The following is a 72,089-nucleotide window of genomic DNA, read 5'->3' as shown; positions in this document are numbered from 1 at the left end:
TTTTGTAATCTTTTTGTCCTAATTCTAGTGCCAAAAAGGGGGAAATTATATCTTTGGGGTAATATTTTACAATTTTGGGGCATTTTTCGCAAAATCGGCCCCCCGTATGGTAAAAGTGAAAATATATTGACATCACAACATCATCAAATATTAATTCTTGTACACCTCAGACAACTTAAAAATAAAATTGGCGAGGAAAAGTGAGAAATAAGGTTAAAAACAATGGATTATCCTATTGGGCTTTGTACAGGCCAATATGGTGCCAAAAAGGACCCCCCACAAAGGGAAGGAGGGGTCTGAAAATTTGAACCCCATCGTTTTTGGCCTAAGGGGGCCCTATTAAAGCCAAAACAACCAAAAAATCAATTTTGGCACGCTAGTCCTACGGGAGCTCTGTCAGTGACATACCGTACCACACCAATAGAGGAAATCAGCAGAATTATAAGAATTTACACTCTGTAATAATTTATTAAATCAATAATCTAGGATCAATCCAACTAGAGAGAGGGACTTTGATGACATCTTGAAAACCATTGCAGATAAAGTTGGCACACGAAAAGAGATAGATGATCTGGGAAAGTCTCTTTGCTTTGGACCAGAGGATATCGGCCGTTTCGTTGAGGAGAACATGAAAGAGACAGGAGTGTCGTATATGGGAACTCTTTCAATGCTCCGTAAGTGGAGGAAGAAGCAAACAAAAAATACAGAGCTGAAAGCCTTGCAGACTGCTCTAAAAGAGGCTGGTCAAATCCATCTCGCTGCTGAACTATTTGGTGACTGACTTAATGGACCTCAGGATTTTTTTTGGTCTATGAACTATGTTCAAAGGAGGATTAAATAGAGGCAGTCAGTTGGCAGGTCCTCAAAAAGTAGCTTCTTTTATCCTAGTGATATTCATGATTAGAGGGTGTTTGCATTATTTTCATGCAACCGAAGTTGTTGTTTTATACTTAATTTCTGTTTGAGCCTAAATGATCTTAAAAGCTTTTAAGACGAGAAGCTTTAGTTTGATTTAGGTTTTATAAGAAGAGGTGTTTTTGATGGGTCAGCAGTCAGCTTTTCATAGGCGCAGTACATTTAGCAGCTTATAAAACAAGAATACTGCACTCTGATGGGTCATAGAGACCACACACCCATGCAAATCCGAACGTATTACACTCGGCATCTGCAAGATCACACACACGATATGGTTATCTCTTCCATTTAGCCGCACCTGTTGTTTTGAAAACATTCAGCCAATCAAAACTCTGGATTTTATGCTACTCAGAAATTCCAGAAATTTCCTCTCGTATCTTCATGGATTCAAGTTGGGTGCTGACCCATCTAAAAGATGCCACATACAGAGGATGAAAATTCCCTTTGAGGCATCTATTCAGGCCTGAGATTCACTTATCAAATGATTTTATTCCAAACAAACGACCAATATAAAAGAGTAACATTTACCCTTTCCTATGGTACAAGAATAATCAGTTTTATTTTAATAGAAAGGGGTTAAATTCTTTGAGATCTGAAGTCTCACAATTCACGAGATTGTGCAGGAATATCTTGCTCATTTGCTTACGAGCATATAGTCCAGGATAGAAGAGGCGTAACCTTGTTTTTTTATATATACAATATTTTTGGATGGTTTCTTGTCAATTCGAGGGTGCTGATTACGAATCTGAATGATGCCACTCGTGTAACCTTGAGCATTTTCCGCAAATTGGCAAAATCCAATATGGCCGCCAAAATATGCAAATTACCCATAAAAATCCTAAAATTGTCCGCACATTAGCTACGAAATGCATGAAATTGTTTTTCAGGAGTGAGATACTCCCTGAAAAAACAATTTTTGACAAAATATTTATTTTCCTCATATTTAAAATGGCCGCCATAGTCCATTGTATACTATATTATGTACGATATGAATATGGAAAACTAGCTTTCACAAAAGTGAGCACTAAACCGCAAAGAAATCGCGATGTATGAACGAAGTGATATATGCAATTCATTATTACTAAAGAGATATACCATTTATTATATCATAAATGTGAATATTTCTGTATTTTGATATCTAAAATGGCCGCCACTGGCCCAAATATGATTGCGTACAATGGCAATGGGGGCCAAAAAATTCACAAGAGTGATCACTAAAATGCATATTATTAAGATTAAACGAGTGGAATACTGACTAAAAACATGATTGTTAACGAAATATATTATCAATATGCCATGTATGTGATGAATGTTGTATTTAGATATTCAAAATGGCTGCCAAAGGCCCTAAAAGCATTATGCACAATGAGAAAGAGGGGCAAAGAAATCACAAGAGTGATCACTAAAATGCATATATATGTGATAAATTCATGGGATACTGTTTAAAAACGTATTTTCCAACGAAATACATCATTCAGGTTTAAAGTTTGTGTTAAATACTGTATTTTTACTTTCAAAATGGCCGCCAGAGACATTAACAGTCTTATGCACAATGCAAAGTGGGAAACCAATATTCACAAGAGTGAGCACCATAAATGCAGATATTAGTGATCTATGAGTAAAATATTGTCTGAAAGCATGATTTCTTTTAAGAGATATCATTTATTCTGCCAGTTAGGTGATAAATACTGTTATTGGAAAATCAAAATGGCCGCTACAGACCCTTAAGATATTATGCACAATGTGAATGGGAACAAATTATTTCATCAGAATTTGGCTTTGCTTTGCTTTGCTCATTTTTGTAAAAATTAGTTTTCCCTATTCATATTGTACATAATAGAGTATACAATGGACTATGGCGGCCATTTTGAATATCAGGAAAATAAATATTTTGTCAAAAATTATTTTTTCAGAGTGTATTTTACTCCTGCCACACGCTTCCATGCATTTCATAGCCAATGTGCGGACAATTTTAGGATTTTTATGGGTAATTTGCATATTTTGGCGGCCATATTGGATTTTGCCAATTTGCGGAAAATGCTCAAGGTTACACGAGTGGCATCATCCAGATTCGTAATCAGCACCCTCGAATTGACAAGAAACCATCAAAAAATATTGTATATATAAAAAAACAAGGTTATGCCTCTTCTATCCTGGACTATATGCTCGTAAGCAAATGAGCAAGATATTCCTGCACAATCTCGTGAATTGTGAGACTTCAGATCTTAAAGAATTTAACCCCTTTCTATTAAAATAAAACTGATTATTCTTGTACCATAGGAAAGGGTAAATGTTACTCTTTTATATTGGTCGTTTGGTCAAGTTTCTATGGGGCCTATCCTGGACTAATAGGGAAAGAGACAGATAGAATGAGAGAAAGACAAACAACAGGCTGAGTTTGATATGGCGTCAGTGTAGCTGAGAAGAGTTGTGCGAACATGCACGGATGAGGATGTGTCTGTGTGTGTAAGATCAAATGATATCGATTCGTTGTGTTTATGGGAGTAGGGGTATGTGAAGGTGTGTGAGTGTGTGTGTCAGGGCAGTCATGTTTTTATTGACACAGCTGATTGCAAGGTTTTTATTTGCATTTTATGAATTGTATCATAGAGTCAATGCAGTCCATTGAAATAATCATGTAGTAATAATAATGTATTTGATTATGTTAATGACATTCTTGGAACCCCATTAATTCATGATTTCTGTACTGTATTTCAAATGACGAAATACACATTCTGTATTATTTTCCTATTGGATATGTACTAAATTTGATACGCAGAGAGGCACTGAAAGTTGTCATAATTAATATTTGGTACTGTATTTATTGATTTTTCTGTACATTGTGAAATATACCACAAACCATGTCAATCATGAAAATTGATAACAAAATAGAAAAGAGAACAAATTCAAATTTTGCTCAATAGATCGAACTGCCTTTGTCAAAAAATCCCAAAAAAGCTGCATGCTTGTATGAGAGGCAAGCCCTGAAACTTAGTGTTAGTGTTATAATATATAGTAAAACTTCAAATCTTATAATGCAATCTGTGTTTTTTTCTTCAAAGCAATTTATCCACCTGAAAATTACATTTAAATTGATTTTTTTTTCATCGTTAAAAACAAATGAATATACATACAAAATTATATATGTGAAATTGACAAATACAAGTGGGAGGATTGCCCTACTCAGCAGTATCAATCATGGTGTTGCTGGTCTACGGTTGGGTCTACAGTTTCAATTTGCCTCCATTGCAATGCCCTATACAGAGTCACATGTATGCACGTTGAGATTGTTCATCAGTGATTGCCACCCCTCCCCCCCCCCCCCACCATCATTAAAAGAACTAAATGTTCTATCCCAAAAATGGCAAAGGGGTTCTATTTTTTATAACTTACAGCGGTTAAAATGAAATAACACAAGTCTTTCACAAAAAATAAGATGTTTGTTTTGTTTTAGATATTTCGTATCATTTCTATTATGCGTGAATTGGATGCTGTGTCTCAAATATGTCAATATGTATTAAACATGCTTTCCTACGTTACCCAAGTGAGTGAAACTTATTACATGAATAAGCAACTATGAATTGTGTAGTAGGAATAATTCAGAATACATTCTAAGATCGACCTGTACATAAAGCTTAGCATTTCCTTCACTTAATATGCTTTTATTCATACAGCAAAGTATCATTTTCAGCCTTGTATTCTTCATTATTTGTCATATTTTCATGTTTATGTCTCTTTTTTTATTTAAAAATTATCTCACGTTCTTGTTTTAGAATAATGATTCTACTCATAAATGTATATATAATCTTGTTTCAGAATAATGATATGAAACACCTAAGAGGGATTAGTTGGCAATATATATACATGTATATAGGTTATACATTCTAGAATATTTGTGCTCCAGTCTTTCATAGCAGTTGTTATTCAAAGAATACACGGAGAATTTGTAAAATTATCTTAGGCATTTGGATATATACACACAAATGCATGTCAAATATGTATTAACCAACACTTCAAGGGAGAAGATTGGCAAGGGGTAAAAAGAATACAGAAAAATCAAATCATCCTCTGTGTAAGACAGAAAAAAAAATATACCAACATTTTACTTCGTTCTAAGAACATCAACGATTTAAAAAAAGAACACAAGATTTGAAAATAGTCAACTGCCTTTTCCGGTTGACATACTTTTACTAGAAAAGGTCTTAGACTATGGTCACCTCTCCCCTCATACAGGAACTTTTGTCATCATTAAAATTGTGTGCAAAATGCCAGTCTCCTCTCCTTCAGTTCGTCTTTTTGTTTAAACGTACGATTCATATCATGTTATATTCAATTATTTCTTTTACGATTTTCACCTAACTTTGTAAAAACTTTTTAAATGTGCGTTTTTTTTATAATGTTTTGCTATGTTTTTACTGTCATATCACTGTGCCTATAAAAACTTGTAAACATAAATTTTCTAGCTTCAGCTCGTTTCATGTGCGGCAGCTATAAATATATTTGATAATCACAATAAATACCATTTGTAATTGAATTGAATGATTTTTTAGAAGGTATATGAAATTTAATAACGTAAGAATTGTATTTTAACGATGTTTTCTTTCAGGTATACACCTATTCATGGCCATTCGCAGCCGAGGGGGAGGCATGGGACAGTTGCCTCGATAAACTTATAGCTTATATTGAAAATCTCAAAATTCACAAAAAAATGTGAACGAAATTTAATTTCACTGTAGGAAAAGCAGAAGTGCCACCCATCCGACAAGCCCGGTTGCTTTGCTCCCTCGCTCCCAAGTTTCTTTGAAAATGTTTACGCATCCCCCAACCCGGAAACATATCTGCGTAAAACCATTGACCTATGCATCGTAAAGTGACTTTTTTTATTGAAAGCTGCTCCCTTAAATAAAGAACAAATAAACACGTTTCATTCGGTAATGTTGAGATTTAATATAGAAATCGCTTTTGTTTGGATTTCACAGAGATGAAACAGTTCTAGGCGTGTCTTCATTAATGTTCAATGAACGAACTAATAATGTAATATCCCAACCTATTCTTTTGTATTTCATTGTAATTAGGCTTATTCAAATTCTTACCTTCAAGAACTAACAAAATTGGAACGACAAACTTTTCAGTGCATTAGATATTCATTGATTCAACTTATTTCATTACAAGGGATGCATATTCACATATGTATGAACAAGTGAAACAATTATCATTTTATGTAATAGCGCAAGAAAAGGGAAAGTGGGGATGTGACATCAGCCACCATTTATGAGTGAGTTATGACGATGTAGCACACTCGAGGATATTTACAATTATGCGAAAGCAAGAGGCGCTTGCGCCGAATGCTTTTGCATAATATTGTGAATGCCCGAGAGTTGCTCGCATCGTCACTAACATCACGAATCTTAAAATGTGCATTAATTGTTTTATAAAAAGGGTCAGCAAAATTAATTTTTCATGGAAATCTTGTTCAAATCCCTCCAACTTGTGTACGATCGCACATACGAAGAGATCACAAGACTGTCAATTATGACATCACAGGCGTATCTACTATGCGCGCCTAAGTAAGCGCATCAAAATCCTGGCCAGCCTCCTTTACTGAACGCGTATCAGTTTTTACGTGCTATTAGAACTAATGCATAATGCTGCACAAAAATTGCACAGTGCTGCACAAAAAAATGCACAGTGCTGCACGAAAAATGCACGACTGGAAGGCTGCGCATAATTAAAGCATGAACACGTGACCTGAATACGCACTCACCATTGGCTACATCCTTGAACCCGTTTTATAAAACTTTGTATACTGCATTGCTAAACTTCGTTATTTGTTTTCAGATTTTGATGAAATTGTCAGCATTTTTGCTCGGTGAATTTTTACTATGTAAATTTTGCTCAGTGAATTTAGTTAGATATAAATATTTTCACCCCAGAGTAACCACTTTAACTGCATGTTAGCTCTGGTGAGCGTTTCATGAAAGGATTGGGAGGGTGTTTTATCAACCAAGTACCATTTTATCCAACCCGACAGTTGGCATAGGAACAGTGCTTCTCAGCCAATCAGAATCAAGGAAAGATGTCAGATCTGACTACTTGTCGGACATAAAATGTTGATGGAACGCTCCCAATGCATATCCTCTAGGAAGAAGATCTTGAGCTTTTTTGGTCGCGGTTGGGACTCAGCAAATTTTTTTACAAAAAAACCTAAAACTTCCTAAAAATCTAAGTCACATATTGGAGTGTGGATATGAGTTGTACTGGGCATATAGGGATTCAATTATTTTTTTTTCAATCAATTTCAGATTGAGAGTTATGGGTGCAAGAGGCCCTTGTCGTCATGATAAGAATTCAAATCTGTTTTAGTTTCACAATATCGATTGAAATCGGTTTTGATATTAATAGATATAAATGCATTGATTATATCTTATATTTTCTTTTGCATAAATGGGATATATATATTATAGTTGAAAATTTATGATAGCTATACTATACCCTACTTTTGTAAAAAGGCAGCAAGTACCCACAATGTGATTTTATGTATGATAAGAACATTCATTTGTCATTTACTTAGATATCAACTATCAAGATCTCACCGCCGTGGCCCGGGTTCGACTTCCGGTATGGGACACAATGCTTTTCACGGGTCGTGTGATCCAGTGGTTGGAGCGTTGGACTCATAACCGCAAGGTTGTGAGTTCGAATCCCAACTCTGCCATTGTCTCCACTTTCATAAAAAGGCCCGAGAGTGATATCTGTCGTCTATAACGTCAGCCACTATGACTGATTAACCTAGACGTAAAATGTTTCATAGGTAATTGGTTATTAACCAGCTTGGTGTATACCAGCAAAAATGCTGTCCTGCCGAGTTCCTACGGGAGTTACCACAAACAGAAACAGAAGATAGTTTACCAGCCATACAAAGTAGGTTGCGGCTTATAAAGAAAATATAAACTTGTGAATTGGAAACCCAATGTAGATTAACAATTAACGTGTTACCTTTGTCAAAGTATGATGTTATGTAGCGATATTCATTGATAATAATTTGTATTGGCTATGATGATTATCACGTGTGTAGTATATTGACAAATGATTTTATTTTGCACAACTGGTACCTTGCAAAATCACTGTACTGATAAAAGCATCTCTTAAATTCTGCCCCCCTCAGGCGTTGGTCACTTTTCAAATACGTTACTACAATGTATGGATATGAACGTCCCCGTAATAATCACATGATCATACTGATTTTCAAAATCATTTATTCATTTTGTTTGTAATTTATTGATCTGTATTAATCAAGATTATAGCTATTTGCGCAAATGAATTTTTAATACAATGTAAATGAATTAACAAATAAGATTTAAATAGAATGAGTGAACACGTTACATGTTTCATCGCAGTTGAGGTGTATGGTTACAGTGTCATTTCATCAGGCTTTAAAGTCTTTCTTTTTTATTCTTTGAACAGAAATGGGGACAAATAAGAAAGTCGTGAAATAACTCCTTTTTTAAAGTATGATTGATAGAGATCGCACGCGTGATTAGATTTATATTGCCTTACGTGCATAACCTGTGAAACTTCTGAAGGAAAATCCTAACATTACTACCAGTGGCTTTTAAAAAGCACATCAAGGAAATGCATTTGATTGTTATTATTTTGTGTTTGAGTGTGTGTTTGTGAGTGGTTAACAAAAATTGGGAATGGTTAATGATAGATATACGGTAGCCTTAACGTTATTTCTTAAGTTATATTGATATTGTGCACAGTTTATTCGTACTCATACTGATATGAACACAGTTTATTTGTATGTATTTCATGTAAGTATCATACCTTCGTCAACATGTTTATTAATTACATATACATCTAATTTTATTGCATCTTTGATGTGGTATTAATGCCAAATGCTTTGTTGTGGGGTTAAATTGTTTATTCACGCTCATATTAATATGAGTATAAATTGTAATTTATCATGTTTATACTATTAGGATGTACATGTATAACGTATTTCTACAACTGTTATACTTATGAACGTTCGAGTTTTTTGTGCTACTGGATTTTGGACCTTCTTTCAAACATGGAAATAAACAGGGTGAATGAATGCAGCGTGAAATATGTTGTACTTCGAGATTTAATGAAACGAATGATAAATATGAATAACGTCCAACTGAATAGAACGGGAGAACATGAGAGAAAGAGAGCTCACACGGATGATAGGTATGGTAAAAAAACAACAACAACTAGAGAGGTAAGAGGAGACAGGCAATGAGGAGTGACAGATCTAAAAAAAAAAAAAAGAGAGAGAGAGGGCTTAAAAATACACGATTTTTATTCTGTGACGTCACTTCCTCACAACATCATTTGTCTAAATATTTTCTTTTTGTTTTTCCTGACAAGAGTGAAAAAAGTGGGGAGGAGAAAGGGAAGGAGAAGGATGAAAGACCGGGAGAGAGCTCATAGTGGTGATGATGGGTACGGGAACAAAACAACGGATAGAGATATGTGAAGGGGTGAAGCAGGAAAAAGGACCAAAAAAAAAATTAGGGATTTTTTTTCTGCGAATTTGCTCCTTCACAAGCATATTTTTTTCTTATTTTTCTGACAAGAGAACAAGGGGTTGGAGAGAGACAAGGAGAAAGATGAGATAGAGAGAGAGGGATGGAATGAGAGGGGGAGAGATAGGTCAATGGGGGAGAATATGACGAGGGGATAATAATCTGATAATGGATCCAGACACTTCGTTTTCCATATTGTAATAAATATATTCAGGAATATTCTTTGCAGACTTCTCCGCAAAGTTTTTAGTTTGATACTGCATGGCTAGTAAATAATAAAATTAGTATTTTAAATGTTAATGAGCATTGTTAATGATGCATAAACTCTGAATGTGATTTGAAAGAATGTTGAAAATCATTCCTTTCAGCAATAATTTCATTCTCATTTCGAGAGCGTCGTGGTCTAGTTGTTAAGATTCTCGTCTTTCAATATGAAGGACGTGGGTTCGATTCCAAGCTATGGCGTACTTTTTTCCTGTAGCAATATGTTTTTCCACATTGTGCAGCGCTCAACCCAAGCGAGGTAATGTAGGTACCGGCAGGAAGTAATTCCTAAAAATGATGTGCGCACTGGAATCAGTAGACTATATAGCTTAGCCGGGGTAATGTAGGAGCGCACATATTCGTAATTCCGAAGCATCGTTCTTCCAAAGGTTCGTAATTGCGAAGTTTCGTTAGTCCGAAAGCGAAATGAGGTTCGTAATTGCAAAGGTTCGTTAATCCGAAAACGAAATGAGGTTCGTAATTGCGAAGGTTCGTGAGTCCGAATACGAAATAACTAACGAACCTTATTTCGTTTTCTGACTAAAGAACCTTCGGAACAAAGAACCTTATTTCGTTTTCGGATTAACGAACCTTCGGAACATCGAATCTTATTTCGTTTTCGGATTATGGAACTTTCGGAATAAAGAACCTTCGGAATAACGCCACAAATGTTCCGATTAACGAACCCTTTCACGTTTTCGGATTAACGAACATCGAGGTATAGGCAATTTACGTGTTTCGGAATTACGAACCTTCGGAATTAAGAACCTTCGGAATTACGAAGTGTAACCATGTACGAGTGCCTTGAGCACCTAGCAAGGTGGATAAGTGCGCTACACAAATCCTTTATCATTTTATTATTTATTTATTAATGTGTGGTTTTCCAAGTTATCACACATTTTATGTTGTGGTATGTAATGGCATATGATAATTTTTTTGATGACACCCTTATTCCTGATTTAGTCTAGGAGCCAGGGGGCTTTATTCAGAATTTTTGGTGGGGAAGGTTTGACAAGCTTATCCGGGGTAAAATTGTGCGCTGATTCCAAAAATGCCACTCTTATTGACCGTACTCACGCCATTTTGGTCATTTTGGCCAAATTTTGGCCAAAACTGACCATTTTGACCACTCTTTGGAAAATGGTCCCTTAACAGACTGCTTTTGTAGCCACATGCAATTAAAAGGGTCTATCTTAAGTAAAAATGCACACAGATTCCAGATAAAGTGCTTTCATTTGCCAAATCACAATAGCAGTGGTCATTTTGGCCATAATTTGGCCAAAAATGAAAATTTTCATGATTTTTTGGCCGAAATGTGTTACAAATATTGATCAGAGCTACGACTGGATGTTTTTAGAAATCCACATTTATTTTCAAAATGTGCGCTGGATCATAACCATCAACCTCATGTAATTTATTCCGTCAGTTTTGACCTATGAGGGTCATTTTGGGTGCTTTAGACATAACTGACCATTCGCGCAATTTGCATTATTAACTGTTCAAATAGGCAGGAAATTGAGGCCTTCAGCATGTTTTTTCTTCTTCCCTTATAAAATGAGAATGCATTTAAATGTCGTTCATGTGTAAAATTTTATGCTGATTCCAAATATATCAGTCTAAATGACCCTATTTAACAGTTTAAGGTCATTTTAGCCACTTATGACCCTTAAAATGACCAATGACATCAGTTCAATTATCCAAAAATACTTTGAATGTTACCAGAATCGTTACAAGGGCATACTGTGACACCTAACATTGGTGTATTAATCCTTGAAATTGAACATCTCAAAAGTATTTTGACCTCATGCAATTTGTTCCATCAGTTTTGACCTATGAGGGTTACTTGGCCTACTTTAGCCACAACTGACCATTCACGCAGTTTTGCATATAATAAACTGCACACAGACAGGAATTTTAGGTCTTCAGCGTGTTTTATCTTCTTCCCATATAAAATGAAAATGCATGCAAAAGTTCATCTTATGTAAAATGTGATGCTGATTCCAAATATATTAGTCTAAATGACCCAATTTAACAGTTTGAGGTCATTTTGGCCACTTATGACCCTTAAAATGACCAATGACATCAGTTCAATTTATCCAAAAATACTTTGAATGTTACCAGAATCGTTACAAGGGCATACTGTGACACCTAACATTGGTGTATTAATCCTTGAAATTAAACATCTCAAAAGTATTTTGACCTCATGCAATTTTTTCCATCAGTTTTGACCTATGAGGGTTACTTGGCGTACTTTAGCCACAACTGACCATTCACGCAGTTTTGCATATAATAAAATGCTCATAGACAGGAATTTTAGGTCTTCAGCGTGTTTTATCTTCTTCCCATATAAAATGGAAATGCATTCAAAAGTTCATCTTATGTAAAATGTGATGCTGATTCCAAATATATCAGTCTAAATGACCCAATTTAACAGTTTAAGGTCATTTTGGCCACTTATGACCCTTAAAATGACCAATGACATCAGTTCAATTTATCCAAAAATACTTCGAATGTTACCAGAATCTTAACAAGGGTGTGCTGTAATACCCAACACTGGTGAATGAATCCTTAAAATTGAGCATCCACAAAGTTGACTACCTTGGTCATTTTGGCCACCTTGACCCCCCGGCCAGCCCTGCTCATTGTGTATGTTAATTCAGGTGATATCGAACATGGTGAGGAGAAATTTTGGATTGCATTAATATTAGCATCAATTATTGTTAAATGGGGAAGTTTGAAAGCTTCTTGGTGGAAGTCAATGAAATTATTCCACACAGACCATAACTATTGGACCCTGTGGTCATTTTGACCACGTTTCCCTCAATATTGACCAGTGATTATGGACCCTAGGAATCTCCAATTAGTGGAGAGATCAGCTAAGAGAGAGACCTTGCATGCTTTGATGAGTCAAAAAGGGCTCAAATGCTGGTCAGTATCATTATCAGCATGAGCTACCAATAATCGGTGAAGAGTGTCGATAATTGTGATAAAATCCTTTACATCGTGCATACATAAGTTTGTTTGACCATGGCACTGTGGTCATTTACATGATTTTAGCCACCTTGACCACACAGTAAATGTTTATGGAAACCTCACATATATGGGGCAGTAAATTCAGGAATGAGACACTTCACCATCATTTACATGTTATTCTAAGACACTTTTCTAGATTAATGTAGATTAATGATTCCAAATATATTAGTCTTAATGACCATTTATGAGCTAGTGGTCATTTTGGTCGCTTTTGGTCCCGACAATGACCAATCACATTTGCATGTATCAAAGAGGATTCAAATGTTGTTGTCGCTCAGTATTGTTAATAAGATGTATTATATCAATTATTGATTTTAATATGATATGACTAATAGCACATTATCAAAATTTTGAAACCAATTTGGCCATTTTGACTATCGCATGTATGACTTTTGTAAATAAACATGACAGGAGCAATTGTGGAAATGTGTTCAATCCCTTTCGATTGGAAATGTCAAAAGCTCACCTTGAGTAAAAAAATTGTGCCAAATACCTCACCATTTGGTCATCATGTGGTCATTGAGTAGCCATAACATCATTCCCTCCTTTTTTATTTAAATTATACAGATAACTATATTCTAGAGGAAGGCACTAATCCTGAACTCAAAGGTGCGTCGTTACAAAGCTATTGGTCAAAGTGGATTTCACGAATAGATTTAACCATGGTGCATTTTTATTACCTTTGCCATTTTGTGTAATGTTTCACAAACCTCACATTGGCATGATTGGTAAAGTTGAAAGTGGAAAACTTGCCCTAAATTGTTGGAGTGACCAAAATTCGGCACAGAGAATAATTTCATATAGAGAATGTATTTTATTACCCAGTACGTCTTCAAAAAGAATTAAGGGTAAGTTTGCTGCTCACCAATCATGCCAATGTGAGCTTTGTGAATCACTGTACAAGAAAAAACAAAGATTGTAAAAATGAATGATAGTCAAAACTCTTTGTGAACTTCACTGTGACCTATTCTGCTTTGTAATGATTCTCAGTACAATTTGACTTTAAAGAAGGAAAATAATTCTGGCTATTTAGGAACATACAGTGACCAAAGGGGCCACAGTAGACAGTCACATGATGTTTGGCACAATTTTTACTCAAGGTGAGCCTTTAATATTTCCCATGAAAAGGGATTACGCATTTCATCATGTTCATAGACCTACAATTGCTGCTAAGTCATGTTTATTTCAAAATTCACACAATTCACGGTCAAAGTGGCCAAAGTGGTCACATTTTGATTATGTTTTATTAGTAATATCATATTGAATTAAATAATTTGTCATTGATTATGATTGATACAACAAATCTTACAAAAATATAGAGCAAGAACATTGGAATACTTTTGATACATGTAATTGTCATTGCTAATTGTAGGGACCAAAATGACCACTAAGTAGTCATTAAGACCATGAAGACTGATATATTCTAAATCATTGTATTAATCTGGTGCAGAAAGTTTTTGTAATATGTCTTATCTAACATCATTCTTGAATTCGTTTCCATGAATTACAAAAGGGTTAATGTTAATGTGTCATGAAAATGACCAAAGTGCATGGTCAAACAACCTTATGTGTACTTGATGTAAAGGTTTTTATCACATTCATTAAACTCTTGATTATTGGTGTAGTAGCTCAAGCTGAAAATAATATTAAGCAATATTTGAGCTCTTTTTAAATCAAATAATGTGTGGTCACGAGAAATTATCGAGGAAAGGTGATCAAAATTACTACAAAGTCCAATAGTTCGGCCAATAATACTGATTTATATGGAATCATTGCATTGATTTTCACCCCAAAGCTTTCAAACTTTTCCAATTTAACAATAATTGATGCTAATATTAACACAATCCTGAATTGTCTCCTCACTATATTCACTATAGGCTAATTTAGTATACACATTGGGCAGGGGACAATCTGGCCAAAATGACCAAGGTTGTCAAAAATATTTTTGGGACACTCAATTTAAGAGATTAATACACCAGTGTTAGGTGTCACAGCACACCCTTGTAACGATTATAGTAACATTCAAAGTATTTTTGGATAAATTGAAGTATTGAACAGATGGTATTGGTCATTTGGGGCCAAACAGTGGCCAAATGACCATAATCTGTTAAATGGGGTCATTCAGACTGACATATTGGGAATCAGCATGAAATTCTACACAAGAACGACATATGCATCATTCCCATTTTATAAGGGAGGAAGATAAAGCACACTGAAGACCTCAAATTCCTGCCGATTTGCACAGTTATTATGCAAAATTGCACGAATGGTCAGTTACCCAAAATGGTCAAAAGTCAAAACTAATGATATAAATTACATGAGGTCAAAATACTTTTGAAATGTTCATTTTAAAGGATTAATACACCAATGTTCGATGTCACAGCACATCCTGGTAATGATTCTGGTAACATTGAGGTATTTTGGATAAATTGAACTGATGTTATTGGTCATTTTTATGGCCATAAGTGGCCAAAATGACCATTAGGTGTTCAATAGGGTCATTAAGACTGATATATTTAGAATCAGCATAATATTCTATACAAGATGGACATTTAAATGTATTCCCATTTTATAAGGGAAGAAGATAAAACACACTGAAGACCTCAAATTCCTGCCTATGTGCGAATGGTCAGTTATGTTTCAAGTACCCAAAATGACCCTCATAGGTCAAAACTGATGGAATGAGGTCAAAATAATTTTGAGATGTTCAATTTAAGGGATTAACACACCCCAATGTTAGGTGTCGCAACACACCCTTGTAACGATTCTGGTAACGTTCGAAGAATTTGGGGGTAAAATGATCTGATGTCATTGGTCATTTTAAGGGCCATAAGTGGCCAAAATAACCATAAGCTATTGAATAGGGTCAATAAGACTGATATATTTGGAATCTGCATAAAATTCTACACAAGGTGGATTTTTGAACGCATTTGCATTTTATATTGGGAAGAAGATAAAACACGCTGAAGACCTGAAATTCCTGTCTATGTGCAGTTTATTATATGCAAAACTGCGTGAATGGTCAGTTGTGGCTAAAGTAGGCCAAGTAACCCTCATAGGTCAAAACTGATGGAACAAATTGCATGAGGTCAAAATACTTTTGAGATGTTCAATTTCAAGGATTAATACACCAATGTTAGGTGTCACAGTATGCCCTTTTAACGATTCTGGTAACATTCAAAGTATTTTTGGATAAATTGAACTGATGTCATTGGTCATTTTAAGGGTCATAAGTGGCCAAAATGACCTTAAACTGTTAAATAGGGTCATTTAGACTGATATATTTGGAATCAGCATAAAATTCTACACAAGAACGACATATGCATCATTCCCATTTTATAAGGGAGGAGGATAAAGCACACTGAAGACCTCAAATTCCTGCCGATTTGCACAGTTATTATGCAAAATTGCACGAATGGTCAGTTACCCAAAATGGTCAAAAGTCAAAACTAATGATATAAATTACATGAGGTCAAAATAATTTTGAAATGTTCATTTTAAAGGATTAATACACCAATGTTCGATGTCACAGCACATCCTGGTAATGATTCGGTAACATTGAGGTATTTTGGATAAATTGAACTGATGTTATTGGTCATTTTTATGGCCATAAGTGGCCAAAATGACCATTAGGTGTTCAATAGGGTCATTAAGACTGATATATTTAGAATCAGCATAATATTCTATACAAGATGGACATTTAAATGTATTCCCATTTTATAAGGGAAGAAGATAAAACACACTGAAGACCTCAAATTCCTGCCTATGTGCGAATGGTCAGTTATGTTTCAAGTACCCAAAATGACCCTCATAGGTCAAAACTGATGGAATGAGGTCAAAATAATTTTGAGATGTTCAATTTAAAGGATTAACACACCCCAATGTTAGGTGTCGCAACACACCCTTGTAACGATTCTGGTAACGTTCGAAGAATTTGGGGGTAAAATGATCTGATGTCATTGGTCAATTTAAGGGCCATAAGTGGCCAAAATAACCATAAGCTATCGAATAGGGTCAATAAGACTGATATATTTGGAATCTGCATGAAATTCTACACAAGATGGATTTTTGAACGCATTTGCATTTTATATTGGGAAGAAGATAAAACACGCTGAAGACCTGAAATTCCTGTCTATGTGCAGTTTATTATATGCAAAACTGCGTGAATGGTCAGTTGTGGCTAAAGTAGGCCAAGTAACCCTCATAGGTCAAAACTGATGGAACAAATTGCATGAGGTCAAAATACTTTTGAGATGTTCAATTTCAAGGATTAATACACCAATGTTAGGTGTCACAGTATGCCCTTTTAACGATTCTGGTAACATTCAAAGTATTTTTGGATAAATTGAACTGATGTCATTGGTCATTTTAAGGGTCATAAGTGGCTAAAATGACCTTAAACTGTTAAATAGGGTCATTTAGACTGATATATTTGGAATCAGCATAAAATTTTACACATGAACGACATTTAAATGCATTCTCATTTTATAAGGGAAGAAGAAAAAACACGCTGAAGACCTCAATTTTCCTGCCTATTTGAACAGTTAATAATGCAAATTGCGCGAATGGTCAGTTATGTCTAAAGTACCCAAAATGACCCTCATAGGTCAAAACTGACGGAATAAATTACATGAGGTTGATGGTTTTGATCCAGCGCACATTTTGAAAATAAATGTGGATTTCTAAAAACATCCAGTCGTAGCTCTGATCAATATTTGTAACACATTTCGGCCAAAAAATCATGAAAATTTTCATTTTTGGCCAAATTATGGCCAAAATGACCACTGCTATTGTGATTTGGCAAATGAAAGCACTTTATCTGGAATCTGTGTGCATTTTTACTTAAGATAGACCCTTTTAATTGCATGTGGCTACAAAAGCAGTCTGTTAAGGGACCATTTTCCAAAGAGTGGTCAAAATGGTCAGTTTTGGTCAAAATTTGGCCAAAATGACCAAAATGGCGTGAGTACGGTCAATAAGAGTGGCATTTTTGGAATCAGCGCACAATTTTACCCCGGATAAGCTTGTCAAACCTTCCCCACCAAAAATTCTGAATAAAGCCCCCTGGCTCCTAGACTAATTTCCCGATTATGATGACACCTTTTTCCATTTTCTTATCGACAGTAAGAAATTTTTTTATTGAAATAATTTCAACTGTTTAAAGTTTTTGGTGTAAAAAGGAAGCACGATTTGGAAATCACTTACTCCCCAACTACTGAATAATTTGGTAATCTAGTTTTATAATGTTTTTTGGGTCAAAACTAACCCATTTAAACAACCATATAAACCGTGATAGGCCTTTACTGTAACCACCATTAATGATGGTCGATGTATTACATTGTGTACATAGCCCTTGATGCGGATGTGCCCCCAAATTAAATAATTTCCAGCTTTATATTTTGGTATCACCCCCTGCCCAACTGCTCGGACTACATTTATGCCATTGTAGCATTCCGATGTAGAATAATAAGAAGTTATGACAATTACAATTTTCTAAACAGTAATTACTATATCTAAATCTGCTGTGGTCACATGGCCGTGAGATAATCTATGACGTTAAATTTTGTTTTCTATTTTATTAGGCTTATATTTGCACGATTTGAAGTATAGACCTCTTCGTCCTGCCTGTGGAATATGATCTCTTCATTGAATCATCGAAGTATTAATTTAATTTCAAAGCTTGTAAAATTAAATTTTGAATATCTTAAAAACACATTTTACCATTGAGCGTATGAATGACCAAATACCAACGATCTATTTGTTTGCTAAATTCAGTTAACCCTATCTAGGCCTGGGGGGCATATTTTCGCTGTGCGAAATTTTTTGACCGCGCCGCTCGCTCACGTTTTACTTACAAGTCTTGCGCAACTTTTGAGACCAACTTTGCGTCACCCGGGTACGTGGTTTCGAAAATACCATTATGTAAGTGCATATCAGACCGAAAATTGCTCAAAAACGTGATTTCGTGTACAAAGTCAATGCAAATTGTGTTTTCAACCCAAATTCATAAATGTATGATTATTTTTAGTTTTGCTGGTCTAAATGTATTGATTTTATGCTTTTTATGATCACAGAATCGTCCCCAACAAATTTCATTGAAAAAAATGATGAAAAACAAAAGGTGAAAACAAAGAAATACATAAGAAATTGCCAAAAACAATAAAAAACATAAGAACATAATTTGACATCGCAATTTTTGCATGTACACTTGCTAAGAACACCACAAAGAGTTTTTATACCAAATATTAGTACATTTGGAGCTTTATTTAGGGAGTTAGAGGAAAAAGTATGATTTCGCATACTAATTACGCATAAATTAGCATAATAATAATAATAATACATTTGATTTGATTTGATTTGATTTTATTGTTTACTTCTGCAATTACATCATTCGTATATAATACATTTTCCATAGCATAACAAACATAGTATATTGAGAACTTTTTTGGCATGAATCATAACTAAATGTACTAAAATTATCATTACAAACAAAACTGATCTCATACCAAATTAGTTAACATTTACAATTTGCAGGAGAAGGATTGTCATCATAAGCAGATTGCTTGAAAAAATGACAACCCCAGGTTAAAACTCATTGATTAATATAATACATTAATACAGCAGAATCGATATACAGTACATTTCATGAAAAACAGCAGTAATGTAATTTGAGCAATGAAGATGGAGATGATAAGGATGAAGATGATGGTGAAATGGTGAAGATGAAGGCGATGGAGAGGATGATGGTGATGATGCATTAATGATGACACATCGACACAGAAATTTTACTTCAAATATTCTGATATCAACATAGATTTAACGTTTGCCTTAAATGAGTAAAGAGACGTGGATCTTTTTATAGATTCTGATAGAGAGTTCCACAAATCAGGACCATGATGTCTTATGGATCTCTGCGCAATAAGCAATTTGGGGTTGATTAAATGGAAATTAGAAGAGTTCCGCGTAGGGTATGAATGGATAGATGTGTTCATAGTATAAAAATTGTGAAATGAAGGTGGGAGCATGTTATTTACGTATTTGAACATAAGCAGTAAGCTTTGAAATGAATTTATGTCAAAAATAGTTAGAGTCTTTAGTTTATGGAATAATGGATTTGTGTGTGATAAATATTGCGAATTAGTACAAATTCGAATTGCTTTTTTCTGTAATAAGTAAATTGTATTAATTTTAATTTTTGCACACGTTGCCCAAACTATATTGCAGTACGATATATACGGCAATATTAATGAATTGTATAGTAGAACGAGTGTAGTATGAGGAATTATGTTTTTCATTTTGTAAAGTACACATACCTTTCTGGAGATGTTAGTAGTTATACAACGTATATGTTCATTCCAATTTAAATGTTCATCTATTGTGACACCTAAAAACTTTGTTTCTTTTTTCCTTTTGAGTGGAATATTATCTATGCTTATGTCGTATGGAAACTCAGTAATATGTGAACTTGTATGCATAAAATACATAAAGTTTGTTTTGTCTATATTAAGTGAGAGCCTATTACATTTAAACCATATAGATAGTTTAGGTAATTCACGATTAAATGTATCTACTAAAGTTTCTAAGCTAGTGTTTGAACAAAAAAATGTTTGTGTCATCAGCAAATAATACAAATGATAATAAAGGCGTTACAGTAGTCAAATCATTAATATATATGAGGAAAAGTAAGGGGACAAGGATCGATCCTTGTGGAACTCCGCATTTTATTGACTGAAAGTTAGAAGAAATATTATTGTGAGTGACATATTGTTTTCTATCAGACAAATAACTCTCAAACCATGATAGTGCGATTCCCCGAATTCCATAATTTTGAAGTTTTTTAAGTAAAATCTGGTGGTCAAGAGTGTCGAATGCTTTGCTTAGGTCCATGAATACTCCTATTATGTGTTCTTTATTTGTCATTGCATTTGTAATTTTATCGTATATTTGTATTAAAGCCTGATCAGTTGAATGCCCTTTCCTGAATCCATATTGGTTTGAATTTAGAAAATGAAAAGTATCTAGGAACTTATAAAGTCTTTTGTAAAATAATCTTCTCTAATATTTTGGATATGCTGGGGAAAATAGAAATAGGCCTATAATTTGTTATTTCGTGTGGGTTGTCTTTTTTACAACAGGATTTACCTTTGCAATTTTTAGGGAATCTGGACATTTACCGGTGCTGATCGACAGATTAAAAATATGACACAATGGAGAGACAATATAATGTATGATCTGCTTATAAAGAAGGAAAGTACTAATTCTATCATATCCATGTGATTTGCTGGATTTGAGATTTTTTGTTATTTCAATTATTTACTGAACATTTGTGGGGTTAAAAAATAGGGAAGAATTGATGGGTGTGGGAAGAAATTTTGCAAAACTTTGGTTTGGTCTGGCAAGGTTGTTAGCCAAAGAGGGTCCTATGTTAACGGAAAAGGAATTAAAGGTATCAGCTACATCAACTAAATTTATTGCAGCAGCATGAACTGTGAAATTGTCTTTAGGTAATACTTTGGGTTTCTTGCCAATCAAATCATTGATTATCTCCCATGTGGCTTTCATGTTTGATTTAGCTTTGTTAAGTTTCTGGGAATAAAACAATTTGCGAGAAGCCCGAATTATATTGGTTAGTCTATTTCTATAAGTTTTATATTCATTTTTGTTTTGAATAGAAGGGTTCTTTAAAGATGTCTTGTATAGTTTATTTCGGGTATGTATGGATCGTAGAATAGCTTTAGTAATCCATGGCATTTTTGCTTTTTCTTTTTTTGATAGGTGATAGAGGAAAATTTTTATCGTAATATTTCTGCAATTTTGGTTAAAATTGGTGTAAGCAATATCTGAATTTGACTCATTAAATACATCTAACCATTCCTCAATCGCAAGATCACTTTTAAACGATTCAATATTGATTGGTGATTCTTTACTATACATTGTAGATTTAGGTGAATTTTCTTTTGAAATATCATTATCACATAATAAAAAAACCGGTAAATGATCAGCTATATCAGATATTATTAATCCGCTGGAAGTATCTCTGTTTAGTATGTTTGAAAATATGTTGTCGATAAGTGTTGATAATGGCTATAAATTCTGGTCGGTTGATCTATGTGGGGATAATAACCAAATGAATGCATAGTGTGTAGGAATAAATCGTTTTCATTATTTTGGGATAACAGGTCAATGTTAAAATCACCCATTAAATATATTTGTTTATCTTCTTTTGTTATGGTATGAAGGCATGTTTCAAGCTCTTCGCAAAATAAATTTGCATTGCCATGAGGGGGTCTGTAAACTAACCCAATAATTATATTTTTGCCTTTCGGCTTCATGATTTCTAAGAATAAAGTTTCACTTTGTTTTAATGATATTTCTTTTCTTATTTTAAACTGCAAATGTTCATTGATGTAAAATGCTACACCACCTCCTCTTTGATCTTCACGATCTCGCCTTATAAGATTATAGTTTTGCAAGTTGAATATGTTAGGTGAATTATTATGAAGCCATGTTTCCGTGACACCAATAATGGAGAAATTGGAATTATTTAGAGTAAAGAGTAATGATTCCAATGATTCAAAGTTTTTGTTCAAACTTCGGGCATTAACGTGAAGCAAACTGAATTTGTGTTCTGTGTCTCTAAATTTAGAAGTAAAATCTTCAGTTGAGTAATATTTATTACATGATGCATTGTTTGTATTGAAAATAGAAAAAATGTCCATGTCATTACTCGTGAAGAAAAAATGATATTACCAAGATTTTAAGATCGAAGATATGATAACTGGTTTGTATGTAAATTTTCCGTGCCGTAACAGTATGATGACGGTGATAATGGTGATGATGATGGTAGTGGTGGTGGTATGATGATGATGATGATGGTGGTGGTGGTGGTGATGATGATGATGATAATGGTGGTGGTGATGATGATGATGATGATGGTGGTGGTGATGATGATGACAATGATAGCAAATCATACGGGAGGTCAATGAAGTCATAACCTGCGAGCATCTGGCCACCTTTACGTTAACAGAAAGTAGAACCAGAATTGTTGTAATCACAAAAGCGAATAAAGAAATGAAACCTCTCTAAATAATTCTATAAAAATTTCTCGATAAATCTTAGTCAAAGAACCAAACAAAAATTAAAAAGAATAGTAAAAATCAGAATACATGCAGTGTAAAATTGCGGGTAACAGATCGATTAAATTCAGTACAGGTATGTATTAAAGAGTATTTCTTGTTGGATTACAATTAACGAAATTAAGCAAACATGTGGTGCGAATTAAGGCTAGTACAATGCCTTTGAGAAAAATGGATACAGAGACAGTTATATACTAAAATGATTTAAAATAAATACCACTGAGCATGTACTTGCAGGAATATTGACGGCAAAAAGTATTTAAAGGCTCCTTCGTATATTGAAAATAAATTAGACAAACTGTTTTTTCCTACATTACAGATCTTGTAATCGGTTCGATTGACTTTACCTGTGTTGTAATGTCAAATTTTGTTATGTATCAATTTAAAAGATTGCAGTATCACCAAAGGTAAAAATAAAGCAGGCATCAAGCCGTCCAGAATGCAAAGAGTGTACGTAATGGTGAACTTGGCAGCAATCGATTGCTGGTAATCAAATAGTAAGCCATTAATCTTGAAAGTTATTTTCTCAAGTGTGAATTCCAGCAATCGATTGTAAGTATTTCTTTAGCCATTACATATTTTGAATCATTATGTACTTTAATGAATGAAAAAATGTTGTCCATTCAATACAAAATGGTTGAGAAATTCACCATAAGTCGAAACCCATACATGGCAACATTACAAACATAAGTTGGTACTTTTTATCACTATATTGATGTAAATTTCGTTGGTAAATTTATAAGTGCTAGTAATCGATTGGAAGTATTCAACTCACTTCAGCATACAGGCTAAAACCAAAACAATCCAAAACATGTACAGGCACACATCCTGGATCATTTTATTTTTTTTCTTTTGGTGTATGAAAACATGTAGACCATTTCGTAAAAAGGATTGAGAAAATCACACATGGCAACATCACAACAGGTAAGTTGGTACTTTTCACTTTACACATATTCTATATTGATATAAATTTATAATAGAATTGATTCACAATAAGTCGAATCGCCTACATGGTAAGACCAATTTTCCTTTACAGATATAAATTTATTGAGGTATGTTTTCAACGGAATTGATGAGCATTATAACCAATACACTAAATGCTGAAATTTTAGTCAGTCTCGATTATACTTGTCTGATGGTGCTTCGCGATGGTAGCTTGGTAAGATTATATTTTTAGAACAATCCGTTCTGGATTGACATGATTATATGATAAAATTTTAAGGCGCTTACTACTGTTGTTTCTAAGCGCACTATTTTCTGTCTTTGGTTTGTACTTGGGTTAAAAAAAAAAAGGTGGCAGGGGATAATGAAACAGGTAATACAACTATTGCAATAATCAAAACTCAAAACTGGTGTGCACTTAATAGCGATTCGCATGAAATAAATTACTATACAATTTGTAGATTATGTCCCATGCAACCCGCGTGCCAATTTTCGGCGCGATCGCGCGGTCGACGGCCGAGATCTTAGGGGGGGGGGGGCTGGGAGGCCCTCCCCGGCCATATGAACTCCCAAAGTACCCCGGCCTAGATAGGGTTAAACAGGAGCTCATGTTCCTATCAGTGTCATTTTTATCAGGAAATTCAATCGAGAAGTGCCTACCTATTTCCGCATTAGATAAAGACACTTATCATTCCTTTTTATTGATTACCTCGGAATGTAAAGGTTCTATTATATCTCGTAACTGCATGGTCGTTCTGTGCTCAATATCGTGTTTTCGAAGTTAAAATTAATCACATGAGAGGTAAAACTCCATAATTACCCACCCTCAAATATCTATCATATATAGATTTTCAATCTATTCGGACTAGTGCTACGCAAAAACTGTCATGTTGACCGGTGTAAATAGAGGGTTCCATGACATTTGCTCCGGCGACAATTACTCCACTGTAAATTGTACACTAATGGAATGACCAATTTCAACCCTGGACATGCTGGAATCAACCAGGGACGTGAGCTGAGTTTAACGCTATATACCCTATTCTTAACCGAAACCTAAATCCAACATAAAACCCTATTGCAACCATGCACATAACCCTATATCATCAAAGAAATAAGCCCGTAACACTTGTCGCCGGAGCAACTGTCGTGTCACCACATAGAGGGAAACACCAGAAACACGTTAAATTGAACTCATAGAGGGTGTTATCAAAGCACATTTGGTTGTTACTTTGACACTCATTGGTATTATTGTTATGTTCTAAGTATAAGATATAACTTTCCGCCCTTTCACACGGTACCAAAATCGTAATTTGAATGATGATTCCAGTGATAAATAATTCTAATGACGATTTTTTAACAAGTGTGAAACCAAACTAGAATCACGACCACTAATCACAATCACGAATTCAAATTCTCCTCTGGAGGTAAATTCCAGTAGAGTTTCACTGAAATTACGGTAAGAATTTTACGTGTGAAAGGTTGACCTCCAAAACGTCTTTTAAGGGGCGGAGCTTACATGACCTTTCAAGAACTTGGTTTCTTTTTTGCCAAAGATGGATTGCAATCATCATTACAATGACGATTCAACATTCTCGTGTGAAAAGGCCCTTAGACACCTAGCTTAGGGTATAGGGCCCTCTTTATGGACACCAAGCTGGTGTCAGTCTTAACATATCAATTTTTAAACTGTGTTATATTTTGACTGGTGTCCAACACAACGCACTGCGGTACGGTCTCAGTTGTAAAATGTTTCGCACTCATTTACTGTAATAAATATATATTTACTTTGGAGCTGAGTTTATTGGATAAATACCTGGCCAAAGTCCCTATGTCAGGGCGATGTTTTATGACATTTTCATTTTTTCAATAAGTGCAGATGTGTTTGTCATCTCTTTTCATATTTCCTTCTCACTGAGTGCAATACTAATTTATCATAAACCTGTACATGGGGCGTTGGCTGCGGAGTGCACTAATCATGTTCTTGTTATTACCCAGTAATGCAGCAGAACTTAGCGGCCGCTACTTTACCGAGCGCCATTTTGATTGCGAAGTGAAACATTAAATGGAATTGATGAGGTGATTGAAGAGTGAAATCGTTTTGCTGCCAATTAACTTAGGTAAGCTGACTGCATTCACTATATTGCGCTGACTTTTAACAGTTTATAACAAGGAAATGAATAAAATGCAAATCTCTCAAAGTTGTCTGTTCAAATTTAAGTTTTAAATTTTGATACATTTCAAATTCAGTTCCGCAGAGTGGGGAAGGGCATTGAGCTGGAATCAAAACAATGGTTGCCTTTAAAAAGCACTGAAGATCATGATATAGGTGTCACAAATAAGGCGTAGTCCCAAGTATGTGGAAGAAAGCCAATGGTCAGTGCAGTATTCCAGAAGGGAGATCGTAGACTCTCGTCAAATTACAGACATATAAGTCTTACTTGTATAGTAATTAGTATGTAAAATCATGGAGTCTATTCTAAGAGACGAAATGAGCATGTGAGAAGCAACAGCCTTCTCTCAGTTTGAACCAATTTTGATTTGTATCTGGTCGATTTACTATGTTGCAGTTGCTCAATGTTTTAGATGATATTGGACAAGAATGTTGGAGGCCAGGTCGGCGGTGCAGTTAAAGTCATATACCTAGAACTTTTTATGAAGGCCTTTGATAAGGTCTCGCACCAGAGGTTTTTAGCCAAAGTAGAGAAATTTGGCATATCCAAGCCCATATAATGTATGTAAGTGGGTCAGACCTTTCTTGGTCAGTGGAAAGCAGCGTGTTTGAGTTAATGGTACCTTCTCTGACTGAGCTGATGTAACTTAGTCTAGCGGAATTCCGCAAGGGAGTGTCCTCGGACCCCTACTTTTTGTCATGTACTTCAGTGATCTGCCAGATTAGATTTCATCAAGTAATATTTATTTATTTGCAGATGATATGAAGATATAAAAACATATAGAGAATGATAATGATGCTGAGCTATTACAGGCATACTTAGACCGTCTTGTTTCCTGTTCTGACAATTGGCTGTTGAAGTTCCACCCAGATAAATGTTGTGTACTTGCAATTGGAAAAAAAGAATGATGGGTTTAATTACTACACAATGACACACGGTAATGTTACAAATAATATATTACAAGTTGAAACAAGTAAAGATTTAGGCGTGATCATAAAGCCAATAGGTTAATGAATCTGATTAAGCGAACATTTTTTTATTTACACAAAGAGAACGTTTTACTCCTATATAAAGCTTTGATCAGACCACATTTAGAGTATGCACGTATGCACATAACGTATGGAGTCCTGACTTGAAGAAACATATTCATGCATTAGAAAATGTACAGAGAAGGGCCACTTAATTGGTACCTGAGGTAAAAAAACCACTTCCATACAAACAAAGATTGATCCAACTGAAACTTCCTACCGCCGTGCCCGAGGGGATATGATTGAAACTTACAAGTTACTTCATAGATATGACCAGGGCCCGTTGCATTAAACTTTTACCTAAGAAAAACTCAGGTTGTTTTTACCGGAGTTTTTACCCTGTGTTAAAGTCGGGGTTAAAGTCAATGACAGAAATCAGACTAACCTTAGTTTTCAGTTCTTACCAGAGTTTTCTCAGGTAAAAGGTTTTATGCAACAGGCCCAAGAAGGTAGTGCAATATTTGGGTCAGGTTCATGGGCCTACCAGAGGTCATGATTAAAAAACTGTTTATTCCAAGATCAGTCACTGAGAAACGTAAGAAATTTTTACATGAGAATGAGAAAACCATTGAATAGTCTCAGTAATTAATTATTTAATGCACCCAATGCTACAGCTTCGAGAACAGACTGGACAAGTATTGGAAAAGTGAACCAGGGAAGTTCAAGTTGGACGCTGACCCACCAGGACATGATCCGGCCAACCTAAAGAGGAGAAAGAATCTGGAACTGAATACAGAGTCATAATGACTTCGTTCAGTATACTCTCTAAGTATGAGGAATGTTTAATTGATATAATCTATAAGACTATGTTTTATGAAAACTGTATGATTCAATGATTCAATCTTGATGATAAGTATAATGCAAGCGTTTGTTTAGCCTTGATTTTGTGCTCACCCTATACAAACGGGCAGGGAACAACTCAACACCACATAAATCCGAAAGATTTAGATCGGAGTAGAGTTTTCCCACGATCATTGATCACGTTCCTGTTAGAAAGTGGGCATATGTACATGTATGTTATAAAATCTGCCTATGTACTTACAAACGTTTCCTTGTAGATTTGTTTGTATGGTATAGCATTAGAACATAATATCTTAAACTTGAAAAACAGAAAAATCATTAAAGCTCACAAAGTTTTCTTTGGGACATATTGTGCATAGGCCATACCGGTTTTTTTTATATATACATTTACCTAATTATATTTTCTTTCAGTTAATTGGAAATGTATGAAACCGGTTTTAATTGTTAAAAGTTAATTGATATATTGTTGTTGTATTATGATGCATTGTCATACACTCTTAAAAATACTGGGGGAAAAATACCAAATATTAGGTACAAAGGGAAAATGCATGTTTGATGTATTTTTATACCCCATATTGTGCTATTTTAACTCAACATTGCGTATACTTTACAAAATATCTATTTACCCAAGAAACATGCATGTTCCCATTTTACCCAATACCGGGTAAGCCTTTTTTAAATTGAAATTATTTGATGTCTTCATTGTATGTATCATAAAACAAAATATTCATGTCGAGTAAATGAATTTTATTACTTTATTCATATTCACATTCATACAGTTCGGATCAAGGGGGGGGGGGCAAAGCTGGCCCGTTCCCCCTTTTGAGAGGCACAATTAAAATTTGTAATGTAAAAATGCCTTTGAAACAGAAGTGTGCCCCCTTTTTTTTTTTTTGTGTTGGGGGGGGGTTGCTTGTCAATTTATCGTGGACGAAATCCCCTTAATGTTTTGTTAAATCCTTTTTTATATCTTTATTTTTTTGCTTCTTTTTTAGTTGTCAAATTTTTCCTCGGGAAAATGTGCCCCCCTTTCAAAAAGTCCTGGATCCGCCCCTGGTCCAGGATATATATGACATTAAGGCGATTAAAATCATACACTGCAATTCTATTTCCATCTTTATGCAGATCATCAATTGCAGAGATGGCCGATGATGTGACAGTGGATCCTACGTTGCTGAAAAAGGTACAAAATATAATAATAATAATAAAACAATGACGTGCAATCACTCATTTGCTTTATTCAAAGATTCAAATTTTGAGTTATACCTTGGTCACATTTGTTCTACGGCGGCCGTACGGCGAGTCGAGAACAGTCATTATATTAATTTTTATGCAAATCAGCTGTATGCAGTTGGTACCCCCCCCAAAAAAAAAATGTTAAAACGGCTCTTTTCGTCTCGCCGTACGGCCGCCGTAGAACAAATCAGGGGTGTGAGTGGTCACAAATAAAAAGATCTGAAAAAAGCTGAAGAGTGTTAAAGAAGTCTGAAAAAGAAAGAGGTTTCATACTTTTTGCACAGAGGAAAGCCCAAAATAAGCTAAAATTAAGTTGAAGATCAAAAAAAAAATCTGAAATCAGATAAAAATCTGAACTCTCACACCCCTGACAAATGTGACCAAGGTATCAAGGATACAAAGCGTCAAAATAATATTAATTATGAACCGTACGGAGTAATTGAAATTGGATGTTTAGATTTGGCTTTATAAGGATTAAATCTACCCCAACAAATAGCTGACTTGAGTAGAAAGAGAAAAATCGAACAAGCATAACACTGGAAATTTCATCCAAATCGGATCTAAAATAAGAAAGTTATGACATTTTAAAGTTTCGCTTGATTTCACAAAACAGTTTTTAGTATATGCACATTCTGGTCGACATGCAAACTGATGACTTTACTCACTAAATATTTCTTTTGTATTTTATTATATGAAATATTATGCGGAACACAGTTTTATTCATTCCTGAAAATGTGGAATTCCATTGATATAACATTTTGTGGTTCAAGCAAGAGGGTCCTATTTACCCTGGGCGGGGGCACTCGACCAAAAAAAGTGGTAGGGGTGTGCCGCGGAGCGGGGTTATTGTAAAAAGGAGGGTCCTCGGAACGGGCCTCGATACTACAAATGTTTGTGAAAACGGGGGGTCCTTGAAACGGATCGTGTGAGTGCCTATGCGTCCCTACGGAACGGGCATGCGTGCATGCATGATCGATGGAGCTAGCGCGGCCTCAGCCAGGTGCTCTCGCGCAGAGGCGATGGTCGGACAGCAGTCTGCCTGCGGCTACTTTTCACCAAAACTGCAGCTCATTGTAGCAGATCAATTCGACCGGAACGGCGTAACGAAAAATATGCGGAGCTTTGGAGCGGATTTCTTTCTTCTTTTTTCGCGATAAGAAGAAAACGCTATGTTTTGGAGCGGCTTTCTTTGTTCTTTTTCTCAATAAGACAAAAATGCTATGCCTTGGAACGGAAATTTGAGTGTAAAAATGGGCATCCCCTCCGTGGCACATACCAACTATGCATTATATACTGAGCCCCTGTTACACCCACAAATGTAATAATCGCCCACAAATGTAATAACGCCCACAAATGTAATAACACTTTACCCACAAATGTAATAACGCCCACAAATGTAATAACACTTTACCCACAAATGTAATAATTTCACCCACAAATGTAATAATGCACTTTACCCACAAATGTAATAATTTTTGATCGCCCACAAATGTAATAATGACTTTACCCACAAATGTAATAAATTTGAAGGGATTTTCGGCAAATCCGTTCTAAGCTAAAATCGTATAGTAATGCGTTCATTTAGCACAAACGTGCAAAGTCTCATTTCCTGACCCGGTTAATTAACAAATTATAATATAAGTCCAAAGTCTTTATTCCAAACCCGGTTTTTCCAAAATTATAATATAAATCCAAAGTCTTTATTCGAGACCCGGTTGTTTCAAAAATAATATGAGCCCAAAGTCTTTATTCCAGACCCGGTTGTTTCAAAATTATAATATGAATCCAAAGTCTTTATTCCAGACCCGGTTGTTTCGAAAATAATAATATGAGCCCAAAGTCTTTATTCCAGACCCGGTGTTTCGAAAATAATAATATGAGCCCAAAGTCTTTATTCCAGACCCGGTTGTTTAAAAAATAATAATATAAGCCCAAAGTCTTTATTCCAGACCCGGTTGTTACAAAAATTATAATATAAATCCAAAGTCTTTTTCCAGACCCTGTTGTTTCAAAAATTATAATATAAATCAAAAGTCTTTATTCCAGACCCGGTTGTTTCGAAAATAATAATATAAGTCAAAAGTCTTTATTCCAGACCCGGTTGTTTAAAAAATTATAATATAAATCCAAAGTCTTTATTCCAGACCCGGTTGTTTCAAAAATAATAATATGAGCCCAAAGTCTTTATTCCAGACCCGGTTGTTTCAAAAATAATAATATGAGCCCAAAGTCTTTATTCCAGACCCGGTTGTTTCAAAAATTATAATATAAATCAAAAGTCTTTATTCCAGTCCCGGTTGTTTAAAAAATAATATGAGCCCAAAGTCTTTATTCCAGACCCGGTTGTTTCAAAAATAATAATATGAGCCCAAAGTCTTTATTCCAGACCCGGTTGTTTCAAAAATAATCATATGATCCAAAAGTCTTTATTCTAGACCCGATTGTTTCAAAAATGATTATATAAGTCCAAAGTCTTTTCTCCAGACCCGGTTGTTTCAAAAATTATAATATAAATCCAAAGTCTTTTTACAAACCTTGTTGTTTCAAAAATTATAATATAAATCAAAAGTCTTTATTCCAGACCCGGTTGTTTAAAAAATAATCATATGAGCCAAAAGTCTTTATTCCAGACCCGATTGTTTCAAAAATGATTATATAAGTCCAAAGTCTTTATTCCAGACCCGATTGTTTCAAAAATCATGATATAAATCCAAAGTCTTTTTTCCAGACCCGGTTATTTCAAAAATTATAATTTTAGTCCCAAATGAGATACATTAATGATATTCCAGTGGAATAAAAATGAGAATCGAGCTTAGTCTTTTCTCCAGACGCTAATGGTAAATTGAAAATCAAGCATAGTCTTTGCTCCAGACCCGGTAACTAAAAGCTGAAACTTTATAGTAATGTGTTTTTTGGCACAAAAATGCGAAATCTTTTTTCCAGACCCGGTTAATTAAAAAATTATAATATAAGTCCAAAGTCTTTTTTCCAGACCCATTTATTTCAAAAATTATAACAATTATAAAAAAAACAAAGACCCACGATCCTATTTATGTTGAATAACATGGAAATGTAGCGTAGTCTTTCTGTCAGACCCAGTTATAAAAGTCATTAAAAACACAACAACGACAACAAAACAAAGACCTATTCAGAAAAATGTTGATTTGAATCAATAGAGAAAAATCAGACAAGCACAATGCTGAAGATTTCATCAAAATCGGATGTAAAATAAGAATGTTATGACATTTCAAAGTTTTGTTTATTTTTAACAAAATAGTTATATGAACGAGCCAGCTACATCCAAATGAGAGAGTCGATGATGTCACTCACTCACTCTTTCTTTTGGTTTTCATTGTTTGAATTATACATTATTTCAATTTTTACGAATTTGACGATTAGGACCTCCTTGCCTAAAGCACAAAATGTTAAAATGATAAATTTCCACGTGTTGCAGGGAGGAATGAAACTTCATTTCACATGACAATGACGAGAAAATAAAAATATTTCATATTTCATTTCAGAAAATACAAAAGAAATAGTGAGTGAGTGATGTCATCAGTTCCTCATTTGCATACCGACCGAGATGTGCATATAACTGTTTTGTGAAATGAAGCGAAACATTAAAATGCCATAACTTTCTTATTTTACATCCGATTTTGATGAAATTTTCAGTGTTATGCTTGTTGAATTTTTCTCTTTTTATTCATATCAAGTTTTTGTTGGGGTGGACTTGTCCTTTAAAAAAAATAGTTTCTTGTATATTCCTTCCTTTTTTCTATGAAAACACCTAAATAACAAAACATTAAAATACATATGAAAAAAACTGAGAAATAAGATATCAGTAAACAATATGGGGATTACTTCCCGAAAACGATAAAGTTGTTGATTGACGATCTATGATATATTATATAAAAGAAAAACATTCTAACAAGAGGGGATAACCATTCCATTCCATGTTTTTATTTGGCAATAAGTCATGATTGGCTATTTTTGCCACCCACTGTATGAGAGGTAGGGTAACAATTTTATTTAGTATTATTTTTATTACTTCTTTTTATCTCACCTGCATAGCAGAGTGAGACTATAGGCGCTGCTTTTCCGACGGCGGCGGCGGCGTCAACATCAAATCTTAACCTAAGGTTAAGTTTTTGAAATGACATCATAACTTAGAAAGTATAAGAACCTAGTTCATGAAACTTGGCCATAAGGTTAATCAAGTATTACTTAACATCCTATTAAAGTTTCACGTCACATGACCAAGGTCAAAAGTCATTTAGGGTTAATGAACCTAGACCATGTTGGGGGAATCAACATCAAAATCTTAACCTGAGGTTAAGATTTTGAAATATCATCATAACTTAAAAAATATATAAATATAGACCTAGTTCATTAAACCTGGACATAAGGTTAATCAAGTATCACCAAACATCCTGCATGAGTTTTACGTCACATGACCAAGGTCAAAGGTCATTTAGGGTCAATGAACTTTGGCCGATTTGGGGGTATCTGATGAATTACAATCAAAACTTAAAAAGGTTTTGGATCTGATTCATGAAACTTGGACATAATAGTAATCAAGTATCACTGAACATCCTGGGCAAGTTTCAGGTCACATGGTCAAGGTCAAGGGTCATTTAGGGTCAATGAACTTTGGCCGAATTGGGATTTTTTTTGTTGAATTACCATCATCATAACTTTTAAAGTATGTTGGTCTAGTTCATAAAACTTGGACATAAGAGTAATCAAGTATCACTGAACATCCTGTGTGCATTTTAGGTCACATGACCAAGGTCAAAGGTCAATGAACTTTGGCCATAATGGGGTATCTGTTGAATTACCATCATAACTTTGCAAGTTTATTGATCTGACTTTTGAAACTTGGACATACATGTAAGAGTAATAAAGTACCACTGAATATCCTGTGCAAGTTTCAGGTCACATGATCAAGGTCAAAGGTCATGTGAGGTCAATGAATTTTGGCCACATTGGGGGTATTTGTTGAATTACCATCCTATCTCTGTAAGTGTATTGGTCTAGTTCATAAAACGTGGAAATAAGAGTAACCAAGTATCACTTAACATCTTGTGCGAGTTATAGTAGTTTTCAAAGTCAGCACTGCTGCTATGTTGAATCGCGTGATGCAGGTCAGAGGCATTCCACTTGTTTATTATTATTATTTCTCGTATATTCATTCCTTTTTTATGAAAAAAACACAAAACCTTTAAATACATATAAAACAAAAAAACTGAGGAATAAGATATCAGCACACAATATGGGGATTACTTCCCGTAAACGATAAGGTTGTTGATCGACGATCTATGAGATATTATATGAAAGAAAATCATTCTAGCAAGAGGGGATAAAGTTTTAACAAGTTCTTCGGTACTTTAAATTTTCAGTGTACCAAGCACCATTTGTAATATATTCAGCATTTTTTTTATTAGTTACAATTCCAACAATCTCAGTGGCCTAAGATATATTTTCTGGGGTTATATTGACCCGTTAAGTAAAGAGAGAGAGAGAGAGGGGGGGGATTTATGTGATCAAGAAGTGATAAGATAGGGAAAAAATGATTTGAAATGACTGAAAGAGAGACAGGCAAAGAAAGAAGAGCCCCCTCCCACACCCGTACCAGAGTTACGGAGTTAGGCTGTCCCGTCGGTGGATTCAGGTCCATCAACATCTTGAGGTTTAATCTTTCCAGGGGGCAAACGTGTGTGGGTGTGTGTGTGTTTGAGTTTTGTCAGACGTGTCTCAATCAGATATGATTATTTACGTCTGGGACCGACCTTTAACGTCACCATCCGAAAGACGTGACCAGGGCTCGAACCTCGAACCTCTGCATCAATTTGTAACTTCCCCACATAGCTTGGATTACAGGCGCACAACGCCCAGTCTTTAAATATGGTGTAGTCTTTGCTCTAGACCCATGCAGTTATTTCAAAATAGGAAATTATCAGAAACGATAAAAACAGACAAACTATATTAACAAAGACGCCACAATATCATTGATGTAGAATAACGTTGTTGTTGTTGTTATTTTGGGTTTTTAAGGCGCGTACCATTCAGATCTGAATATTTAAACCTTTTATTAATTTGACGTTTTTGTGGTATTCAATTCAATTCAATTTTATTTATTTCACTTCCATCAAACAAAAACAAGTTGTATACCAAATTACGGTATGCCTTATCACAGATTTTTTTAGTTTGGGAGATGTTGGTGTCTAAGTTTTTAGATTAATCTTTTGCTTAATTTGTATTTTAAGAGAACTGGATGTGGGGTAAAGACAACTCTCTAAACCCAAGCATTTTAACTGGGTTTAATTTTAAAGATTGGTCTCAGCTTTGATTTTTTTTAAATATTTGTTTATCTTATAAATAGCTAGGTCTAGACGAAGGTCTAAGCATAATAATAATGTTATTCAACAGGAATAAGAATATGACAAAGTATTATGTTTTTAAGATTGTTTGAATTAATTTGTAAATGACTGGGTCTGGAATAGAGGCAACGCTCTAAACATGTGCTTTTGTACTTGGTCTTAATTTGGAGGATTGTTGGTTCTCAGATTCGTTGTTGGGGGTTGGGTTTTATTGTTTTTTTATTCTTGAAATAATTGTGTCTGGAGGAAAGTCTACAATCGATCTCCATGTTATTCCACAGTAGTTAGATTATTGGGTATTTGTTTTAGACAATTTTATTTTTAAATAATAACCAAGTCTGGAAAATGGACGTTTTCTTTGCAATTGCATAATTACAATGTTTTGTAGGGGTCTTAGTATTATTATACAAAAGAATCTGGGTGTGGGGTACAGACATATTTTTTACTGGGTGTAAATTTTAAAAATTGGTTTTAGATTTGATTTTCTTTTTTAATTCATTTCTTAGATAACCTGGTGTGAAGGAAAGAGTACGTTTTACAACTCATGTTATTCCAAGAGAATATGATAGGGTCGTATGTTAGAAGATTTTTTTTCGTAATTTTTGTAATGATTAGGTCTGGAATAAAGACCACATTCTAAACCTCTTTTTAAAAACATGTTCTTAGGTTCAAGGATTGCTTGGTATTAGATTTGGAGTTATTTATATTTTTACTCTTAGCCTTATTTTGAAAAACAAATGACTGGGTCTGGCTGAAAGACTACGCAATATGTCCATGTTATCCAGCATTAATAAGATTATGGGGTCTTTATACGGTTTTTGTTTTTGTTGTATTGTTATTTACAATTTTTGAATAACAGGGTTTGGACAAAAGGCTAAGCTCGATTTTCTTTTTTTCCACTGGAATATCATTATGGTATCTTCGTTTGGACTTATATTATAATTTTTGAAATAACTGGGTCTGGAAAAAAGACTTTGGACTTACATTATAATTTTTGAAACTACTGCGTCTGGAAAAAGACTGGACTTTTGTGCTATATGAAGGCATTACTATAGGGTTTTAGTTTTTAGTTTTAAATAACCGGGTCTGGAGAAAAGACTATGCTTGATTCTCAATTTACTCATAGCGCGTATATTCACAATAAGTTCAGTACAATTTAAAACAACAACAAAGACTTTGATTCCACCAGTTTTAATTAACTGGGTCTGGAGAGAAGACTAGGCTCGATTCTCATTTTTATTCCACCGGAACATCATTATCGTATCTTAGTTTGGACTTCATAATATTTGAAACAATCGGGTCTGGAATAAAGACTTTGGACTTATATTATTATTTTTTAAACAACCGGGTCTGGAATAAAGACTTTGGATTTATATTATAATTTTTTAAACAACAGGGTCTGGAAAAAGACTTTGGATTTATATTATAATTTTTAAACAACCGGGTCTGGAGAAAAGACTTTGGACTTATATTATAATTTTTGAAACAACCGGGTCTGGAATAAAGAATTTTGGCTCATATTATTATTTTTTAAACAACTGGGTCTGGAAGAAAGACTTTGGATTTATATTATAATTTTTGAAACAACAGGGTCTGGAAAAAGACTTTGGATTTATATTATAATTTTTAAACAACCGGGTCTGGAGAAAAGACTTTGGACTTATATTATAATTTTTGAAACAACTGGGTCTGGAATAAAGACTTTTGGCTCATATTATTATTTTTTAAACAACCGGGTCTGGAATAAAGACTTTGGATTTATATTATAATTTTTTAAACAATCGGGTCTGGAATAAAGACTTTAGGCTCATATGATTATTTTTTAAACAACCGGGTCTGGAATAAAGACTTTGTACTTATATTATAATTTTTGAAACAACCGGGTCTGGAAAAAAGACTTTTGGCTCATATTATTATTTTTGAAACAACCGGGTCTGGAATAAAGACTTTGGATTTATATTATAATTTGTTAATTAACCGGGTCAGGAAAAGAGACTTTGCACATTTGTGCTATATGAACGCATTACTATACGATTTTAGTTCAGAACGGATTTGCCAAAAATCCCTTCAAATTTATTACATTTGTGGGTAAAGTCATTATTACATTTGTGGGCGATCAAAAATTATTACATTTGTGGGTAAAGTGCATTATTACATTTGTGGGTGAAATTATTACATTTGTGGGTAAAGTGTTATTACATTTGTGGGCGTTATTACATTTGTGGGTAAAGTGTTATTACATTTGTGGGCGTTATTACATTTGTGGGTGCAACAGCCCCTCCCGGGCCTATTTGTCAAATCTGACTCTCTCATTGCATATCACTGAATTGTGCATTAGCTGCTTGGGGAAAAATAAGCGAAACTACGGTGTCAAAACTTTCTTATTTGACATCCGATTTTAATAAGTTTTCAGCATTATTCTTATTTGATTTTTCTCTATTCATGGGGTGGATATATTTTGGTGTTCCCGCGATGCTTGCGAATGATGACTGTTAAAAAAAATGTCAGCAGAATAGCGCTTCGAGAAGTCACTGCATATTTTATTTTGTCCGTCCTTGCTGTAATGTTGGAGTGTGATCTGGAAAACATGTCGTAATTTGTATTTCTATTTTCAGGTGATAGAGATAGAGATGTCCGACGAGCTATCGTCGGTACTGGCCAGTTCATCAAAGGTATGTGTTAATATTATGTTAACGATACATTCCTTGCAATCCAGGATGAAAATGGATGTGCAGGCGAAACCATGGAAAATTTGTTTTCTAGTTTGTTGATGGAATCTCAATTATACTAATGCAGGTGTATTTTAATAGGCAAAGAGTGCATGATTACGAAACCAAAATGAGATATGTTAACTCATTATGTTGTACATACTATTCATTTGTATCTGTAATCTACTATGACAACAATCATTTATCATTTATCGTCCTTAAATTAAAAGATTACAATATGGTTTTCGTAAATACCAATTCAGTTTGATCATGGCCATAGCAACTAAAGATTTTGAAATATTAAATTATCTTACTTAAATTAGAATAATCAACTCAAGATGTTCTGCATCTGCATTTGACTATTATAAGAGAGATTGCATAGGAACTATAGTAGGTTTCCATCCAACGGTAACTAACATGAAAACTTACAGTATATATTATCCAATCAAAATAGAGCATTACATTGAAGTTATTGGATGGAAGTAATAATTTTGTATGCAAGGGGTCAAGGTATTGTTAGTGCTTCATTCACATCAATAATATGTAACACATTTCATTTTCAGGTTAAAGAGCCGATGGGACTAAAGGCACCACAGAAAGAAATGTCTGGTTCATCCCAGGTTTGTGTTTGTTAAATATTTCATATAATTTTAATCATAGATATATTAAGTGTGTATTCTTTGACAGCAATATAGACATATGAAGACATGACACACTTATACGGGTTGGGTTAGAAGGTATACATGTGGTTGGATCACCACCACCATTCATGCAGGAGCTGTAAACCAGACTATACATTTGAATAAGGAGAATATGATCACAGTATAAGTGCAATATTTGATTAATTGATATTGAAATACTAAATATAAGTAAACCATACACGTTTTACCAGAAACAGAATAAAATCTTCGCAATGAGGTAAAGAGTAGGGGAAGGCGGGGTAAGTTGAGCCACCACCCCCAGGCCAATAATGAATGAGTCAGACATTGTGGTGGTGCATGTATTGATGACCCATTACATAACCCTTTACCCCACCACATTGTTTTCGACTTTAAAACTAAAAGTACTTTTTTAAAGGGAAAAATACAAATTTCAGCCAAAAAAGTAAAAAAGGGTGTAAAATTGAGTCATGGTAATTTGTATGGTAATGTACAGTGCGTATAAAAAAACGGGACAGATTTGAAAAGTCTATAAATTTTTTGTTTCAAATTATGATGTCTATATTTTGGTGTCAATTATAGGTGATATGAAGTCTTATCCTTCAAATGCCATTAAAATAATTTAGTTTCGTTCATGCTTGACCGAACACGGAATGTTTTTGTCTGGGGTTAAAAAGGAGGCTTGCGCCAAAATGGCATAAAATTATGATATGACTGTTGGACTTCTTGCTAATCAGCAGACTTCCTCTTAACCTTTTCATTATCTTTGCCATAATTTTCGAACTATGCGGACAAAATTCATTTCCAAATATACTAATTTGATTGAATTGTTCTGTTGTTCCTTTGTAATATCTTCTCTTTTATCTTTGAATATTCCTTCTTTAGGCAAGAACATTTTTTTTTAACCGAAGTATGGCAGAACGTGTTTTTTTTTCAAATCCTTTGATTGTATGCTAAAAAGGTTATGGTTCCTTTGAACAGTGGCATACTGATTGGTGGGGGCTTAGGGTGCTCCCCCCGAAAAATAAATTTTCAAAAAATCATGACCAAGAAAAAAAAGTGAAAAGGAAAATAACAGAAAACATAGAAAGCAAAATATGATATCATTTTCTGAATATTATGTCAAAATCACAAAATTTTATATGTTGATAAAAAAGTGGACATTTTTGCTTGATGGCTTCACAACAATTTAATACATTTTACCCCATCTGCCCTATCTTGCTCCTTCAAAATTGACTCAATACACCATTGCCGTTGAAAGACATGAATCCTTTCCTGTTTGTCCTGTCAAGCACATAAACTTGGTGAAGGATTCCATAACCCCTTGAAAATAGGATTCATGTCTTTTATAGGTACCATAACATAATTAGTTTCAAATAACAAAATGATTTGAATAATTACAAATTTTTCCAGTTAATAATGCAAATCTTCTTACTTGGGTTGACAAAAAGTCTTCTTTTCTTACTTATGAAGGAAAATTCAAAGGTCAAAGAAATTTAAATGAAAAACAAAATAATTCAGGTAAATAATTAAATTTGTAAATGAAATTTGACAGCATAGTTCGAAATTTATGGCAAAGGCAATGAAAAGATTAAGAGGAAGTCTGCTGATTAGCCAAAAGTCTAATCATCAAATTTCTAATTTCTGCCATTTTGGCGCAAGCCTCTTTTGAACCCCCAACAAAAACGTTCCATGTTCGCTCAAGCATGAACAAAATTTATTTTTTTTAAATGGCATTTCAAAGATAACATCTCAGAGCATCTATTAACATCAAAATATAGATATACTAATTTGAAAAAAAATTGTATAGAATTTTCAAAACTGTCCCGTTTTTTTAATACACACTGTATAATAAAACTAGAATTTAATTCGTCATGCGGACGAATTAGGTGGTCTGTCATGATTTGTCATTCAGTGTCGGCTGATGTATGAAATAAATCATTTAGATATCATTGATAATCTTGATCGTAGACATCCTAAGAATAAGTTTTGACCATTACTAAATGTGATTATTGATGTGGTGATGACAATCGTCAGACATACATCTTCAAACAGATACATACAAGATAGATGATTATACCTCACGGATCAACACGGCAATGCCGGCATGATCCGGGGAGGTCCGGGATAGTTTTGCCCCAGATGACTGTGAACACGGCATCAACACGGCAGCTTCACACGGATCTACACGGATCATGCCGGCAGAGCACGTCGTCAACACGGACCAATACGTCAGCAACACGGACCACCACGTCAGCAACACGGACCTACACGTCAGCAATACGGACGAACACGTCAAATGCGTTATCCATTGAGCTAGCATATTCCCCATAGAGATTACACGTAAGCAAGTTTCAGAATTACAATTCAAATTTTGCAAGCGAAATACGGGCATGATCCCGGCATCTGATCAAAAAATGGAGGGCACATTCCGATAGCCCAGAATCTCAGCTACAACATACTAAAAGCTCAGGGAAAACTGACAAGAAACAATGGAGATATGGCTCACGAAATAGAGGAATGTCGAATCTAGTTTTGAGAAAAAGTCATGTCCCATAGAGATTACACGCAAAACACATGTGATATGAAAAAAGCAATTATAATCTGTTTTATCTTGCTAAATTTCAACTTTTATACCTTTTAATTATCATAAAGGATGATGTAAGAAGTGGCAAAAAGAAAAAAAAAGTGAAAAAAAAATCATCTTGTTCACCCCAGGACTCGAACCCGCGCCCTTTAGAAAGCAGTCAAAGCCACGATATTCCCCATAGAGAATACACGTAAGCAATTTTGAGAATTACAAGTCCAATTTTGCAAGTGAAATACGGGCATGATCCCGGCATCTGATCAAAAAATGAAGGGCACACTTGCGAAAGCTTAGAATCTCAGCTACAACATAATAAAAGCTTAAGGAAAACTGACAAGAAATAATGGAGATATGGCTTACGAAATAGCGGAATGTCGAATCTAGTTTTGAGAAAAAGTCATGTCCCATAGAGATTACACGCAAAATGAGGAAAAATGACATGCCTCTTTTCATCGCTGTTTTACGCAATGATGCGATTCTCAAAACGAAAATTCATGTTAACTGACGAGAAAGAGTACATTCTAAACTACAACATATCGAAATTTGGGCGAAAAACGATCTATATTCGAGAAGTTACAACCGAATTTGCATAAATTTGATGACGTCATTTTTGAAAAAATGAAATTTTTAGATTAGGCGCCATTTTGATGACGTCATGATCAAATTGAGGGACAATGGTGACATGAAATCAAATGTACAACTAATACTCTATCGATATATGAAAAAAATGGGGGTCAACGGACTATTTAAAGAGCTACAGTGAATTTTCAATAGGCATGTTTTTGCCCATATATGGCCTATAGTGAGAGCTCGCGCGCACACGCGCTGCAAGGTTCAACGGGTGCTTATTTCGTCATTAATGGTCGTAGAATGTTTATCAAGTTATCAAATTGTTCAGAATTTTATTATCAATGCAAAGATGTAAAAAAAACGGTGTTTCTGCGTTGCGTTAAGGCGTTACGCCAGGAAGCGCGCGCGCGCGCAAAATTTTGAAATGCTTAGAATGACCTGAAACATACTCTCGTTTGGTCAAAAAGTGATTTTGAGCATTTTGAAATTTTGACGCACGCGTACGCGCGCGTCGTGACCTTCAGGTGACCTTTGATGACATGATTTGATGATTCTTGACCTGAACTTAGTGTGATGTTAATTTGATTGATTTTTGATAATTGATAATGGAGATATGATTGATAATGTGATTTTACAAAATGGCGCCTAGATGACGTCATCATGACCTGATGACCTTGAAAAGCTTCACTGCACGTGTCCATGACAGATCCTATAAATGACATGAAATTCAATGAAATTGATCAAGTCGATTTTGAGATAACTTGGCGACAAAAAAATCGTTAAAAATAAATAAATAAAAATAAGAAAAATCTGACGAAATTAAGAGGTGATCTGTCATAAATGACAGACCACCTAAAAAGAAACAAACCAAAAGCCATTGATATGCAGGCAGAAAGGTGCAAATTCACATGACAGTTCTTTTACTTTTAGAGGATGTTAGTATTAATACAGAATTAGCAAATGAAAAGACTTGAAATAAGAAATTGACATGTTGGTTCTTCCCGCGTACATTTTGTACATAGTTTCTGTGGCCCAAGTTACCCCAAAAGGTGGAACAACTTACCCCACAGATGGGGCAAGTTGAGCCATTTGACATCAGCTTTTTTCAAAAGTGACAGTGACTTTCAGTGTGGGGGTAAAAAATTATACATGTATTTAGGTGAAAATATTTAAGAATTATATTTTAAGACAAGGTACTTGTTTCTTCAAGATCATTAATCATCAATTTTAACATGCTAAATGCAAAATGGTGTCACAACTTACCCCATCTTCCCCTACTTTCTTTCAGATGCCATAATATGTAAATGTTGAATCCCCTGCCAATATATAAAATGTAATAATATTAATGAATCTTTTTAAAGGAAAGTTGACACATGTAATCAACAATGTGTTATGGTTTCATGTCTAAGATTCTAACAACATTCACTCTGTTTTCTTTGTTTTATCCATAATCATGAAGAATAAGATTCCTTCTTAACCAGTCTCATTTTCGTATGACTTTTATATGCAATCATGGCTGCTGACTTAATTACTAATATTTTCAAACAGCAACGATTGCCATTCCTTTCCCCTACTTTGTCATTATTGGAATAAGCGATGTTTTGTTTTATTAATCATACGCAATCACGTTGATTTTACTACTATGGTAAGAATGAAATCTATTTGAATTAGAAATTGAATAAAATGAACAAGCCGACGTATATGAAAAATAAAATATATATTTTCTGTGACACACCGTAAAGTATCTTCCCCGTTATCTAAGTTATAATGTTTATTCCTTGTTTGGTTTATTCTTACGTCATTCATCATTATCCCATAACACCATTACATCTTCAACCACGACTGATCTATATAATAACACCCCATTACAATGTGTAACCACGGTGAAAATCCTAAGAATTACAATTCAAACTGATTTAAACTGGAATGCTCATGTAACCAGAATTATGGAAAAAAGCAACAGAAAACCATATATGCTAAAAAGATTGAAAACTTGCAGTCTACCAGAATGTGAGTTGTTAATAATGTATAAACAGTATGTAAGACCAGTCCGAGAGGTTTGTGTACCTCTTTTCGATGCTTCTCTAACTTTGAAACAGATATACGTTATTGAAACTTCCAGAAAAGGACATGCAATAAAATATTAGGAACCAAGTATATTTCATATGACATGGCTCTAAATAGCTTAAATTTGACATCACTTTGAAGTCGAAGAGAATAAGTTACCACAGATTTTGCTATTAAATTAAAAATCAATAAATTGTACAAAAAATTGTTTCCTCCACTGAAAAGAAACGCTTTTAATTTACGACATATACATAAATATAAGATGATTCCATTTAACCCCCCCAAAATAAATTAGAACAGCGTTCTTCAAAGTCTGACAAGGTTATTAAACAAATACCATGGTAAATAAGTCTGCATTTTGTGTGATAATTGTGCGATATTGTGTTATTTTTCATTTTTTAAATCCATTTTAACTATTTCTAATTGCACATATGCAATTCTAATTAGATATTTATTATTAATCTTAATTACAAATTTATTTGTATACCAGCATTGTGTAAACTTGTACAATTCAGTCTATGACTGTCAGTTATGTTTTTGTTGATAAACCTGACTTGAATATATTGATTTTTATGATTTTTATTATGTACTTGAACAGGAAATCCAAATAATTTTCACTTAGAACATATTTGCAAATTAATTTTCAGGTCAAAGAGCTAACAGAAGGAAACCTAAGAGGACAATCACCTATACAATTCAAATTGGTACGTTAAATATTAGTGATACTTAATTACATTTCTCTTTATTCAAACCATGAAAAAACAATTAACGCCTTCGTAGATAAAAATATATTTAAGGACATTGGGTGAGTTATCAAATGATAAATGTGTAGATTTTATCATTGTTGACAGCAATTTTCATAAATCTAATTTTTAAACAAGACTATGAAGAAAGAGTAGTCTGTGACCTGAATAGGGCACCGTGGGCATCAGGACACATTGCTGGAGCGCCCACTTCACCGACAAAACAAAATGCTTACTATTTGCAAAATATCCATATAAAATCACGATGCATATCTGCATGAAAACATCACTACTGAATCTGTCCATTCCCACGGGAGACCAGTAATTTGTCCCTGGTGGATTTTATGCGAACTTTATTATTTCATCGTTCATTGTTTTTATCAGCGAATAAATTATACAATTAGTAGTATTAAAATTAGTTACTGTTCCTTTTTAATAATTCAAAATATTTTAGTATGATTAATATTACCATTTAAGAAACAATATTTGTTTATTCATGTTACTAAGTATTGTTATCTTTGATTTAGATTTTGTCTCTATATTTTCATGTATGATGTGATGATTTATGTTATTCTTTATTTTTTCATCAGGTCATTGATGAAAAACAGTTTTATACTGATTTTTTGTACCTGATTAAATATGTTCTAATAAATAAATAAGTAAATAAATAAATAAATAAATAAATAAATATTAGTGGCCCAAGAAACTTAGTGAGCACTGTAAATGCAACGTAACCAAGTTTGCCCGCAGTCTGAGTTTGAGCCCTTGTAGCGCATAAAGAATGCAGAAAAACATCATGTCACATTTTTAGCATTTGAAGCATATTGGATGAACTACCAAATGATTAAAGTTCGGATAGTTTCATTATTAACAGTTATTTCTGTTTTTTTAATCTCGTCTTAACACACGAGTCAATAGGGAATAGTTAGTAGTGTGTGGCATGAACAGGGAACCGTGGGCATCTAGACACATATATACACAACCAAAAAAGTAAGTCCCCCTAAATCAAATTGATATAACTTTTGAACGGAATTATTTTGAGATCTGATATTTCATAGGTGGTTTTCTACGCTCATTGAGCAACTCCTGGGGAAAATGAGATTGATTGGTTGAGTCATGCATGAATAATTAAAGATTGAATTAAAAATGACAATTTTTTAAGGTCACACGAGTCGTTTTTCAGATTGTGCAAATACAAAGTTGGGCAAAAGTTTTTTTAGGTGAATTTTATAGTGTTAATGCTGTTTTACTATCCATCATTTAGCCACTCCACATACAATTTTTATATCGTATGTTCATGGTTGAGTGATCACAATGTATAGCATGTACAAAAATGTAAAAATGACCTTACGATTGTGATCTTTTTTGCATGGTCTGCCCCCCGACGCAAGAAAAGGAGAAAGTGTGTTCAATCCTCCACCGAATAATACATGTACTAAGGAGAATGACCCGCTTGACCTTTTTAGATTGGACCTCAAAATTCAAAGTGCAGTAGGATGATGACAACATTATGTCAGGCTCAGTTCGATGGAAGAACAGATTTGAAAATTAGGTGGCTACCAATGTAAAATCTTACTGGTTTAAACTATTCTCCGAAGTCAGATAGCTTGGTGGATAGGCTCCTTATTGCTTTTTGGTTTTGATAGAAACATGGAGAGAGGATTTTGTTCCTTGTTTAGGATCATTTAGGGCCTATATTTCATAAAGTTTGGGTAGGGTATTAGAGAGTAAGATTTTGTTTTTATAGTTATTCATACTTTGCATTTTCAATTTCTACAGCCAAGTGAGTTAATTGAAGCCCTTCACGACACACGGAGACTGCATGTTTTTACCAGTGACCACTCGTACTTGTATCATACTCGACGTGGAAAAATCGGTCGCAACCAAAAGCTTGAAGAATATACTAGTAAGTAGATTGATATCAGACTGGATTCAAAGTAAAACGAAATATAATGAAACATATACAGTACTACCATGGATGTTTTTTGTTTATTGAAAATAATCATTGCGCATATCAATCTTACTATATGGAGAATATTTATTGATTTAAAAGTTGGCCTCTTGTGTCATTTTTTTATACGGATCAGCGCACAAGTTCATATAGTTATCAATATACATAAGCCTCACTCTGAAAATTCTCCCATGGGTTGCAATTTTCAGTCAAGCCCTGGAACTTGAATCATGTGGAAAATGCAAATAAATAGTTTGTTCCACTATTTAGTGGAACATTCGAGAGTGACTGTGTATTTTGATCATGCGGGTCTAGAACATAGTGCACTAGACAGATTAAAGGAAACCAAAACCCAAGAAAAGAAGTAATCTTATTGGAAAGAGTAAAATGAGAGGAACAATTTAAAAAAGTTCATCAAAATCGGTTATGAAATAAGCAAGTTATGGGAGTTTGAAAACTCTTGTTTTACTTTCTATGGGCATCCTCAAATTGGCAAACGTGCTTCAAAATGGCTGATTTTGTGGACAACTATTCATTTGTTTTATACACAAATTTTTAGATTTTCCTCATTATCTTTCAAATTGCATCTTGCCTCCTGCTGGGCACAACATATGTCATGGGAAAATATAATCCAAGAGAGGAAGAGATAATATGAAATATGTAAAATAAAGGGGAAAATCTGAAAATATGTGTACAAAACAAATAGAGAGTTGTCCACAAAATCAACCATTTTCAAGCACGTTTGCCAATTGCAGGATCCATATAGTAAGTACATCAAGACTTTATAATCGTCCATAACTTGCTTATTTCATAACCTATTTTGATGAACCTTTTTAAATTGTTCCTCTCATTTTACTCTTTCCAATAAGATTGCTTCCCTTCTTGGGTTTTGGTTTCCTTTAAAAAACACTTTCAACAGAAATGAAACTGGGGTCGTTTGCTGAATGTTTCCCTTTCTACATGTTCTAGCTGACTTAGCACTTAAGAGCATGTTCCAGTCATGTGTAAAAAAATACATAACTTACGAATTATACATTGCCGGAAGGAAGTGAAAGCTAGTTGTTGAGCAGAGCTGTTATATTGCATTGAATCATGTTTCAGTCTATTTTATAATATCCTGCTTACCCGTGTGTGGTGTGATGATAAACTATAACGCATTAGTAGAATTATTAATTCATTTAGGCTTAACGGGATATTCCTGATAAATACTATGTTATACATTTCTTTTCAGCCGAATTCTCTGATATTAAATATGGAATGGAATTACGTATGTCTTGGACTGTCGATGAAACTTGGATAACATTTAAACATGAATCACCACTACATCTCCAAGAAATGATCTCTGCACTGGTTCCACTGTGTCAAGCTGTGGAACATATTGCCTATCATTTCGATGAGTATATTCATGTACATAGATCAATGCCTTTCACTCCAATGAAATCAGTCCTCACGGTATGCCTCCACATAAGATACTTAACGGCAACACTCCAAGATATGTTACTGACTGTAAGTAATTGTTTTCCAAATGCAAAGAGTCTGGCGCTGGATGGCGTAAGAGTTTTACGCGTTTACAGCGCAGATGTGTCTCACTCTTACGTCCCTACTCACAGACCCCACTCCAACACCCCGCTGTCTTCATTGAGAAGATTAGAAATACGTACAGAATATGTCTCAGATACTCTTGGCACCGTCTTTCTCTCCATTTCTTCTTCCTGTCAAAACATTGAATCACTCACCGTTGAAAGCTATAAAACTCTCAAATGGGATAAGTCAATCACAGCCATGAAGTCATGCAAATTACCTAATCTGACTGATATCCATCTTGAATCTCATTGGTCTCACGAGCACTACGCACTTCAATTTATAACAGACTTTCTACATGTAGGTCGTGCAATGAGTCCTAATTTGAAGTTTGTCAAAGTAGAAAGTGTACGGCTAAGAGATGTAGTAATGGAGAGTGTTGAATGGTCCCGAACATCTACAGATTGTGGGTTGCAAATTAAAGGTGCATCAGCGGAAAGTATAGAGCTCCTACTGGACAATTTTTTATATTTTGGTTTGTCACCAATAGCCAAATTGCGAAAGTCAGTAGCTGCACCAATATCTGAGTTAATTGATCTTACAACTAGTGACTTTAAAGAGGTCACTGTCCTTACACTTGTCAGTTGCAAGATCGATTTCGGTCAGTCTGAAGGTAAGTCCCTGCAAAGCCCGAAAGAACTTGGTACACTGCGGGAAATCAGGTTCGTTGGTTCAGAAAACCCACTTTCCGAATCTGACAGGAACAAACTTTTGGAGTTGTATCCTAATGCCAAAGTGACTGAAAACCAGGAGAGTCAGGAATCATCTGAAGAATCTCAGGAGGGTGCAGGGATACCTTTCAAGTTGGACAAGGCCTCCTTTCAGTTACTCAAAACCTCTGCCATAGGTGGGTTGATATTGATTGTTCTTCATCATGTTTACCAGATAAATAGTGATTTATTCAAATTTACCTTCATGGAAATCATTAATAATTACAAGGTTTTATGATATGTATAGAAAAGAGTTAGATTTTACAATGGGCATAATGTTGTTATTGGGAATTGACTTCTGCAGACATGGAATTTTTTGCAAGAATTTCCTCATGCAAATTAAGCATGTTTATTGAGATAGGCTAAATTATCTCCCGTGCACAATCTGATATTTCCTCATATATATATACAATGATTCTGATGTTTCGTTAATATCTTCCCTTGTCTAAATAGATGATTTATTATTGAAAGACAGGTAGATATAATGATCTATTACGGGCACCTAACCCATATCGGAAATAATCAAAATTTTTAAGAAAGTAATATTCCTTTAAACTACCATTTTTTGATATACAGATGAACTTGTTGAGGAAAAGGTCGAATTTCATGAAGATGCAGGCTCAAAGAACCCTGAAGGTGGAGAAGAAACCTCATGGCAAGAAAAAGAAGAGGAATTTGACGTGAACCAAGGAAGCCTGCCCCATGAATCAGGTTCTGTAGGAGAAGAGTAATTAGGAAATAATTTTCGTGTTGTACACAAGAAGGATTTTTTTTGTATTAAAACATGCTTACTAGTTTGCATGTTATTGAGGATTTCCGGACGAACATAGTTTTGCAATGTTTACAGAACGAAAGATAAAGAGGGAAGATAGTAGATAACTGTGTTTTTCCCCTTGTAATGCTAGCATGTTACTCAACGAGAGCTTTTTGTCTCACCTGCATAGCAGAGTGAGACTATAGGCGCCGCTTTTCCGACGGCGACGGCGGCGGTGGCGGTGGCGTCAACATCAAATCTTAACCTAAGGTTAAGTTTTGAAATGACATCATAACTTAAAAAGTATATGGACCTAGTTCATGAAACTTGGCCATAAGATTAATCAAATATTACTAAACATCCTATTAGAGTTTCATGTCGCATGACCAAGGTCAAAGGTCATTTAGGGTCAATGAACTTAGACCATGTTGGGGAAAATCAACATTAATATCTTAACCTGAGGTTATGTTTTTGAAATGTCATCATAGCTTAGAAAATATATGGACCTAGTTCATTAAACTTGGAAATGAGGTTAATCAAGTATCACCAAACATCCTGCATGAGTTTCACGTCACATGACCAAGGTCAAAAGTCATTTAGGGTCAATGAACTTTGGCCGAATTCGGGGTACTTGTTGAATTACCATCATAACTTTGAAAGTATGTTGGTCTAGTTCATAAAACTTGCACATAAGAGTAATCAAGTATCACTAAACATCCTGTGCGCATTTGAGGTAACATGACTAAGGTCAAAGGTCAATGAACTTTGGCCATAATGGGGGTATCTGTTGAAATACCATTATAACTTTACAAGGTAATTGATCTGACTTTGAAACTTGGACATATGAGTAATCAAGTATCACTGAATATCCTGTGCAAGTTTCAGGTCACATGATCAAGGTCAAAGGTCATGTGAGGTCAATGAACTTTGGCCACATTGGGGGTATCACTGAACATCTTGTGCGAGTTATAGTAGTTTTCAAAGTCAGCACTGCTGCTATGATGAATCGCGTGATGAAGGTGAGACGGCCACAGGCATTCCACTTGTTTATTAGTTTGATTAAAAAACAACATATCGACCCAATTGAGAAATAGATGTTTAAAAACTGCCAAAATTTGAAGAAAAAAAATATTGTTAAAATACGATATTCCTCTTATCATTTACAATGGATATTTCAGAATGTTCCCCAGTCGTGGCAGTGTTAAGCGGCAATGATTTATTACAATTTTGAACTTAAAGTTTTGCAATAAAAAAGTGCAATATAGATATTTTAAATAATTTTCAGCACCTGGTGAAGGAGATGTCGAAACAACCAATAAAGAGTGTTGCAAGAGAGTTGGAGCTGATGGTGGTAGATTGCAGCTAGAGTCCTTTGGAATTGAACTTGAGATACCTCCCGGTGCAATCAACAGCAAAGAGCCACAGGAAATATCTCTGCGTGTCCTGACCGATACTCCTAATCTTGGTGACACCGAAAAAGAGATGTCCGTCTGCTTTGGGGTACAATGCTTAGCTCCTGATGACTTAGTCTTGAGGTCACCGGTGACTTACAAAATACCTCATTGCGCTGTTGCAACACGGTACTCCGGTTTAGAGGCAGTCCTTTACACAGGAGAGGGAGAATATACATCGGGTAGGTGGGCTATATATTTCACAATCGCCCTGAATATTTCCATATACAGTGTGTATCCAAAAAGAAAGTTTACACTTATACAAAATCCTGTAAAATTACACATCTGAAGATTTTTCCGCATTTTAAAATTGTACAGATCCATTAGTAAGGAAATGACGATATATTTGTCGAAAAAATATTTCTGCTTGAGTGAGCACCACTTACTTTTGAAAAGTTCGTGAATAATGATTTGTGCAGAACTTTGAAATAGTTATTTGAATAAAAGTAGACCTTAATCATGAAGAACACGTGGAATTTATGTAGTAAAATTGATATTACGATATCTTTTACATTTTTAAAACTTGTTTCCTTGCCAAAAACACTTCGAAGAGAGCATTGCGCCCCACCCCATTCTCCCACACACCGAGGTCATCATGACGATATATGCTTTACACTGAGCTCTGATTGACATGAAATGGCTGAGGCTTGAAAAATGAAATGTAAACTCACTTTCAATGATAAAAAACTTAGTGAAAAAAAATGCAAGAGATATCTGATATAAACTATTGTTCAGATTAAGTTATGTCCTCAAAATAGGGTAAGGGTTGTGCTTATTAAGGGTTAAGATTTTAATTTGGGTGTCAAATTTGTTACAAAATGCTTGAATGTATGTGTTTTATTTCCATTGACTAAAAGTGCAAGGAAAATGTATGAAAAATGTTTTGCAGGGTAAGATTTACTTCGCCCTTTCCCCTTGACACAGCGTGAAAATTAGCCTTTCTGCGCAAACAGATTTCTGCGAGCTTTATATAAATGGACAGTGCTCACTCAAGTGAACATTCTGTCAAAACGTTTACTTTCATATATTGGATAGATGAGACCCAAACCCAATATCATATGTGAAAAAATTACCCACATGTGTATATTTTAATTGCTAGGGTTTTTTCAAAGTGTAATTTTTTTACACGCACTGTGTGTGTGTGTGTATCCTGGGTTGATCCTCGGCCCCGGCACCTATGCCTGTAAGCAAATCGACATGATCGACAATGCTCTTTTATCCCGCATTCAAATGAAAGAAAATGCTATACGCATACTTGGTAACGATGTGTGCACTTGTTTTTAAAAAAGGAAAACAAATGCCAATGTATAGATCCGGGAAAGAGCTTCAGGATGATGTATGATGTATATCATAGGAATATTATCATAGTCAAACCTTCGTTTTCGATACGCACTGCGTGATTCTAAACCATTTTGGCATTGTTTTAGATGCTGAAGTCAAGGAACGAATCCTACTTACCAGGTCAGGAATACCAAACTGTATCATCGAGAAAGATGTTCTTAGACTGCAGATGGATCATTTCTCTTGGTTTAACTTGGGATTCATCAAGAGTTTGCTCTTCAAAGGGAAACAAATGTGCTGTTTGCCATTTACCGAAAAGCCACTACCAAAGGAAAGGGTGCCCGTCGTTTTACGTGTACATCTCTATGATGACATCATAGGGAACGAAGAGGTATCAATAATTATGAAAACCGTCATTTCTACACATTTGACGGTTGGAATCTTTGCAGAACAAACTTAAAATAAATTATGACAACGGACAATAGATTTCGTATCTATTTTTCTAAGATGTTATAACATAAGAACAATTTAGGTGTAATTTTGACATTTTCATCCTATCTCAGACAGTCTGGTCCTATTTGAGTCTAAGTTTTATCTAAAAGGTTAATCCGATTAAATTTTTGGAGAAGCGCAGATTTTAACCATCTTGACCAACATTTTCCATGACTTCATTTTTTTCAAATCTCGCAGACCTCTTGACCCGAAATTTGGGAGACCAAGACCAAGAAGGCGATTTAATATTATTGGTATTATTTCCATCATTATTTCAACCTGAATAGTTGTCAATAGCCAAATATACCCAATCTATCCCATTATTTGATTGTTTTGATTGTTATGGCAGATGATAATGAGAAAAGAAAATCGTGTAGGGTTTGATGTTATTCATCCTGCAACAGAACTTCCAATCAACGTGACAGAAAAGGACGTCACAATGACTTGTTTCATTGAAGATGATCGTGTTGGAGACGCGGTAAGTTTGAAATCTAGAGGAAAAACTTCACTTTATTTTCATTTATAAGTGCATATATATATATATATATATATATATATATATAAAACTCTTTGGGTGCGACGGGCGTTTATTCCACAGAAGCCCAGCGAGTCGTTATCATAATATATTAACATAATATATTATATAAATAGTGTACAATCTATTGTACAATATACTGGATTATATGTACGACAAATATAAAATTATCCCGAGTGCAGGTTTATTTCACCGAGGCCGAAGGCCGAGGTGAAATAGGCTTGCACGAGGGATAATTTTATATTTGGAGTTCATATAGTCCAGTAATATTGTATGATAGAACGTTCACTATTTATTATAGTAAATAGATCCCTTAATCTAAGCCCCCCATCATGGATTTTGCCATCCAAAAATCGAAAGTTATATTGTACATATGTACAATATAACTTTTTGAAGGGAGGTCACGTGGTACAAATCCAGCCAATCACAGCTCGTATTTTACTACCACTATTTACTATAACATAATATATTCACATCATAAGCAACATATATTCAGATCAATCATGCAGAGTACAATGAATATTTTCCCAACTAACTTTGATGCTCGAATCACATCCCTAATCTTGACGTTTCTATTTTCAAGCTGATATTTATCAGCATCCCCACCCCGACAACAAGTAGAACTATAAGATAGTAGTCCTTGCTGTGACATGGCCATGATAGCTTCAGCATCGGCACATCCCAAGAGAGAGAAGAATATACATATATATGCTGTGTGTCTGTCTTTTATAGATTGTCGAATACAACGACTTATGGAGAGGAGCAGACAGGAAGAATATACATATATATGTTGTGTGTCTGTCTTTTATAGATTGTCGAATACAACGACTTATGGAGAGGAGCAGACAGGATTAGGTCCTTTAGGTTGGACCTGACCAATCAACCCGATAGAGCACTTGTGGACTTGAAAGTCGGTCAGAATGGACAACGACAGGAGGAACTTGTTTGTATATTAAGGTTTACATCTTCCAGCAGATCGCCTCGCCCTCAAGACCTTGGTATTTTCTTCGTTGGAAAGCTTTTAATTAGTTTAATCCATGCTCTAAAATTTCTAACAATGGCATCTATTGGCAGGACATTTAACATATCAGGGTGAATCAATCATTATGATGGGTATTCTCAAAGCATTTATTTCAAACTAAGACGTGAATGAACATTTCATGTTTATCATAGATGCCATTCAATCTTAAAATCATTTTCCAATAACGTAGAGAAAGATGTGGATAGATGGGGGGGGGGGGTGGGAGGGAGGACTTGAGATTAAATTTGTCTTTAATGGCACGACTTCGGGATGCACAATATCGTGTCTTTCATTATTGATTATTTATTGAAGAAAACCTTCAATATCTAGCTTTGCTTTTCAGAAGGTTTCTATTTCATTTCATAACGTTATATCATATTTGACTTTACTTTGTACCTTTGTTGAAATTTTGGAATGAAATAAATTCGTTATCAATTAATCAATCAATTAATCAATCAATCAATCAATCAATTAATCAATCAATCGATATATAGGCCTATTGGGATGAAACCCAGAATTCCATTGAAATGAGTGAAAGCATACTGAAGCAATAATTCCTGGCTGCTTCTCTCTTGACATCTTTTTTTTAGGACAACTAGAAGGTGCTACAGGTCAAACACCACATCAAGAAATAGAAAGAAGTCCTGAGTAAGTTGCAATCATTTACTTTCCCTTTTAATTATATAAGCCCTAGTTGATTGGGACTGAACATGGACAATGATTAGAGAGTTTCATTCCACTGAAAAGAAGGTAAATCTACATACACTCATTCTTTTTATAATGAAGCAGTTGTTTTTTTCTACCAGATTCCTTTATCGAATATGTATGTTCATATAGATGATAGGGTTATATTTTCTTGGGATAAGTAATTCCTCCCCCTAATCTTCACATAAATTGTAGGAATTTTGCAATATTTTCAATTTCTATGGACTATTCTATTGTAGCACTTTCTTTAATGAAAACGTAGTCGAACGTCCATCCCCGAACAATTAAATATGTTAAGCAATAATTTTATACACCGTAAAACTCTGATATCGCCACCAAAGTTCATTTTACAATTTTTCTAATGTTAATTATTTTTGAAAATATGAAAAAAAATGAGAAGTGGCATCATCTTTTCTAAAGTCTGGGATTTAAGACATGTTCTTAAAGATATAAATACATAGATTTAGGTGATATGGTTAACCAAATAATGGAGAAATTATGACAGCGGATTTTTTGCTACTTTTGAAATGAATCCGATTGGATTTAGCTCAATCATCAATACACTCACGCACGCTTTAATAAGCATCACATCCGACGTACGCTCTACGTCCACGTATTCTCAATCATCATCACACCCACACACCATTAACACCTCACGCACGTTCAATCACCATAACACCTCACACTCGCTCTATCACCATCACACCCACACACCATTAACACTTAACACACGTTCAATCATCATTACACCTGTGTCCGGTAATTTTCTCCTTTCTGTAAAACGATGATGCATGGTTTTTTTTTTTCCATGGGTCAGTGGAACTGTGTGCACGAGGTACCTTTGGCATTTCGGTCTAAAGCCTTGTGCACAACCCATGCATCATTTGTATACCCTTGCACGGGTTAAGAAAATGTGACGTCACTATACAAAATTGAGATTCAACGCTTTACATGCGCTTAGTTAAAGGACAAGTCCACCCCAACAAAAACTTGATCTGAATAAAAAGAGAAAAATTCAGCAAGTATAACACTGAAAATTTCATCAAAATCGGATGTAAAATTAGAAAGTTATGGCATTTTAAAGTTTCGCTTATTTTCAACGAGCCACTTACATCCAAATGAGAGAGTTGATGATATCACTCACTCACTATTTCTTTTGTATTTTATTATACAAAATATTAAATATTTTTTATTTTCTCATCATTGTCATGTGTAATGAAGTTTCATTCCTCCCTGAAAACTGGGAATCCCATTATTTTAACATTTTGTGCTTCAGGCAAGGAGGTCCTAATCGTCAAATTCGTAAAAATTGAAATATTATATAATTCAAACAATAACAAACAAAAGAAATAGTGAGTGAGCGACATCATCGACTCTCTCATTCGGATATAACTGGCTCGTTCATATAACTATTTTGTTGAAAATAAGCGAAAATCTGAAATGTCATAACTTTCTTATTTTCCATCCGATTTTGATGAAATTTTCGATTGTGATTGTCTGAATTTTCTCTATTGATTCAAATCAACATTTTTCTGAGTTGGACTTGACCTCAAATGCAGACACGCATGGTTTATAAAGCAAACTCTTTCGGATAGATTGGGCATGACAAATTTATATGATATTTCTGATTCCTCGAGCAGAAATTGGAAAAGACAAGCTGGGGTCTAGGAATAAAGGATTCACAGTTGCAAAATTATTTTAAGTTCACAAAAGAAAACTCTCAGAATTTTCAAAGAAAATCTTCGTCTAGAAAGTTACCCAATCAATATAAATAAAATAGATAGAATCACTTTTTGTAGATTCCGCTGTGGAAATCATCGGCTTCCTATTGTCTGAGGAAGATATGAAAATCGTCAAAGAAACATGAGGCTTTGTAGATTATGCAGCCTTCAATCAATTAGTGATGAATTCCACTACCCAGTATTTTTTTTGCTGAAGAAAAAAAGTTTCATCTTAAAAGATATAATTAATTGTGAAAAAACTGACACCCGTTCCAACTTTGTTAAATTTTGTAAGAAAATCATGCTTCGTTCTAAATATGTCATGCTCGAAATTTAATATTTTGAGCTGTTAATGAATAATAGTATAACAGCCAATAATATGCTGATGCCATTACTTGCCTTCTGCTGGACATGATATGTAGGCTATGTTAATTATAAGTTTAAAAGCTGGGGGTTTTTTAAGCTTCATGATATTAATCCATTATTTCAACTGTAGGCTTAATTTTCATTTTTCTAAAAGTTTACTACGCTCGAAATATAATATTTTGAGTTTTTCAACTGTGGTATAATAGCCAACGATATGATGATAGTTACTTGTATTTTTCTTCTTTTTTTTAATCCTGTCAATTTTGATTATTTTCTTGAAGCCTCAGGGTATACTATTTCAACTGTAATTACCAAATTATTTTTAATGCTAAAATTTGTATTTTTTTCAGTTTGATAAAATGTACTCTATTCGTGTATTACTTGATGAAATACAATTGATGATTTTGTACATTTGTGAGATTGTTTGCTCCAATACTCACTCTTTGGATGACATAGGAATAAATATCAATATAATTTCGTATTGGGTGAAATCTTGCAACATTGCACTCATGCATATTTGCTATTTGCATATTGTTGAACGCACAATAGGGGATTTTACAACCTTTGCGCAGAACACTTCCTGTAAAGTAGAGAATGTATTCCCGAATGCCCTTCATGTCAATGAAGTATTTGTCGAATGTCGGTGAATTTTCCCCTGTGATTGGTTTGGTTTGGTTTTATTTACCGTATAAAAATTACAAGAAATTATAAAAATTAAACATGTAAACACTTAAAAAGATACGGATAGATCGCTCTATTCAGGGCCATTGTTAAAGGTCAAGTCCACCCTAAAAAAAATATTTTTTATATCCCATTTTGATGAAATTTTCGGTGTTATGCGTGTTGGATTTTTCTCTTTTTTTTCAAATCAACTCTTAGTTCAGTTGGACTTTTCCATTAATTATAATGGCTCTGTTCTGTCTAGAGGTCCAATGATTCTGGACAAAAGACATATATTTGAATTTTTTTCGTCAGGTCAGAAAGGTCAGACAAAACTGATTTTCGACAAACACCTTTTGTATTTCATTATGAGTTGTCTCGCATTTTCAATACATTTGCTGTGTGTTAGGATTGACTTCGCGTGGCGTTGCGAAAGCTCTCTAAAACTGCTAGATGCAAATAAGGTGAGGTAAACAAGTTGGAACCATTATAATCATTAATGAAATATTTTGATCTCTCTCCCTTTCGTCTTAACCGTAAACGGAATCACCAAAATCGTTAGTTTGTATGTGTTTTTTATTAAACCTGGTGGGTGTTTCATAAAGCTGTTCATAATTTTAAGAACGACTGCACTGTGAAAACTGACACCAATTGGTGTTAATAGATTACCACACCATGAGGTGTTAAAATAACACCCTAGAGATTGAACATAGCACCAAAAGTGTAAAAGTAACAACCATAGGTGCTGTAATAACACCTATAGGTGTAATACTAACCCACAAATTTAACACCAGTGTAAAAATATTTTTACACTGGTGTGGTCCTCTATGTACATCGGTTAACACCACAGTTTTTGCTGTGTGGTGAACCTTTCTTACGCGCTAGATAATGACAAATGAACATAACAATGGTTAAAATAACTTCCCACGATAAAGGATCACCAGTCGTTCCTAAAGTCGCTCTTAACTTACGAACAGCATTATGAAACGGCCCCCTGGAATGTATAACTTGAGATTATATCTTACACTCAAAGATCAACAGTGAGAGTAGTAACAGATGAGGAGATCACCAACTTAGCCGGCCGTCTACCCGGTGCTAAATACAGCAGGGTTTGCGAAGTATTGGGTTTTGGTTACAACTACACACAACAGATTTTGATCAGACATTTGCTGGACTCGACCACTGCTTTCAAAGAGGTATTGCAGGAATGGAAAGACAAAGCTGGAGTCATGGTGGATCTTGATAAAGCTCTTATGAAGTCAAACCTTGGAGGGCTCATACGTGACTATAAGATACATTAACTTACCCTATCTAGGGCATGGGAATGTCCTAGACATGTGTCAGCAAATGACATAGAGATGGGAGAGGGGATTCACGACCAAGCAAGAAAGAAGAAAATGGATGAAATATGATATTTTCTGAATGTCATGTCAAAAATTATCACAAATTATTAAAAATATCAATGTTTTTGTCGTTCACTTGCAACCTTTATTTTTTTTTACCCGATATGCTATGTCTGGCCTTCATTTTTTTTTTGCTCATTATGCTACTGGTTTATCAAGTTTATGAAAAAATCAATAAAGATTTGAATATCATCTCGTTGTGGTTAAAACGCAACAAACTAGCACTTAATATTAATAAATCTGAAACTATTGTAATTGGCAGTAAACAGAGACTTTGCAAGTGGAATCAAGAAATCGAAAATCCTACCATTAAAATTGATGGAAAGGTTATTAAGAAAGTAAGTGTTTGCAAATACCTCGGTGTATTCATCGATGGGAATCTTAGTTGGAATAAGCAAATAGAGCATGTTAAGGCAAAAGCTGTAAAAAGTTTATATCTTCTTAAGAGGATAAGACCTTACATCAGTAAAGCAATTGCAATGGTATTTTATAAATCGGTCATTCAATCATATTTTGACTATTGTGCCTCTGTATGGGGAAATACCTCAAAGACTAATTGTAAAATATTACAAACCTTACAAAATAGGGCTCTAAGAACTGTTCTACAAGTTCACTATTTATTTCCAACTAAATCTATTTTTTAAACTTTAAACATTGACGACTTAGAAATTCGCCGAACTAAACAGCTGGCAATAGTAATGTATAAATTGTTACATGATTTAGGTCCCCATTATTTAAAAGAGATATTTGTTTACCGTAAATCCAATTATAATTCCAGATCCGGTAATATGCAGTTAACATTAAATTTGCCCAAAACCGAATTCGGAAAAAGACGTTTCCTTTTCCGAGGTGCAAAGGTGTGGAATTCCCTTGCAAAACACATTCCATTCGAAACCCCATTAAATACATTTAGACGGAAAATAAACACTCTAGGTCTATCACACGTACTGAATGACCTCAAGGATTAACTTCCCAGTTTGCATGCCCCCCTCCCCCCCCCCTTTCCCCATTTTTTTTTTTAATGGTAATAATGTGATGATTTTTGTTATGTGCTTTTGTATTTTATTGTTTGCTACAATGTATTTTTCACGTAAGTAAAGTATTTTTCATTTGTAATCTATCTACTTTGTATGTTTTTAATATCTGGACCCCTCAGAGAACAGCCGTTAGGCTGAAGAGGGCTATCCAGCCCATGTGTTGGAAAATGAATAAATAAAAAAAAAAAGGTTTCAACTGAACAAAAATTGAATTGCACCGACAGGTAGGGCGGGCATCGGACTGTACACTCTGCTTGTCCATGCTTGACATCAAATTGGTAAGGAGGGTATTGTCTTCACACGAATCTAATTGAAATATGAAAAATCATGCCCGCTTACCCGCTCACTTCTCCCTTTCTTTATCTCTTCCCCATGGAGACAGGGGGGACGCGTCCCCACTACTCAAAATAGTAGGAGGCACAATACCAAATAGTCGACTATAGCTATAGCGCGGCTAGCATATCTTAGCGCGCTATAGCTGATTCCTCTGAATGTCATGTGACACGCTTTCATCCAATCTATCCATGTGCTTTATAGATCTTTATTTTTTATGACAAATACTTTTGTATAATTCTTATTCAAGAAATGATATTTTGTGAAAAAAGGAAGAAAGTAAATATCTATATGAAGTGAATTGATTTGAGTTTCAGTTTCAAATTCAAGTTCCCATAAAGGTACTTCCCTCATATGTCACGTAATATCTATTCACTTAACTGCTTTTTTAGAAATAAATATCGATGAATGAATGATTTGGTTAATTATATGTTGCATTGAAGGCACAGTCCATGTGAAATGATTATAAACTTTGTATTAAATGGTACCTAATGAATATGGCATTGTATGAATTGTGACATCTCGAGTATTACTATTAGTTTTAAAAAATGAAACCTTCAAAAATTGATAGATTTTGTTTTCTGTTGTTAATTATAAAATCTTCAGTGATACAATTCTCCTGTTTTCTAATAAAAAAAATCGGCTTCATATCTTCTTGATAATAATCCATACGGAAGTCTTTCTCCATTGATCATTTATTTATTATTTATGTATTTACTTATAATTGCTTGTTACACTTTGTTGTTGATGTTGTGCATGTTGTAATGACCATATTTATATCTTTTTTTGAAGATGTGAAATTCAGCCAGTGGTTCGAGATGCAATTTGAAATAAACCACGAATAATAATAATAATAATAATGATGATAATTAATATCGCAGAAATGTGTTTCGTTTTACCAATATATCTTGTGCTTTTATTATTACCATGTTTGATTGAATGTTGTACTTTTTATTTTGTGTAATTGGACAGCGACGACAAACATCATTCGCTGGAGTTGAATAAAGATCCATGACTAAAATAAAGAACTCATTTTTTTTATTGGTGAGAAAGGGCGATTCTCTTATCAAGAATTGAATTCTTGATTTCAATAAATAGGATTGGATGATAAAACTACTTTTTATCCGTTGGTGTGACAGCTCTTTTAGTTTAAGCAGTTAAAAGCTACTGAAATCCTTCGTTGTGATTGGCTTGTAGTTAATTTGTTATAGAAATTGTGCATTTGCTATTATATGTCTTCATGAAATGGAACCTATAATAGAGTTATGTGACACGGTGTACAATAATATTCCTTTTCTGTATGTCATCATTTTTAAAGGGTCCCATTTTTTTCATTTCCATTCTTTGCTGGTGATACTGCAGTATGACTGACATTGCATGATGTATGTTAAAGACTATTAACTGGCTGTCAGCTCTGACATAGCTTCACTTTTCCTTGTTTCAGCTTAGTAATCATGGTAACAATTGACTATTGTATCACTCCAAGAAGGAGATTCTTGTGCTATTTTTTTCAAGACTGCAAGAGTTGGAGCTCAGCAAGTTACAAAAAAAAATGTTAAAATAATTGCATGATAATCTATACGTATTGTACTCGGCATTTTTGGATTCAATTCATTATTATTTTTAAATCAATTTGAATTGAGAATTTTGAGTTGCAGAGGCCCCTTTCATCCCCATGATATAAGTAATGATTGAAACAATGATGCTTGCCATGTTTTAAAGATATATATATTCAAAATGAGCATTAGTTGTGTCACAATAACAATCCAAATCAGTTTTAATTTCACAATATTGATTAGAACCGGTTTGGATGTCAATGAATATAACGGTAGGCATACTGATTTTATATATCTTTTCTTTTGTATAAATCTGATATATCATATTTACAAATTTATGATGATTTTACTACCCTACTACTATGGCAAAAGGCATCAACTAAACTCGGTGTGATTTCATGTTAAATAGGAAGGCATGGTTGACGTTCAAATAGACACCAAGTATCATGATAGTCAACCATCCATATGTAGGTTACGGTTCGTATGATGAAACTTTGACTCAAAAGAGATATATGGAAGTAACCACGGTGGTAATATGAAAGGAAAACTTATAATGCTTGTTTCGGGATATGATTAGGAAATCACTGATTTTGTAAGATAAGTGTTTAGAGAAGTTTTTGAAATGAAAATAAATTCATGACTAAGTGGACGCCATAAATGTACTACAAATGGTATATTCATTGTTCTTCAAGAATGAATGGATGAAAAGGAGTTAATGTTAATGTTTACTACACCTTTGCAAGATTCGAATATATGATCATACTTCGATATAAGATATATCATAATTTTTTTATCTTTATATCAAAGCTTTAGTGAGGCTTCATTATACTTCGTGTAAATATTTATACCTTACGTGTACGTAGAATTTACACAATGATTTGCTGTGTTTATCGTTTTACATTGAATTATAACGTGTTTTTAATCATATTTTTGTTTTGAGTTTATTTACCAGTATTAGTCATGATCACAGCTGTTCGCTCCAACCAATGTCTAATACTAGTGTACGTAAACGAAAACATAAATGGATTGAAATTGAATGAGTGCATGTTTGTTCGCAGTTAAAGTGAAATGCCACAGGGTCATTTTAACAGGCTTTTAAGTTTTTCGTTCTTATTCATTGTACAGCTATAGGGACAAATAAGAAGGTAATGAAATCAACTAAACTTTTTTTGCAGGAGTTTATGTATTTATTGTAAAATCAAAATAAATTTATTTATTAACGTAGTATGACATTTAAGCACATTGCAATGTGCCAAATTTATTACAGTGTCATAACAAAATTTGGATATGAATACAATTCAAGGACAAGACAAAGTAGTGAAAAGAAAATGCAGTGGCAAACTATATAAGCAAAATAAATGCTGAGTAATAGCAGCCCTTTTCAAAGTATAATTGATTGAGAATAGAATTATTTTGCCTTACCTGAAATATAACCTGTGATAATCATTTAGTCATTATACTTTACTTGACTTTGAGAAAGGCACATCAAGGAAACACACTTGATTGTGTGGGTGTGTGTATGGTAGACTAATACATGTTTTTCTTACAAATTATATTGTACACATTTTATTTGTATCTGTATTATTTGATTTGTGTGTGGGGTCGTACGAATGATACATATGCGGTAGATACGGTAACCTATACATGTTTTTCTTTGAAGTGCTTTTGTATACAGTTTATTCGGTATTTGTATCATGTGTGTATCTTGGATTTTATTACATGTTTATTGATTACATTTTTATATTTTCTGTTGCATCTATGGTGTGGTATCAATGTCAAATGCCATGGTGTGGTATTGCTTGGGTTATTCAAAAGTGAAGAACATTAAGATGAGTTATAAATATAAATAATTTGTACTTTCTACTATCAAGACGTAAAACATATTAATACAACTGTTATTCTTATGAATGTTCAACCCTTCACTCTGTTTTTACTACTTTATTTTGTACTTCTTGTATATTGTAAAATAAAGGCTGCATTAATGTTGCATGAACTATTTTTTGAACTATACTTATGATGAACAATATGAATATGTCCAACTGACTGAAAAGGGAGAAGATGAAGAGAGGAAGAGAGAAAGAAATAAAGAAAGAAAGAGAGAGAGGGAGAAATAAGAAAGGAAGAAAGAAAGAATGAAAGAGAGAGAGAGAAAGAAAGAAAGAAAGAAATAAAGAGAGAAATAAGAAAGAAAGAAAGAAAGAAAGAAAGAAAGGAAGAAAGAGAGAAAGAAAGAAAGAGAGAGTGAGAGAAATAAGCAAGCAAGAAAGAGAAAAATAAGAAAGAAAGAAATAGAGAAATAAGAAAGAAAGAGAAATAAGAAAGAGAGAGAGAGAGAGAGAGAGATTAGGAGAAAGGATGCCGAAAGGGGGTTTGGTTTTGCATAAGTTGTGAACATGATAGTTTTATACTTTGATACTCTCTGCAGTTTCTCTTGACAAAAATTGTATTTGGCAGTGACAAATCAAATACGAATTTGGTTTGTTAATCAATATAATTTCATTTTTAATATGATACATCAATACAATTTTCACTACAATCGCTTTCTTATGACCCGCAGCTTATTTATATATTTTTCAATAAAAAGTAAAAGGAAATAGGTATAATTCTAAAAGTAGTATGTAAAAGCAATATGTGTATAAAATCGTTTGGTTTCAAATGGATCACTGTGATAATGAGAAGTTAAGATAAGGGGTATGTGAAAAAAAAAATGTTTTAGAACAAAAGAGTTTTTCTGAAATCAAGTTTGTTCGGAATATTTGACCATTCAGTAAAATAGCGAGAGTAAGAATCTCCCTGAATAGTAATCCTCTGAGTGCTTTGGGGCTCTTTTCGAAGGGAGCTCTGTGGCTGCCTCGTGGTTTAAGGAAGTCCTTCAGGTATAAAGTGGTTGGCATTGGGTGTCGTGGCCAATGTGGCTTTTTATTGGGGGGGGGGCGTCTCGAACACTAAGAACAAAGCTCAGTGGCGTAACGGGGGGGGGGGGACAAGGGCCAAAATGTCCCGGTCATATCGTGATATGAACAGGCTTAATGGTGTAATGAGGCAAAAAATCCAGTTTCGTGATAGATATTGACATGATATCAAGAAAATATTTATATATATTATTATGTATATATATATTTGCCCCGCCTGTTACGCCACTGACAAAGCTAAAGAAAGACAGAATCAAGTATAGGGAAACCCATCTTGGATCCCAAGCGCAAGATCACTTTCATGACTTTAACACGAGATGGCGTCCTGTGAAGAGTAAATTTCTGTGCATGGAAGGGACTCACTTTGAAACTGCTTATAAGCCAGGTTCAATTAATGTACTCAATGACCAAATTTAACAATTATGGTTAAACGCCCTCTACGGCTTCAATAAATTCAATAATTTGGACAGGATTAGGAGGTAGCAGATTGAAACAGATTTTGTCCCAAAAATATGTGATTTTGTTTAGAAAGCGAGGTTAAGCATCTTCCTATCCAGTAAAAAAAAACACAAAATAGTACGTGCGTGGTTTAAGCTGTAAACTATTTTGCAATTTTTAAAAACTTTTTAACAAATTGTTTATAAAGTTTAAACAGTTGTTTAAAAAGTTTAAACAGTAGTTGTTAGATCGAGTGAGGGGCCTAAACAGAGTGCTTGAAATTTTAAACAGCGTTTTTACATGCAGTGTATTATCCGATAATTCAATTCAATTAAAAAATGGTCTTTATTGATAATCAACCATGTTATCTTGTAAGTGATTTTGTAAGAATAGCGCTTCAATGGCATCTTGGAAAAAATAACTTTAAAAAATCAAAAAGTATAAGGGAGCTAGATATTTATATATATTTATTTGTTATTATAAAGGATCAGCAGTTAATATAAAATACAGGCCCCTGAGAAAAGTTGTTGTAAGATTATAATGCTGGATAATTATCGAGTATAAATATTTTATTAACGCTGTAGAGCTCGGCTCTTTAAGATTAGTTTTAACAGCTGATCGGCTCTAACATGTCTAACAAAGTCTCCAAATACCACTGTCCATTTTTTCAGCTCACTTGTGCTTTGACTTAGTAGTGTAACTACAAAAAAAACATAGGAAAAGGAGAAAAGGAAGGAGAAAGAAAGAGATACGTAGTGGTGGGGGGGGGAGAAAATATTGTACATTATATTATGTTATTTTATATTACATAAGATTTTGTTTAGATAACTTAATGAAACATAATTTTATTAAAGGGCCTATGGGTTCATCATTCATTTCATTGTCTGCTTAATGGGAAATATAATCCTGTTATAAACGTCCCGTTTTCATTTCAATATACACCAAATATATTTCTTCGCACTTCGAGTTATTATCTTTTTTAGCGATATGCTTCTTCCCCTTCTTAATGTCTAAATATAAAACATTTCCAGTCTGTGCTTACGTTCGCGTTTATAGGTAAGACAATTACATCTGTTCTTCATGACTTCCTAAGAAAAGTCCCTAAAATGTCAATTTTTCTGGTGTGAGTATATATCAAAATTTTCAGTTCGAGCTTCGCGTTCGCATCATTTGGTTAGTGAAATATGCAAGACCCCCTTGTCTTAGTTAATTCCTACAAACAAATCTTAGAATGCCCTTCTTCGGGTCTGAATTTAAAAAAAAAATCAGCTCGCCCTTCGCGCTCGCCATATTTAATTACTAAGATGCATGACATGTTCATGATTACAATGACTACGAAAAGTGCTTCATGTCATGCAGGTGTATAGGTGTAACAAAATCAGTATGTACATGAGGTGGCAATGGTGAGATAAATTATGTACGCTCTTCATGAATTCTTCAATAATAGTCCTAAGGAAATGGCCCTGGCTGGAAATATTCATATCCCAATAAATAGCGTAAAATGCACAGAGCAAAGTGTTGAAAATCTGATCAAAATCGGATAACAAATAAGGAAGTTATTGAATTTTAAAAATTTGCATTATTCCGGTGAAACAGTTCTAGGCATGTCTTCATTGCTCTTTGAATATTCATTAGATGGGCTGATGATTTCATTTCCCCATTTGTTCTTTTGTATTTTGTTATATGAAATTAGGTTTATTCAAAACTGTTCTACCAACATGACCAAGGGATAAAATAATTGGATTGACAACTGAAGAACTGATAAAGTGCATTAGTTATTTATTGCCGCAACTTATTTCATCGTAATGGAGACATTATTTACACATGTATGAAAATGAAACAATTATGACTTCATGTAATAACATAAGAAAAGGAAAGTGGGGATATGACATCGTCAGCCCAACTTATACGTATTCATGACGATGTGCATATAACATAACTGTTTCACAAAATATTGATAAACATTAACATTCATCATGTTCATTAACTTCGTTATTTGCTATCCGATTTTGATAAATTTTTCCGCATTTTACTTGGTGAATTTTACTCTATTTATTTAGCTATAAATATTTTCAGCCCGGATAAGCCCTTTAAAATGTCTCTATTTGAGGTTAAAAATTCAGCACACGCTTCACGCTCGCATTTTTTGTTTAGTGACACAGGTACGTATCATGATTAAAAAAAAATGCTTAATATAATGTCTCTATTAAGGTTTGAATATCAAATATTTTCAGCTCGCCCTTTTCGCTCGCATTATTTTATCAGTAACATACATATTCGTTTCATGGCACAGTCCTTAAAATTATAGGTTAGTATACCTGGCAAGTGAGCGCGATTTGCGCGCCTACTCAGTGACTCAAAATTTGTATTGGTCCCCCCGGCCACTGATGTGACTTAGTTGATAAATTCTGTCAGCTCCTTTGGAGATAAAGCTCCCTAAAAGAAATAACAAAACCAAAAAACAAATAAATAAACAAATGTTTGGTATAAAAGTGCTGAGAAATCTATGGATAACATATATGGATAGGAAACAAAATAGACCAAGCAACATACATGTATGAGGAGAATTCAGCACTTTAAACATGAATCAACTTGAATTAGGCTTGCACAGTGGCCATTTTGCCACAAACCTCATGAAATGAAAGCAAAATTAAAGGTCAAGACCACATCAGAAAAAATGTTGATTAAAACAATTAGAGAAAAATCAGACAAGCATAATGCTGAAAATTTCATCAAATTAAAATCGGATATAAAATAAAGAAAAGATATGACACTTTACAGTTTCGATTATTTCTTTTTTTTAATAGCTATATGCACAATTTAGTTTCATGCAAATAAGAGAATCGATGATGTGACTCACTATTTCTTTTTTTTATTGTTTGAATTATACAATATTTCAATTTTTACAGATTTGGCAATAATGACCACCTTGACTGAACCATAAAATGTTAAACAATGGTTATTCCACATGTTCATGGAGGAATAAAAACTTTGTTTCACAGGAACATGAAGGGAAATTTGAAATAATCCATTTTTCATATTATAATAAAAAGCGATGTCATCAATTCTCTCACTTGCAAACCGACCGGGATGTGCATATAATTGATATGTGAAATTTAATGAAACTTTAAAATGAACTTATTTTACATCCGATTTTGATGACATTTCGGTGACATTTTCAATGTTGCAGGGGCCGCGGAATGGTTTTCAAAGTGTGTGTGTGTGGGGGGGGGGGGGGCTGACCATGCAAAAATCACAATCCTATGGCCATTTTTACGTTTTGTGCACGGTTTTGGAAAAAGGTGGGGGCTGACGCCCCCAGACCCCCGCTTCCGCGGCCCCTGTGTTGTGCTGGTTGAATTTTTCTCTTTTTATTCAAATTATTTTTTTTGTTGGGGTGGACTTGTCCTTTAGTAATGTGAGCGCTTCACCAATGTTCTGTGATCTTTGTTTTCCCGAAGATGACCTGGAAAACATCTGGAATTTGTGAAAGTTCTTTCAGAAGTGAAAACAGAGGCCTCCAAAGAAAGGACCGTGCTCTCATGCATATATACATTCTTGTGTGACTGCGTTGCGTCGCATTCATTCACTTAGCTTAGGCGAAGTCTAAATTGGCGCCGTAGACCATTCACGCGGGCATCATTTTATACCAAGCACGCTCAAAATACACGCTGGTCCACATATTACATTACCCCTTGCTTGCACTGGTGGGATAACGCCATTCTTCAGTTGTAAGATTGTGGACTCTGGTGGCCTCTGTATCCGAGTTTATTACTATATACTTCCTCCCCAAACGAAATAGGAATAGGATGATGTTACGGATAATAATCTGTGCTGTTTTAGCTGCAAGTTTTGCAGGCAAGTGGAAATATCTATCTTTTTTCTCAGAATCCCAGTTCTATTCCGTCTTGAGAGTGAGACTTTGTTTTTAGTTGAATCGCGAGAGCGGTTGAGATGAGAGAGACGCCTGGTACTGGTAGGTAGCCGTTGGGCCGGCGGTTGGCATGGTTGGGTCTCTCGCTTTTCGAGTGACTTGACCAGTTGAGGCTGAGAGACTTTTCCTTCATGTTCAGTCAGTTTTGATACGAGTTGGTGCTTTGGTATATAGTTTCAAGGTTATTTTTCATGTAGGCCTAGACCTACTATTAATAAGTTTATGCATCAGGTGAATGATTTGTGTTATCGTGTGTGTGTGTGTGCAGCAGCTATATTTATTTCTGTATGTGAGGTGCCGTGGCCGAGTTGTCTAAGGCGCCTGGCTATACATGGCATGGAAAGTCCGGGGTTCGATCCCCGGCTGCGGCACCTATGCCCGTGAGCAAAGCATTCAATCTACAATGCTCTTATATTGCTTTCAAATAAAATGGAAATGCATGCATTATTTGTAACTAGGTGTGCACTTGTTTAAAAAAAAAAGGAAGAGAATTATGGACTGGAGTGGTGCTGACTAGAATCTAGATGAATTAGTAATTAGTTCAAAAGTTAATCTTGTTTTAGGTGAACTTTGAGAATTTGGAGCCATGAGGCTGAGTCCATTCCAAATGCGCTCCATTTCTTCTTCTGTTGAGTACAGTCCTCTTACAGAGATCAGTCGTGCTTGGCTGAGGTCATAATCACAGCATTTGGTGCAGATGAGCAAAACTATAATGCAAGTAAAAAGATGCATCTCAACTGGAGAGCTAACAGAGGGTGAGAGGGTGAACTGTATGTACGCCATTAGAATGGACTCTCACTTTTTTTGGGAAGCTTTATTTAACCACCATTCCATTTTAAAAGTTGAATAAAAAGACCCATTGTTCCTCCAAAAACCTCCCAATTTCTCTCAGATGAAGATTCACACAGGCACAACTCCCTTGGGTTGGGGTAACTTGGAGAGACAAAAGTGCCATTTTTTTGCAGTGTAGACTCGAAGAGATGTTTCTGGTTTAATGAATTTGGAAAGCTGAAGCATGGTACACTGTACACTAATGCTTGGGAGTTGGTGTTTAGGCCGAAATTTAAAGGCCTACTGTTCCTCAAACATATATACCACTTAAACTTATCTACCACCCTGTCACTTTTAGAAAAAAAAAACCTTCACACAGTTGAGTAGGCCTTTTTTATAAATATATTCTCAACTGCATATTCTTAACCATACTAAATTTTAATTAAGGAAAAGCTATGAATTTTCAACCATTCTGATACTATCTGAGCTTTTGTTTCAAGGTCATTTTTCTATTTTTCTTAATAACTTTACTGCCCATTCCTATATATATGTGCATTATATTTTTTCCATTCGGCTTTTGAGCTTAATCATCCCTTTTTCCAGTTAAAATGGGTTTGGACTTTGGAGGTCTGCAACCGTCATGCTTTGGGGCCATGCATCATATTTAGTGTGGAAAAGCCTGTAGGCTACTGTACAAAGTAAAGCAAGCAAATGCCTCTTCTTCATGTTCTTTGTTTGTCTTTGCCTGCTTGGTGTCCACTGAGGTCTTTTGATCCCCAGGCACTGTTTCTATTGATTCATTCAAACCGTTTAAGCAGCATCTTGGGTAATTTGTGGATTGCTGGACAGCTGTAATCAGGGTAAATTGTAAGGATGTATGTAAGCCCCTATGAAACAGCCATCCATACATGTAGATAGACTTTGTGTGTAGGCTACAGGTATACATGTATGGGCTCTTACTGTGGCTTTTTTTTACTATAATAACCTTTTACACTGTAGCTCATCATGAATGGACAGAACAGATAACAGAAAAAGAGAAACACACACGAAAAATGAGTCTCTTACATTTAGCCTTCTTGAAAAAAAATCAGGAGTTTGTTAGATTAGATTGACTTATGAGCAGGTCTTCATTTTGCTATATGTTTCAGTGCAAATAAATTCATCTTATCCATTTGGATGTCAAGAAATGAAATAAAAGAATATAAAAAAAATCAACATGAAAACAGAGAAGAAAGGGATAAAGAAGTAATGGATGAACAATGGACATCTGCAATAAAGGCCATAGGGGAGCCTTATAGTATGTAGGCCTTTTAAATTGTTTTTAGAGAAAAATCACACTTTCTGTTTGGTACGTTTCTACAAGGGCTAATACAGCAATTTTAGGCCTACATGAACTTACATGAAGTTTTACCCTTTTCATAAACCTATCCTCCAATTAGCCGCCTTAGAGTAATGCGGATAATTCAATAAAAATTGCATTCACAAACTCCGAAAATAAGCCACATTATTTTTACAAGCGCTCGTCCTGAAAAAGGCGGATAATCGTCATGACAACTGGACACGCCCCCTCCGATGCGGTTGTGTTGGAAAAGGGTGACCTAGTGACCGCACCATAGCAATTATCCGCATTATTTGGAAATGCGTTCATAAACTCAAAATCTTGTCCCGATGCTGCTATTATGCGGATA

The 72,089-nt window shown here is 34.6% G+C and overlaps 2 protein-coding genes and 1 long non-coding RNA gene across 3 annotated transcripts in view; all 3 read left to right on the top strand.

Annotated features, from left to right (window-relative positions):
- The window catches only part of LOC121420726, a 21,658-nt gene extending 20,624 nt beyond the window's left edge, over positions 1-1,034 (top strand). The window contains exon 8 of the mRNA XM_041615379.1: positions 487-1,034. Coding sequence (XP_041471313.1) covers positions 487-781 — 295 coding nt within the window. The 3' untranslated portion in view covers positions 782-1,034. The remainder of the gene's footprint in view (positions 1-486) is intronic.
- Positions 1,035-25,867: 24,833 nt separating this feature from the next.
- Positions 25,868-39,040, top strand: LOC121420102. The gene is made up of 4 exons (XR_005970702.1): positions 25,868-25,956; positions 28,965-29,022; positions 38,071-38,127; positions 38,727-39,040. It is a non-coding gene; the product is annotated as an uncharacterized LOC121420102 (long non-coding RNA).
- A 9,593-nt stretch (positions 39,041-48,633) lies between these two features.
- On the top strand, positions 48,634-59,524 carry LOC121420683. Its single transcript, XM_041615344.1, has 8 exons — positions 48,634-49,168; positions 49,608-49,742; positions 51,071-51,418; positions 52,664-52,908; positions 53,359-53,487; positions 54,356-54,542; positions 55,156-55,213; positions 59,051-59,524. The coding sequence occupies exons 1-8, from the start codon at positions 48,634-48,636 to the stop codon at positions 59,316-59,318; spliced, it is 1,905 nt and encodes a 634-aa protein (XP_041471278.1). The 3' UTR covers positions 59,319-59,524.
- The last annotated feature ends 12,565 nt before the right edge of the window (positions 59,525-72,089 follow it).

This window comes from Lytechinus variegatus, chromosome 8 (genome assembly GCF_018143015.1).
Source record: "Lytechinus variegatus isolate NC3 chromosome 8, Lvar_3.0, whole genome shotgun sequence".
Taxonomy (NCBI): Eukaryota; Metazoa; Echinodermata; class Echinoidea; order Temnopleuroida; family Toxopneustidae; genus Lytechinus; species Lytechinus variegatus.
This window is presented reverse-complemented; position numbering and strand designations above follow the sequence as displayed.

Bases quoted from the DNA above. Each gene is read 5' to 3' on its own strand.
- LOC121420683 (XM_041615344.1), top strand. From the start codon at position 48,634: ATGAGTCCTAATTTGAAGTTTGTCAAAGTAGAAAGTGTACGGCTAAGA. The intron at 49,169-49,607 runs GTGGGTTGATAT...TTTGATATACAG, and splicing joins ACTCAAAACCTCTGCCATAG to ATGAACTTGTTGAGGAAAAG. The intron at 49,743-51,070 runs GTTCTGTAGGAG...AATAATTTTCAG, and splicing joins AAGCCTGCCCCATGAATCAG to CACCTGGTGAAGGAGATGTC.